The following is a 70,177-nucleotide window of genomic DNA, read 5'->3' as shown; positions in this document are numbered from 1 at the left end:
GTGGACCACTGTTAATTAGGTTACTATGGGTCAAGTTCTAGTTGTACAATGCTAACATGGAAAATATTGCATCTGGTTTATGAACAAAATAAAGATCTATTTAAATGGCTCCAAGATATTTTGTTTCAAGGATTAGTTTTGTGTATGATTTATTAAGTGTAACTAACAAACTTTATACTTTTTACAACACATTACTACATGTCAAAATGGAAAATATGGAATTCTGCAATGTTATGTAATTTTTTCATCCTCGATCTTCCATTATTATAAACCAAGATTATTTCTCACCTGTTGTTTCTTGTAATCAGGTTTTCGACTTCGGTGGAATCCATGATCTCGTTTATCAGAAACTTTTTCTCGCGACCTGGTAACATAGAAATATATTTAGTCGTTCATTAAGATTATGGAAACAATATATAAATAGAAAGTGGAATAAAAACAGAATATTCAGTTAACGCTAAAGTCTTAACCATTGGCGTACTTAAACGCTAAAGTCTTAACCATTTGGCGTAACAATTTACATATAAGAAGCAATACTGTAAGCACAACTTGTACATGTGGTTCAAATAAGGCCTTTAGTTATTCAATTTTTTAGCACACAGACAAAAATGCACGAAATCTTGACAACCTTCTGGGAAAACTTTGTTGGCCTAAATATTCGTGGATGTGTACACAAAACATAAACACAAAACATCTATCGAAACACAAAACATCTATCCAGCCTTGTATAAGTCGTATGTGAACTTTGAACGCACAAACGTACCATCCATAGTTTTCACTCTGGAAGCTCCTCAACCTTGGTTTTTGGTTCGGAGTAACGTCCTGGCTTTTTGTGAGCTTAAGAGGCAACTTGTTGGCACCAAGCTCTGAAAACAACAAAATAATAAAAAAAAATTATAAAAAGTTTTTTTCAAATTCATGACTAACCAAACAATGAAAGCTCATAACAGGAAAAATAAATAATAGTGTTAAAATATAAAAGAAAAGCTCTCAACTAGTTAAAGATAAAACAAAAACAACCAAAATATTTACTAAAACTACCAGGTTTAAAAAATACAAACAACAATTTAAAACATATAGATAAACATTATACATACAGAATTAGAAAGTAGTTCAATTAAAAATATAGAAGTATAAACATATTGGTCATATATTTGACACAGAATTTTTATATTGACACAATGAAATAATACCCACCAAAGTTTGATTTATTAGTTGGATCTGCGGCTGTTGGTTTAACGGAAACATGGCAGCCACCTTGAAAACTTCTCCGTTGTGGACCGAGGACCAACGCACTCCCCGAGAAACTACTGCTCAGAGGCTTCTGCAAATCTGAACACATCAAAAATAAGTGGTCTGGTATTTATTTGCTTGTGCGACATTTTGTGGCTTCCTAGGATGCCTTCACCGGGGAATGCAACTCACATGTGGATTGGTAACCGAATCTTCGGACAAACAAATAAATACCAGAATAACTTATTTTCAGTAAATACTATTCCTGGTAGCGACAGTACATTTGCAAGATTTGTGTAGTCAGCAGCTGAACAACACTTTTAGGAGATCCAAGCAAACTGCCTCAATATAGACACCGATTTTATTTTTTACATAAGTGGTCAGCATTTTATGATAAATATTATGTTACTAAATACCTGCTAAAAATTGGAGTTTACATGTGGAGTAAAACAAACATATATATATCAAATTTTTGCAATAAATATTTTTATTGCTTGATAAATGTGAAAGAAATTGTGTCTAGTTTCTTAATGAATCCCCTTAGTGGACAAATCGTTTTTTTGTTAATAAATACATAACTGGGAACTTTCCTACTTAATATTTAAAACTACTTGAAAGCAAGAGTTTATTTGCTAGGCAGGTCTTTTGCTGAATTGCATCCATTAAAATTATGCTAATTAGTTGTTGGAATCCAAAATCGCATTTTTTAAAGAAATACACTGTATTTTACAGGAATAATAGTTACAATTTAGGGGGGTGAGGGCCCCAAGTTTCTATTAGGGGTAAATTTCGGTAAGCAAAAAAAAAAATTATTGAATTTAGGAAAAAAATCTCTGTAAATTTATTAGAAGCATATGCATATAAAGGTAGTATGAAATAAATTTTAAATCCTTTTTAATATCACAAAATCATGGCTTTTACCTTCGTTAATTTCTTTTGATGCTGGGAATGACTGGTGCCACAATTCTGGATCCCAATATCCGTCGTCACTAAACAGACATTTTATAACCTTTGTAATGAGCCATACACAACCAGTATTATTTAGCTATATTATATTAAATGGTTTATATTTTAAGTTTAAACTGTGTTCAACGCAACTTACTTAAAAAACGAGTCGTGCAGACAATCTGGTTGATTCTGACATGGTGAATTTTTTGACAAAATCAGCAACGTTTCCTAAAGTAGATAAATACATACATTATTAAAACTGAATGTAAGATAAAAACACATATCTTCCCAACAATGGAATCTGCCCTTCTTAAGTTACTTATTGATAAACAGCATACATATTATTATTCAAGTATTTTGATGCAAGGCTAGGATAACTGATTTTAAAACCTATGCAAACCAAACAAATAACGGCAACGTGTCCTAAATTAGATAGTAGTCGGTTTTACACAAAATACCTAAGTTTATTATTCATTGAAATTGTGTGCTTAAAGCAGGTTTGAGTTACTTGTTGATTTTGCTTGCAATAGGAAGGAGGCATGAGTGTAAGACTCGGATAAATTTTGCATAATAACAATTGTTTTATACAGCCTCAAAAAGTGTTTAGCTTTTGTCTTTGCAACTAATAATTCTTTTAAGACAATTTTGGCAAACAAGACTATAATGTTTTGTGTGTTTGTAAAACAGTGCTTCATAAACTTTTTTGTTTTGTTCATCCCTAGCTTCTATATCCAGATTTCATTCACCCTTGTCTCATGATATGATAAAACTATCTTGTCTACATATAACAGCACAAAATGATTTTGCAAATTTGCCATTTTTCGAGTCCAGAGAAATATAAAGCTACAAAAGCACAAAACACAGTCACAAAACTTTATACTTGGACATTCAGTGCAAACCAACTTCACTATTACAATAAGCAAACACAAACAGTAAAATAACACCAGTTCAGTAGTCGATTTACTGCAGAGCTATCATTCATTTCTAACGGTTCACCCCTATTCACCCCTTTTGATTCACCCCTGCAGAAATTGTATTCAACCTGGGGTGAACCATTCACCTGATTAAGAAACACTGCTGTAAACCATTAAACTAGTTTATGGTTGTCTGTGGCAAGAAGGCCAATTGGTCAATCACAGCAAGTCATAATACTAGCGTTGTTATCATAATATTGTAACATTACATGAAAAATGTTGTTAAAGGTAAACCAATTGCAACAAGTTACTAAAAATGATTTACTTCTATAAAGTAGCTGTGTGTTCTTTAGTTGAGTTTGTTTGAAAAAACACAATAGTTCTAATTTAAGTTGGACATTACAGAAAGAACAAAGCCTTATAGAAGTAGGTAAAATTATGAACATTTCAAATAATTCTTTATTCATGTTCAACATATGTTGAAAACTTCCAACCATTATGCTACACAATTTAAGTAAGGTTTAAACTCTTACACTCTGTTATATAAAATTGCTAAACACAAGAATAAACTTTGTACCAACCTTGCTGTAAGAAACCCTCTTGGCTTGCTTGTTTTCCACAGAAGATGATAAAAGAATTTTCTTTAGATCGTCCATTAAATATTCACGAACATTTTGTGCTGAATGTTATTAAAACTGAAAATGATAAGTTACACTACTAGCTGAAAGCATTAAAAAACCAATTGCTATATAAGTTAGTGTAGAAAAAGTGAAAAAGCAACTCGTGTTTTCAAAAAACAAAAAAAACAATGTTGTTTATTGGTACAATTGAGTAGTTTCCCACCTTTAAATTTATTGTTTAACAGCCACATGACACAATATTTCACACATTTCACTTAAAGTAGCAAGGCTTCAGAAAGGATTGTTAAGGATAAAATGTAAACAGGACAGAGCTAGAAAAACTGTTTTGGGGAAGTTTGAACTCGGCCATACCGGACGGTATACACAGGCTCAGAGAGGAGCAAGTCAAGAAACAAACATAGCACCATTGCCTGCTGCATCCTGTTCGTAAAACTAGCCTGTGGTGAGATTCGAATTCACGACCTCTGCAACCCAGGTCTACCGAAACGGTTCCCCAAATTTCTCCAGCGGTTTCCCAAAATTTGGACTTGCAACTACAGTAGAAAAGTAATGGTTGTTTCTCGCTATGTCTTGTCGATAATAAGAATATAGCCTACGATCAATAGTTCACGTCCGGAAAAAAGAATAAGTGGAGGTACAGCTAACAGCTGAATCTCAAAATACACTTCTTGATGATTTTAAACTGCTGCGATTTACCACATAAACATACTATGAGGCACTGCTCTGTAATCTCGAAGAACGTTTCCCTGAGCCTGAGGTACTGTTGCTAATGAGATTCCTCTTGATACCCCTCAGCGGCCATTGCCGGCTTTATGGGAATGATGATCTCCCGCTGCTTATCAGAACATTTGACATTGTTCCTGCTGAACAAACCTTGAAAGGACTAAATGACTATCAAACGTTGAAAGATAGAATGACAATGCCAGAATTTGAGTTCTGCCAAGATCCCGGTGATGTCTGCAGCAAAATTGCTCGAGACAACGTATTCCAGCAAATGTTTCCAGAGCTGCATCGACTTTGCTGCATTGCATTGTCAATTCCTCTAGCAACCGCCTGGCAAGAGCGAGGATTTTCGACTCTATGTCGTGTTAAAACCGAGCAACGAAATAGGCTACTAGATATCACCCTGAATGCTCTAATCAACATTTCGATGAACGGTCCAGAGCAGATCACTGACGAGGATGCACAAAAGATAGCTGAGAAGTGGCAAAAATCAAAGGAACGACGAACAGTGACAGTGCGAGCATTGTAGGCGTTGGAATCTGCAAACAACGAAGAAATGGAAGCTGGCGGATGGGAACAGGATTGCGAATCTGTTTTGTTGCATGAGATAGAACCTGAAAAATTTGTTCTGTGATTGTCACTGCGAGTAGCCTAATAAATAATTCGTTTAAGCAAATATGGCTATTTTTTGGTATTTAAATGAAACACTTGCAGTCTCTTAAAACTACTTAGCGGTCACCCAAACCAAACCTTAAAAAAACCTTGCATACAAGAAAGAAAATGATTTATTTTATCTAAACTATGCCAAGTATGAAAATTTTTTAACAGCATTCATCAATCAAAAATTCAAATTTACTTAAACCATTTATGCATATAATGTTCTCATAAGTTGTTGCCACATTGTGTGGCTCAAAAAAAGGTATATTATTTATTAAATAACAATTAAAATAATGTTTGTTAGTCTTGTCATTTGACGTGGAATTTTGCCGGCCTAGCGTTGTTGTTTTTGGCGTAAGATTTCAACCAAAAAATTTTTGTGTAAATCTTTTTTTGGCTACAAATTATGGAATGCAGTCAGCGTTAGGTTAAGAGTTGGCGTTTGGACGGGTCAAGTATTATTATTATATTTATTCTTAGATATTTATTTGTTCCTTGCAATATTTTGTTCATTGCAATATAGTGAAAAAGGGTGGTAGGATTCTAGACCGGCGACAAATGGTACTGTAAAGTGCAAAATAGAATCTAATAGTGTGAAAACAACACAAATACATAAAAAGTTGGTCACCATTAAACTAGATTTGGCGCTGGTCTAGAATCCTACCACAACGTTGAAATGATTATTAAGCAATGCATAATATGTGGGTTAGGGTGTCGGTTAGTGTTTGGGTGTGGGTAGGTCAAGTAATATTGTTTAACACTATTACTGGACTCACCCAAACCCAAACGCTAACCGGCACCCTAACCTAAATAATGTTCGTTGTGGTAGGATTCTAGACGAGCGCCCTAGATTTACTTATTTATGTAAAGTCGGCATTTGTTAATGCAAAATGTAAGTTAGGCGTTGTTCAATTTTGAAAAGGTAGCTTTACAAAGGTTTGTTTTATTTGCAATCCACACGCCGACATCGCTTTTACAACTTACCGAAAGTTTTCGTCGCGAAATTTTTCGCACTTGGACTAAACAATTTGAAAGATCGATATAAAGGTTATTGCATTTTCAAAAGAAACGTTACAAAATATTTAAACAATTTTGTAGAGTCGCAATATTTTTTAACAAAAACTTACAAATGTGTTTTTTATTGTTTCTTTTCATAAAATTTTACGATCGAAATGTTTTCGATTTTAAAGATTAATTTTCCGGATACCACAACTTTTGCCTTAAATCTGAGGTTCTTTATATAAAAAAAAACAGTTTCTTTTTGTAATGAGCTTAAATGCTTGGTTTAATGAGCTTAAATGCTAAGAAAAAAGTAAGACACTGCATTTATAAGTGTTTGAACATTATTAAACTTGGGCAAAATAGTTTGAAACATGTGTTTTGCAAAACGAGTTTGTTTTGCGATAAAAGAAACCATTTAAAAAAACAAAACAGTTACCTTATTTAATGTTTCCCACTTTTTTTTCAAGTGGACGCAATATTTTTATATTTTCTAAGGATGAGAGTTCATATTTTCTAAGGATTAGAGAAAACTTATGACATGTTATAAATGTTTTTGGTAGTGCAATGTTTGAATGCTTGTTACTGTTTATCACCACTGAATATAACAATGATATAGTGGTGTGGGTTTGTAAACTTCCAATAGGATTTTGTTTATTTAATGGAAAAATTAGTATTAGAAATTTACAAATGTTTATCTAGTTATTATTAGTAGGCCAAATTAATTATAGACCCACATAATTGATTAGTTTATGTAATGGTTTGTCTTCACTTGGTTAAGTTGTGGCCCGATAAAGTATCGATTCAACACTCCATTGATTTTCCTTCAAACATAGACCTAGAAAGAGAGGAATTTGCACTATGATAAATGACAAAATCATAACGTGACATCCATAACAATGCTGGCAGCGTATCTACATTAACATTTTACCAGAAGGCTTCGGCCTATTTTAACCATAATTAACATATAAAAGCCTATAAAATCCGAAATATCCTAGCTTAAAAATAGGTGCATCAAGAAATTGACAAGCAAGTAAAAAATCGTTTGACCCTTCTTCTATAAGAACACTATATTTGTTTTAGGTTAGAAAGGCGGTCCTACTTGCAATACAAAACCTATAAAGATGGTATCGATCCACAAAAAGCGAAGAGACCCCTTTATGTGCTTAAGGTAAAATATTTTTATTTACTTATGGTGCGATAAGGCGCACGACGACTTTGGGCTTGAATCATTTTACAAAAAAGGTTTAAGACTAACCAGGAACATAATTCAGAGAGGTGCAAATTGTTTTTGCATTTATAACCACAAATAGAGTTGGGAGAGGCATGGTCACGTGAATCCATCCTTGGTGGCCCGCATTTGTGATTGTTCACTCAAGTAAATTACCTCAGGGATATGTTCTATTCAGCGTAAAAAATATTGGTTTTAATAACATTGTTTGATTTAGTTTATGACTTAAAAGATAATTTAATTTTGTCGTATATTTTTAGTACTTGATGCTGCAAGCGCCATTATTAAGTTTGTGATGATTTCGTTTTCTTCTTTACAAATCCTTCTCACCCAGAAGCGGAAACTCCATTCTTGTTTATTTGTACAATTTATTTCAACATAGTTGAGTGCGCTTAAGTCACTGATGTTTTTAGATGACTTGGCTTGTATTAAGTCTTTGGGACAAATAACTTGACTTGACTCATAAATAGGACGAGTTTATCAATTTTAATAGTGCGAAGTTTTATTTTTATAATGAGCACTTTACATGAAGTTGACTTGTTCTAATTGTGACCTGACTTGGACTGGGACTTAACTTTGTTATTAATGTGAAAAGACTTAACTTGTTATTAATGTAAAAAGACTTGACTTGGACTTAGGTTATTTGAAATGATTTGTTCACAAGTTAAATACTGGCCGAAATTCTACTTTAGATATTCAATTAAAGCTTTACAAACTTGCTTAAACTATAAATTATATTTTTCCTATGGTGTGAATATTTTATTTGGACCGCAATCCGTTAGCCTACCATATTTTATCGCCAGAAAAGGGAACACAGGTATGCCACAGTGCAAGTGGTGTTTTACTTATATTGAACGATATAGTAATAATATCAAATCCGATATAGAAGAAGGTATCCTTTAAAAAAATGCTTCGAAGTCGTTTTACGCCCCTTGTCTACGTAAATCGCTATAATATCGCCAAACAAAAAGTAACTAAAGGCAAAGCAATCGACTAAAACTTTAGAGTAAAATAAAACCAGTTTTAGCGGGTATAAAAAAGTCACCGATGTTGAAAATGATTACAGAGTTATTCATAACGTTCAAAATGATATTCTCACCCACACTTACTTCTGTATAAGCTGTGATATTCTTATTGCGACTCATGTATGTTCTTAGATTTGTACAATGCCATTCAAAGCAGTTTATTGTTTAGTCGTCATTTTTGTATTTCTAAACAAGTGGTTTTAAACGTTTTTTCAGTCGCGCCCCCTTAGGTAATTTTACTATGCCTTGCGCCACCCTACGGAAAGCAGTTCGGCATTTTTTTAATTCAAAATCACTGAGACAACGTGCAAATAGCAAAGTGGCCGCGTAAAACGCGGAAAAACGTGACTTTTATTTGGTTGAATTAGCTAAACTGTTATTCAGGTGGCTTTTCGCATTGGGTTCACAACAAATTGCTCGTGCTCGACACAAGCTGATTTTGACAAACATTTGGTGAGCTGTGATCTCGAGCGCAAAAAAATGTCGAGCGCAAAAATCAAACATTGTGTTCTCGTGTTTTAAAAGAAGTGATGACACACAAATACAAGGCAATATTGCAAAAACATTACATTTTTACGCAAAAAAGTTTGAGTCCCCCTGTTGCAAGCCTGTTACCATATATTAAATATGGATACAAATAATTCGAAAGGGGTATAACTTTTAATGTTTATCTACAACCATACCGAAACAATTAAAATCACAGAAAAAAATTAGGCATTGAAGTAGAACTGGCGCCCCCCTAAAAATTGCTTGAAGCCCCCCTAGGGGGCGCGCCCCCACAGTTAAGAACCGCTGTTCTAAACGGACCCAATTTATTTAAGTAAAAAACGCACTTTGTGGTCGTTTGTTATAGATGAGTGACTATCAGTGACAACAATTGTTTTTTTTATCAACAAGGGATTTTACAACTGCCTGAAATTTATGCTAATGTGACATTCGGAAGATTTGTTTACCTTTGAATAATTGAAAATCAAAAAAATACGAATTGTACTTAAATGAATTGTTCCATTTTTCACTAATCAAAGCGTTACGTTCATATATTGCTAAAATAGAAAGGGTCGTTATCTTTGTATTACTACTTGTGGTTTAAGGCTGATCCTTCCCCAAATCCGGTAACGTTATTTACATTTCTATTTTCGTGTGTATTGTATTAAGCGTGGATGGGGAGAAAAATAAAACTTGAAACTACGTTGGATACAGCTCTACAATACAATAAATAGGTTAATATTGTTGTAGAAAACCAAATTGAAAAAAAAGTTGAGGATTAATTCCTTGTTTATAAACGAATAGTGATTTGGCACAGAAACGTTTTTGAATAAAATAAATCCAGTATTCTTGTGTGTTTGGGCAGAATAAAATAGCGCAAACCAGCACCAAAATCGATATAACTTTTATTGTCGGCTTCAATCATTATACCTCCACCTTTGTTTAATTTAAATGCATTGTGGATCCTGCAAAGTTATTTCCCCTTCCCCTTATAAAAGTTTACATCTAAAATCAATATTTCTGTGCGCAAATAAACATCTTTATATTACGTCATAATGCTGGGACCGCAATGCAGGCAGGGGTCGACCAATCAGAATCGAGGAGAGTGAATGGCGGCTCGCGGTTTCCTTTCAATAAACTTTTATTTGAGAAGCTTCGTTTACTTTCAAAGTGCGTAGCAACACTCTTTGTGGAAAGTAAGGCGTTGTCCAAGTTCCTCTGTAGTCGCGTTTATGTGTGAAAGAACAAAATAGTTTCAACTTTCTAGGCTAGTTGGAAGTTTCGGCGCTGGTCTAAAATTCCAGCACAGTTATAAAATCAACGCACAATATTTGGGTTATTTCCATAAAAATGAAGTCTAGTTTTCAATTTTGTTTTTTTTGTAAATTTGCAACTTTCGTATCAGCATTAAGTCATGTTTGAGTTGTACATTTAAAGGAATTACCAAAGAGAAGCACGCAAATTTGTATGCATTACTCAGCTCAATCTAACTTGCAATCAGACCTTTATCCATCATTATTATTTAAATTTACGAATACTAATATTCAGAAATATTTGGTCTTTAAATTTGAACATGCCCTAAGGGTGATACCTACAAATCTAGTCTTCAAAAAGAAACTTGATTTAATTACTAACAATTGGGTTTAGTCAAAATTTTAACACATTACTTGACGAGAAATATCTTTTTCTGCAATAAGACTTGTATTTAAAAAATATTAATACAAATTTTTCGGACGAGTTAGGACTCTTTTTGAAGACTAGATTTGTAGCTATCACACTTAGGGCACGTTAAATTTTAAGGCCAAATATTTCTGAATACTATAGTATTCATCAATTTAAATAATATGGCACTCTTTCACTATTGTACGTGAAAAGTTATGCAAAACAAAAAAAATAATAATACCGCATACCACAACGCATATTGTTTGGGTTACGGTGCGGGTTTGGGTGAGGGTGGTTCAAGTAATATTATGTTTATTATTAATAATAACTTGACCCACCCTCAACCAAACGCTAACCCGCACCCTAACCCAAACAATATGTGTTGTGGTATGCGGCATTTGAAGAAAATTTTTTTTTTATCAATTTTTACGTACAATAGTGAAAGAGCGCCAATAATATTATAGTTTTTTTGGATAAAAGTCTGATTGCTGGCTAAGTTAGATTGCTTGTAATGTGTAAAACTTTTTGATCAATATCTTGTTTACTTCCGGAGATTATACACGATGAAATTTTAAGCTGAATGGTTCCCTTTGGTGGTGAAACTAGTTGTTTGTAATAGTTTGCAATGCAGTTTAAGGGCAATCGTTTTTGTACTTACTATTTATTAACTTATTAAACATACTTTTAAGTTTTTGATTTATTGTCTGGGGTTAGAAAAATTAAAGGTTTTAAAACAGTTCTTTGTGTTACATGATTTAGATTAATTATTATCCCTGTTTACAACCCGACAAAAATATTTAAATTTAAATAACATTAAACTTTTAACTAATTATTGAATTTGTTTTTTAGAGTTTTTAATTGTTAAATTGTACTCCTTTTCAAAGAATACAAAACTTCTAAAAATGGTAAGTTAGTTGATTTCCTATTAACCTTAATCTCCATTTTTGTTTAATAACTCTTTATTATCTTGTTTAAACTGATATGTTTTTCAGGCTGACCAACTCACTGAGGAGCAAATCGCAGAATTCAAAGAAGCTTTCTCACTTTTTGACAAGGACGGCGACGGTACGATCACCACCAAGGAATTGGGAACAGTTATGCGATCCCTCGGACAAAACCCAACTGAAGCAGAACTTCAGGTGAAAGTCACTGCAATTTGTTGAAAATGTGTAAACTAATGCATGCAAACTTTTATGAAATCAGCACATGTAAATTATGTATTTTTATGAAGAAATGTTGGAGTTTATTAAAGCAAAATTACATTGCTATGACCTAAAAAATACTAAGTTATACACATGTAAATTATTGTTTTTGTAAAAATATTTGATTTTTAAAACGTTTTTACGTGAATTAAAGAGGGGAGCATATATCTTTGTGTGTTTATTTTCTAAGCTTAAGATAGTTTTACTCCACAATAATCTTAAGTAAATGCAATTTTTGATTAAATTACCAAACTAGAATAGTATTCAAATCTGCTAAAACATAGTGCGTTTGCCACTTCCTACAAATCATTTATAGTAAAATATTTACAAACTTTCACAAACCTGCTGTATTTTGGAATAGAACAAAATTGTTCAAGTGAAATTGTTGGTATTAGAGGTTTCCAAAGAATGCTTCCTTTGCAAACTTTTAGCTCTAAAACTAAATCAAGTGATTGAATATTTCCACTCAGGATATGATCAATGAAGTTGATGCGGATGGGAATGGGACGATCGACTTTCCTGAATTTCTTACGATGATGGCAAGAAAAATGAAGGACACCGATAGTGAAGAAGAAATACGTGAAGCATTCCGTGTTTTTGACAAGGTTTGTGAATTAAACGATTGTAAATCAATTGGCAGTTGCTAGCCTAAAGTTGTATGGTTACACAGTGTGAGCATACACAATGGATACTTGTGAATCAGTATTGAGTCACTGTTGTAACTTTCCATAAAAAGTACTTTTGATAACTTTTTACACTTTAACTACAGGACTGAGATGGTTTAGTAAAGCTAGCAATACTTTAATTACTGCTGGTATGTTACTTCTATGTTTTCAAAGCAGCATTCAAAATTCCAGGGCGTTATTTTCTAATCAGTGCAAAAACTGCTTATTAATATAACATAAAAATAGATTGCATGTTATAACTGAAACAAACCATTTCGCCTTTTTAAACTTTCTTTAGCATCTTTAGGCTGAAAAAATTTCCATTAAAATAGGCAAAACGTCACAATAATTGCAATTATGTATAATTTAGAAACATAGTTTTTGGATTATATGGCCTTATGCCTCTATGGTAATTCATAAATGATTTAAACACATTGGTAAACAAAAACTGTGCTACAGAAATTATTTTGCAAATTTATTGGTAACTTGGCAAATTCCACAACGTTTTGACGCTCTGTGAGGAATCCAGGGCGCCTGAAAACGCTCTGCACACCCATTTACGGTGCCTATGGTTGGTACTTCCTTGTTTATAGGGCGGCAATGGTTTTATTTCTGCAAACTTGTTGCTTTTATATTTTTAGGACGGTAATGGTTTTATTTCTGCAAACTTGTTACTTTTATATTTTTAGGACGGCAATGGTTTTATTTCTGCAAACTTGTTACTTTTATATTTTTAGGGCGGCAATGGTTTTATTTCTGCAAACTTGTTACTTTTATATTTTTAGGACGGCAATGGTTTTATTTCTGCAAACTTGTTAGTTTATATTTTTAGGACGGCAATGGTTTTATTTCTGCAAACTTGTTACTTTTATATTTTTAGGACGGCAATGGTTTTATTTCTGCAAACTTGTTACTTTTATATTTTTAGGACGGCAATGGTTTTATTTCTGCAAACTTGTTACTTTTATATTTTTAGGACGGCAATGGTTTTATTTCTGCAAAGTTGTTAGTTTCTTGTTTTTAGGACAACAATGGTTTTGTTTCTACAGACTTGTTACTTTTATATTTTTAGGACGGCAATGGTTTTATTTCTGCAAAGTTGTTAGTTTCTTGTTTTTAGGGCGGCAATCGTTTTATTTCTGCAAAGTTGTTGCTTTTATATTTTTAGGACGGCAGTGGTTTTATTTCTACAAACTTGTTACTTTTATATTATTAGGACGGCAATGGTTTTATTTCTGCTGCGGAGTTGCGTCATGTAATGACAAACCTCGGTGAGAAATTAACGGACGAAGAAGTCGATGAAATGATCAGAGAAGCTGACGTAGATGGGGACGGACAAGTTAATTATGAAGGTAATTACTTGCTAATTTCACCTAAAAAAAAATTGTTGATTTGATAAAATGTTTTGTGTCTATATTGTTATTGTAAGTAAGTATGAATTGACACCCTTTGGCATATTTTATTAAATGAATGTCGTTTCATAATGCTGATTAACTGTGATACTATCTTAGTGTGATTTAAATAAAGAAATATGCTGGCTGCAACTTTATTCAGACTAAACTTGTGTTTCTTGTTATTTTGCAGAGTTTGTGACCATGATGACCACCAAGTGAAAGATCATTGTGACAGCATTCAACAACATTCCAGTGATTAAACGAAGCAATTCGCAACCACAATCTCTAATTACAAATTGCCGTTTTGCAGATTTCATATATTGTCAAGTCCAGCATAAAGCGTAATGCATTGTCGTCTAAAAAATCCCACCTTAAACTTTTAAGAATGTATTTTGCCTAGCCTCTGTACTCTCTTGATTAATCCGACACTTACTGTAATGTTATGCAACATAATATTTGCATTGAACAATTATTCGCACTCAATCTGTTAATTGCCATGTATTTTTCTCATGTTTTTGCAACTCAATTATATTCTGCTGTTTGTGGGAATACAAATTTCTTTTTATATATATGTGTCCTCACAGAAATGTTCAGAAGTAGGAAATCAGTTCTATCTTATTCAGATAATTCCATTAAAATATTAAAATACTGGTGTTTGGGCAACGTTTAAAAACCTTGTAACTGATTTTTTGTGTGACTTCGATGCAGTTTTGCATTGAAATCTAAATTTTGTATTGATTCCATTTAAGTAAAGACTGTCTACGACTTCCAAGCTAAAATGGTTCACAAAATGTCTATTACCTCGATTACTGAAAGTAATCTTTTTTCACCCTCCAAGCTTGCACAAAAAATCCAGAAATATGCCTGGGTTAGACTTGAGAGACCTGACCACAACCGGGTTGGATTTATTGGGACCTGACCACAACCGGGTTGGATTTATTGGGACCTGACCACAACCGGGTTGGACTTGAGGGACCTGACCACAACCGGGTTGGACTTAAGGGACCTGACCACAACCGGGTTGGATTTATTGGGACCTGACCACAATCGGGTTGGGCTTATTGGGACCTGACCACAACCGGGTTGGACTTGAGGGACCTGACCACAACCGGGTTGGACTTAAGGGACCTGACCACAACCGGGTTGGATTTATTGGGACCTGACCACAACCGGGTTGGGCTTATTGGGACCTGACCACAACCGGGTTGGACTTGAGGGACCTGACCACAACCGGGTTGGACTTAAGGGACCTGACCACAACCGGGTTTACCATTTATTCAAGAAAAGAAAAGCGCCATTTATTGTCGTTTGTTACACATGAGTGATTATTAGTGACAATAATGTATTTTTTTGAAGATTTTAAAACTGCAGGAGATGTACGCTAATTTGAAAAGATTTGTTTCCTTTAGATTAAATCAAGAACACAAAAAATATTGTTCTTTTTTTAATAAATCCAGTATTCTTGTGTGTTTAGGCAAAATAAAATAGCGCAAACCAGCACCAAAATACATAAGTACCTTTTATTGTCGGCTTCAATCATAAAACCTCTACCTTTGTTTAATTTAAATGCATTGTGGATCCTGCAAAGTTATTTCCCCTTCCCTTTATAAAAGTTTACATCTAAAATCAATATTTCTGTGCGCAAATAAACATCTTTATATTACGTCATAATGCTGGGCCCGCAATGCAGGCAGAGGTCGACCAATCAGAATCGAGGAGAGTGAATGGCGGCTCGCGTTTTCCTTTCAATAAACTTTTATTTGAGAAGCTTCGTTTACGTTCAAAGTGCGTAGCAACACTCTTTGTGGAAAGTAAGGCGTTGTCCAAGTTGCTCTGTAGTCGCTTTTATGTGTGAAAGAACAAAATAGTTTCAGGACATAATACGTAAGGCGCAATCGTTGGTCAAAAATCAGCTTCAGAAGGGCTAGATCACATAGTTTTTGAACACATATTTGTGTGTACCTTGAAAGTTCCAAGGCTAGTTTGGAAGTTTTTCTATAAAATGAAGTCGTTTTTACTTTGAAAAGGCTTTTCATCCGGACACCAAAGTACATCAAATCGATATATAATCACTAACGGGTGCAAGCGTAAAAGGGCGATCCGGTCAAATAGCCAATAGGTACCTCCTGAGGCTATTTACCCGGCTAACAAAAATAATATAAATCGATCAGAAAGAAAAAAATCAAACATATGCAAAATTCGGAAAATTAAATCTAATAATACCACAACTCAAACGCTAACCCTAAAAGAAATCAATAAATAATAATCATGCATTGGTGTAAGCTTAAAAGATTGATCCGGTTAAATAGCCACTTCCTTTTAATTTTGTCTTTTTGTAAAGTTGCAACTTTTGTACAGCAAGTTCTGTTGGAGTTAAACCCGTTGGCACAGTGGAATTAGTTGTAATAGTCTAAAATGCAGTTTAAGGGCAATTATTTTTGTGCTTAGGTTTTTGATTTATTGTGAGGGGTTAGAAAAATTAAAGGTTTTAAAACAGTTCTTTGTGTTACATGATTTAGATTAATTATTATCCCTGTTTACAACCCGACAAAAATATTTAAATTTAAATAACATTAAACTTTTAACTAATTATTGAATTTGTTTTTTAGAGTTTTTAATTGTTAAATTGTACTCCTTTTCAAAGAATACAAAACTTCTAAAAATGGTAAGTTAGTTGATTTCCTATTAACCTTAATCTCCATTTTTGTTTAATAACTCTTTATTATCTTGTTTAAACTGATATGTTTTTCAGGCTGACCAACTCACTGAGGAGCAAATCGCAGAATTCAAAGAAGCTTTCTCGCTTTTTGACAAGGACGGCGACGGTACGATCACCACCAAGGAATTGGGAACAGTTATGCGATCCCTCGGACAAAACCCAACTGAAGCAGAACTTCAGGTGAAAGTCACTGCAATTTGTTGAAAATGTGTAAACTAATGCATGCAAACTTTTATAAATCAGCACATGTGAATTATGTATTTTTATGAAGAAATGTTGGAGTTTATTAAAGCAAAATTACATTGCTATGACCTAAAAAATACTAAGTTATACACATGTAAATTATTGTTTTTGTAAAAATATTTGATTTTTAAAATCTTTTCATGTGAATTAAAGAGGGGAGCATTTATCTTTGTGTGTTTATCTCAAATAAAACAAAGTCATTTTTAAGCTTAATGTAGTTTTACTTTACAATGATATTTAGGTAAATGCAATGTTTTGTTTAAACAGTCAAAATGGGATACAATTCAAATCTGCTAAAACGTAGTGCGTTTGACACTTCCAACAAAAAAAAAATATTTACGAACGCTCACGACCCCTTGTATTTTGGAATAGAACAAAATTGTTCAACTGAAATTGTTGGTATTAGAGGTTTCCAAAAAATGCTTCCTTTGCAAACTTTTAGCTCTAAAACTAAATCAAGTGATTGAATATTTCCACTCAGGATATGATCAATGAAGTTGATGCGGATGGGAATGGGACGATCGACTTTCCTGAATTTCTTACGATGATGGCAAGAAAAATGAAGGACACCGATAGTGAAGAAGAAATACGTGAAGCATTCCGTGTTTTTGACAAGGTTTGTGAATTAAACGATTGTAAATCAATTGGCAATTGCTAGCCTAAAGTTGTATGGTTACACAGTGTGAGCATACACAGTGGATACTTGTGAATCAGTATCGAGTCACTGTTGTAACTTTCCATAAAAAGTACTTTTGATAACTTTTTACACTTTAACTACAGGACTGAGATGGTTTAGTAAAGCTAGCAATACTTTAATTACTGCTGGTATGTTACTTCTATGTTTTTAGGACGGCAATGGTTTTATTTCTGCTGCGGAGTTGCGTCATGTAATGACAAACCTCGGTGAGAAATTAACGGACGAAGAAGTCGATGAAATGATCAGAGAAGCTGACGTAGATGGGGACGGACAAGTTAATTATGAAGGTAATTACTTGCTAATTTTACCTAAAAAAAAAAATTGTTGATTTGTCAAAATGTTTTGTGTTTAAATTGTTATTGTAAGTAAGTATCAATTGACACCCTTTGTCAAACTTCGTTGAATGAATGTTCTTTTGTAATGCAAATTAACCGCGTCAGTGTTGTAAACATTTTAAAATAAAGTCCCGGTCAAGTCATTTCACATTAATAATAAGTCAAGCCATCAGTTGCGCAAGTCAGCTTCAAGTCATGTCCTTGTCATAAAAATAAAACGTTAAACTATTATAACTAATAAACTTGTTCGATTAATGCGTACGTTAAAAATAACATCAACGCCATCACATAGCAAGTAAGTTCTTTTTTGTCCAATATTAAATTAAATAACCCAATTTTATTAAAAGTTGCTTCATGAAAAGACTCCATTTCAACCAAAAAACTCATTTGTCCTAAAGACTAAAGTCAAGTCATTAACTTAAGTCATTACAACACTGACTATCTTAGTGTGGTTGTAATCAAGAAATATGCTGGCTGCAACTTTATTCAGACTAAACTTGTGTTTCTTGTTGATTTGATAAAATGTTTTGTGTCTAAATTGTTATTGTAAGTAAGTATTAATTGACACCCTTTGGCATATTTTATTAAATCAATGTCGTTTCATAATGCTGATTAACTGTGATACTATCTTGGTGTGATTTGAATAAAGAAATATGCTGGCTGCAACTTTATTCAGACTAAACTTGTGTTTCTTGGTATTTTGCAGAGTTTGTGACCATGATGACCACCAAGTGAAAGATCATTGTGACAGCATTCAACAACATTCCAGTGATTAAACGAAGCAATTCGCAACCACAATCTCTAATTACAAATTGTCGTTTTGCAGATTTCATATATTGTCAAGCCCAGCATAAAGCGTAATGCATTGTCGTCTAAAACAGCCCACCTTAAACTTTTAAGAATGTATTTTGCCTAGCCTCTGTACTCTCTTGATTAATCCGACACTTACTGTAATGTTATGCAACATAATATTTGCATTGAACAATTATTCGCACTCAATCTGTTAATTGCCATGTATTTTTCTCATGTTTTTGCAACTCAATTATATTCTGCTGTTTGTGGGAATACAAATTTCTTTTTATATATATGCGTCCTCACTGAAATGTTCAGAAGTAGGAAATCAGTTCTATCTTATTCAGATAATTCCATTAAAATATAAAAATACTGGTATTTGGGCAACGTTTAAAAACCTTGTAACTGATTTTTTGTGTGACTTCGATGCAGTTTTGCATTGAAATTTAAATTTTGTATTGATTCCATTTAAGTAAAGACTGTCTACGACTTCCAAGCTAAAATGGTTCACAAAATGTCTATTACCTTTTTTCCTGATTCCTGAAAAATAACCTTTTTTCACCCTCCAAGCTTGCACAAAACATTGTAATAATTCTGCAAAAGTCCAGAATATGCCTGGTTCATACTTGAGAGACCTGAACACAACCGGGTTGGACTCGAGGGACCTGACCACAATTGGGTTGGACTCATGGGACCTGACCAAAACCGGGTTCGACTTAAGGGACCTGGCCAGGGTTTTTTTAAGGTTTGGTTTGTGTGACCGCTAAGTAGTTTTAAGAGACCGCAAGTGTTTCATTTAAATACCAAAAAGTTGAAGTCCAAAATTTGGGAAACCGCTGGAGAAATTTGAACACAACCGGGTTAAACATGAGAGACCTGACCACAACCGGGTTCGACTTAAGGGACCTGACCACAACCGGGTTCGACTTAAGGGACCTGACCACAACCAGGTTCGACTTAGGGACCTGACCACAACCGGGTTCGACTTAAGGGACCTGACAACAACCAGGTTGGACTTAAGGAAGCTGACCACAACTGGATTGGACTCAAGGGACCTGACCACAAACGGGTTCGACTTAAGGGACCTGACCACAACTGGGTTGGACTCAAGGGACCTGACCACAAACGGGTTCGACTTAAGGGACCTGACCACAACCGGGTTGGACTTAAGGCACCTGACCAAAACCGGGTTGGAATTAAGGGACCTGACCACACCTGGGTTCGACTTAAGGGACCTGACCACAACCGGGTTGGACTTAAGGGACCTGATCACAATCGGGTTGGACTCAAGGGACCTGACCACACCTGGGTTCGACTTAAGGGACTTGACCACAACCGGGTTGGAATTAAGGGACCTGACCGCAACCGGGTTGGACTTAAGGGGCCTGACCACAATCGGGTTGGACTCAAGGGACCTGACCACACCTGGGTTCGACTTAAGGGACCTGACCACAACCGGGTTGGAATTAAGGGACCTGACCGCAAACGGGTTGGACTTAAGGGACCTGACCACAACCGGGTTGGATGTATTGGGACCTGACCACAACCGGGTTCGACTTAAGGGACCTGACCGCAACCGGGTTGGGCTTATGTTTGAATATTTGCCCACGAGTTCCACCGAGAATAGCAAGTTTCTTAAGGTTGTCAAAATTGTTTTTTATTGTTCCTCTCAAACAAACATCCTGGGTCCACCACTGTTTGCACCGTTTTAAAATAAACAAACTATTGGGTTGGATCAGCAATGCGCTAAAATCTAAATGCACAATAAAGCAAGGTTAAAATTTGCAAGGAACTGTTGTTAGAGACAGTCTTCGGGCAATTCTGCATAACCAGCAGTATTCATTCATTATTCAGGTTTGCTAGCAGCCGCTCAACCCACATTAATATTTGATAGCCGCACTTTTCAACATCCACTCACAGACACTCTACTAATCAAAAGGATCTTTTGCGTTGGACAATCATCTCGTTGTTACGTTAACAAAGAAAGATCGCTGCCCCGAAAATAGTTCATTGTTACGTTTCAGTGAAAGTTCGATCACAAAGGAGTCCATCGGATTATGACGTAAGAACTAGACGTAATTGTTACAAGCGAGTCGAAATTATATTGGCGAAATCCCACAGCTCATAAAAGCCAGATGCCAATTAGGTTGGGGATTAATCGCAAAATGAAACGAGGTTAAAACATCTGCTAGAAAATTACCTTTGGGTTATAGGCAAATGGGTGGGATTCATAACTGTAGGACATGTGTGAAATGTATCTGGATAACTACGAAATTGCAAAAATTTCTGGTCTAACGTTTACAATTTGCTCAAACTAAAGAAAACGTCAAATAAAGAGTTTCAATAATTCGCATAATTGCTGTTTCCCCTTCGAAGCAATACCCGCTTTGTTCGATAACAATACGATATTTCTGTTGTTTTGTTACAAAACAATAAACTTCTGTTTCCTGTTTCGTGCCAAATGATTTCCGATCGATTAATATGCGCGATCTTATGCAGTGGTAGCCCCACACAAGCCTGTAGAGGTTACGCCCGTGACCCAATATTAAGACAACTGCTGCTCGGCCACATTTCCCAACTCACGTCATACATTTAATGTTTCTTAAATACGTTTGCAGGACTTTCTTTAGGTTAGTGTTTCTTGGCCAAATGTGTCGCGACTCATAATCGGTCGCCTTTTAATTTGATTGGCTCGCCGACTGCAGTAGTTCAATGGGTAGATTTATTGAAATATTGAGATTGGTTCTGAGCAAAATATTTCTTATATGTGAGAAAACTGCGGAGAAATTGAAAGACACTGCGCATAAAAGTTCTTTTTAGAGAATTTGGGTCGCCAAATGATCACTGTAAAATGGAAATACTCGACATTTTGTGATGTTGGTTGAACAAAAAAACAGCGAAAAACATCGCATTTAAATTTTTTACAGATTCTACATCAGTAAAACGTGTGGCCCGCCACAAATACCAAGATATGTAGGTTATAGTCTCTGTGCAAAGTATGGCCAGTGCACCAACCAGTTTCCTACAATGTTACGGGTGTAGCCTACTTAATTAAATGTTTGTTGCACCCGCGAGATCTGGCATACTTTCCACAACGGCCTATCAGCTCAAGGCAATAAATCGAATTTCTCCGCTGGTTAGGTCCCTTAGAAGCTGGTTAATTTAAAAATCGATAAATCTTGGGTTTGTCGTATTCCATCATGGCTGACGCAATGCAGGTATACGCCGGCCAATCACAGGACGCAAAAGTTGCCTTCTTTCAACGCTACTTGCTTTTAAAAGGTTCCAAGTCCAGTAAATGTCTGTCTCAACTTTGACTGGCGGTAAAGGCAGTTACGACATAAGAAAGCTACTTAGATTCTGTGCTAAATCTAAGAGTTTTACTTTCTAATCGTGCGTTAAAATACGCAAGTTATAGATTTAAATAAACCAGGCATATTACGTTACTTTTGTATAACTTTTGAGATTTAAAAAACAAAATAGGAATTCGTGTTTGCTTACTTATAGAGAACTTGCGCTTTTATCATTTGAGGTTCAAATATTTCAAAAAAATGTCAACTTATTGACGTTTAAATCGCGACGCTACCAAAAAACATAACTCATACAGAATTAACGCAAGATTGTTTCAAGCGCAGTTCAATTAACCAACCAATTGTTATTATGTGATGAATAACATCCGCTTAAACTTCACCTAAACGCTGAAGAGTTGCTTAACCCACAAAATGTGTATTGTTACAGGTTTAGGACTTTTACATTTCTTTAACAGCTTAACCAAACAAATAAAATGGTGAGTAATTGAGTTCTTATGAAAAGATTAATGTATGCTCCTTTAACTTGAATAACTTTTTTCCATATATATTTGCAGATTACGAAAAAAACATTTCTGTCTATCAACAGAAATCATTGACAAGTTTGTAAAAGTGTGCATATTCATATTTTTGTGTTAATATTTTTTCAGGCTGACCAGCTCACCGAGGAACAAATCGCAGAATTCAAAGAAGCTTTCTCGCTTTTTGACAAGGACGGCGACGGTACGATCACCACCAAGGAATTGGGAACAGTTATGCGTTCCCTCGGACAAAACCCAACTGAAGCAGAACTTCAGGTAATTTGCAAGATTCAAATTTGTACAAATGTTTACAATCAAATTTTGCAGCAGAAGCGATGTATACAGCTTAAAATAAACTTGCGGTGTCAATGTAAACTGGTTTAAGTCTAATTTAACTCCTTAACATAAACCTAATCCTGGGAATTTTAAAATTTTTTTTCTGGAAAGTAAAAGGTAATTTTGCAAAATACACCTTCTTAGCTTAAAAAAAAATTTTTGTTTGAATTATTTGTTAAGTAATTACTTTATTTGAACCTGTATTGCAAACACTAAAGAGTTATGTTTGTAAATAGTTTTTACTATTCCATGTTACTATGTTGTTTTGTATTTTTCGTAAACATTTACTTAGTAATTTCCACTCAGGATATGATCAATGAAGTTGATGCGGATGGGAATGGGACGATCGACTTTCCTGAATTTCTGACGATGATGGCAAGAAAAATGAAGGACACCGATAGTGAAGAAGAAATACGCGAAGCATTCCGTGTTTTTGACAAGGTTTGTCTTTATATTAACTGTAATTCATGTGGAAAGTCAATAGTTTTTTTTAACTAAAAATAAAATCTAAAAGAATACAAATTTATTTACGAAAAATATCATGCTTTTTTTTTGAAGACAGGGTTGTTAATAAGTGTTTAAATCATTGTCTCGCAGAAACGCATTTATGCTTTCTTGGCCTGTTTCTTCAGCTTGGCCATTTCGGCTCCGATGATCTTGCTTCGCTTTTGCTTAAGCTTCATCAGCTTAAAACGCTTGAAGTCTTTAAATCATGTTATAAAGTTATTTTATTGTCTTCGAATTTATTTGCATTTTAAAGTTTTTTTGTTGAACTTGCTATTTAAACTGTTAGGTTTTTTAAATATATTTAAAACAGATTTAGTTATCCAATTTTAGGTCTTTCAAAACTTTTTATTTTTTTTTAATTCATTAAATGTCCTTTAATTTATTTGATAAAAATGTGAAACAAGTCTTCAACACTGTTTAAATTATATTACAAGTTTGTACAGAACATAACATTATAAAACAATGTGATATAGTCGGTGGACGTTCAAATTCAAAAATTGTCAGTTGCTGATCTTTGTACCAGAGCCTATGTTCATTGTTTGCACAGTTGACTTGAATATACCGCTTCAAGAAAAGTAAACACCACTCCTTAAATCTTTCTCAGAATTAATATTAGGTCACTCCTGTAACTAGTACTTTTGGTAATTTGTTGGTCATGTTCACAATGTGTAAAAAACAAAATTATTTTATAATTAAGGGTCCAAATGAATCAAAAAAATTTAATTCCCAGTCTTGATAAAAAAAATTAAAAAAAACCTTACTTTGTGTTTTTAGGACGGCAATGGTTTTGTTTCTACAAACTTGTTACTTTTATATTTTTAGAACGGCAATGGTTTTATTTCTGCAAAGTTGTTAGTTTCTTGTTTTTAGGACGGCAATGGTTTTATTTCTGCAAAGTTGTTAGTTTCTTGTTTTTAGGACGGCAATGGTTTTATTTCTGCAAAGTTGTTAGTTTCTTGTTTTTAGGACGGCAATGGTTTCATTTCTGCAAACTTGTTACTTTTATATTTTTAGGGCGGCAATGGTTTTATTTCTGCAAAGTTGTTGCTTTTATATTTTTAGGACGGCAATGGTTTTATTTCTGCAAACTTGTTACTTTTATATTTTTAGGACGGCAATGGTTTTATTTCTGCTGCGGAGTTGCGTCATGTAATGACAAACCTCGGTGAGAAATTAACGGACGAAGAAGTCGATGAAATGATCAGAGAAGCTGACGTAGATGGGGACGGACAAGTTAATTATGAAGGTAAGTAACAGGATTTATACTTTTTTGTTTTAATTTTATTCAGTGTTCTAAAAACATCCCGAATTGTAGAAGTATCTCATTTGTAAAAATGTTTTTTTATGTTATTTTTTTTGTTAAATGTATTTTTTTAAATTACCTCAACTGTGCCACAGTTTTTATTTAAAGTCGCACAGTGCTTTACATGGGTGTTTGTGAAATGATGTTTGATAGTTTCCTGCACCATTTTATAATGTTGTACATTTTCATCTAAAAATAAACCGTATTGAACAATTTATTTTATTTTTATTGAAATACACTGGCTTTTTGATAAAGTATAACTTTGCGATTTAATTTTAATACAATAACTATGCCTATGACCTACATAAAGAATAAATTTAAGCTAATTTTTTATTGAATACCGTGTTAAATTTAAAATTGTGCGCACCTTACAGTTGAGCACAAAGCACATGTTTTGTGTTTGTAAGGTTGGTATTGTGTGATTATGATTAGAATGTGTTTTGTGCATTCACGGCATTTCCCCTAGTATTCTATACAATCCCAAACTTTCAATGTGTAATATTTTTATTTGTTGCAGAGTTTGTCAACATGATGACACACAAGTGAATTGGCAGCTGCCGCAAACTTTATCGCCATTCCATATTTATAAGCGCCAAAATAAAGCAGCAGCTAAAAGACCTGTGGAGATCTACTGAGACACATTAAACTGCAGCATTGTAACATTATGTAGCAACATGTACTGTATCTTGTTTGAATAAAGCTTTTTATTCTTAACTTTTGTCTCGTTTCTTGTATTGAGTATTTTAACACTGGTTTAAAGTACTCCTTAAACCTTTTTAGCTAGGCACCCTCATGCAATTAACTTTTAATGTTGAAATGGTTCATTTTAAATATGGCTTCCGCTATAGGCATACAGGAATTGGTGAAATATTGGTTTAGTTTAAATTGCATTAAATTAAATAGTTTTATTTTGAAACAAGTTTTTGTGCTTTGTGCCCCCAAAAACTTGAAATTAAAAAGTGAACTGCTCTCTGCATATAATTGACGGTTTAACCTAAAGTAGGAACGTTTTTCTACAAGTAGAAGCTTGTGGAACTGGCTAAATAACCATTAAATGGCCACTGTTTTTTTAGACTGGCGCCAAACAGTGCATTTAGATGATTTTGATGCCATACTTTTAACTGGTAGTCTATCCTTAATCACCGTGATAAAGCATAGTTTTGTCAAAAGTTATTTAAGGCAAAGGCAATCCGTGAATTGTGTGCAGATAAATGAAGCTCACATATTTACGGAATGACGTCCCTGTAAATATCGGTTAAATGAAACGCAATTTTAAATCCAACCATCAGCACAGCCCTGAGATGCCCGCCCCGCTGTATAAGACAACCCCATATGCGGCCAAGCAACAGTTAAAACTAGGTGAATCCCCGTGCAAACGGGTGAATGTAAGGGTATTAGGGGTTAATCGTGGGGTTTCCCCTTGGGTTAACCTAACTAAACTCAGTTTTACGTAAATGCACGCCATTAAACAAGTTGCATTGGCTCCTGTTGGTCATCCAGGGACGCCGGAGCGATTTCAGGGCAAGGGTTTTTTTTGGTAAGGGAAACATAGACCGCAAGCGAGTCGAAATATTGGGGGTCCGGGGCTACTCCGCCGGAAAAATTTTTGCGGCCACGCCCTCTAGATTGGCTTAAAATGGTACCAAAAATGTTTTAACAAATGTCGACCATGTCATTTTACGAATTTTTCTGCATTTTTCCGTAGCTCAAGCCCTACTCCTTCTTTTGTTCTATTGTTCTCTTTTTTCTAAACAATAGAAAATTTAAGAAACTTTTAGAACTCGGCTTGAGCCAAGTTTCTTATAAAAAAAATGCGTGTAGCCTACAACACTGCTTTATGATTTCCGTCGCATAATATTTAACGTTGTGAAAGTAATATATCATTTTTCATGAAAAGGGCACTTTTTCCCCCCTTGCCCCCCTTAGCAAAGGGCAGGAGGGGCGCTTGCCCCCCTGCGCCCCCCCTCTCCGGCGTCCCTGTGGTCATCTATTATTCAGGTCAACCAGCACCCCGCATCAATAATTAATCTTACGAAATCTTCTTTTACGTTTTGTTTGAACAAACCACAATTTTCCTCAGTCAATGCTTAGCACTTTTTAACATTTTGTGATTTCTACATTTTTAGAAAAATAAGAATTATAAATAAAAGAGATCCACTGATCATACTTTACTAAACGTGTTAATGTAAAAGAAAGGAAATATATGAGAGCAAAGGTTTTAAAATGGAAACGTTTATCAACACGCGCGATTAATATAAAGTTTCTATGTTTCCAAATGGCGTCCACGCTTCGTTGACTGTAATGCTTCACTGGTGTTTACTAAAACAAATTCCTGAAATTAAAATCCAAATAAAAATGAGGAATCAAAACGATTTAAGGAATGATTTGGACAAGATTGCAAGATTTCTTTCAAATACCAGCTCAACAAAACACAAAGTAAGCGTTTCACTTTATATATATATATATTGTTTTAAGGTTTTAAACAAACTCCCATGACTCTTGAGTATTTGGCGCTCTTTCACTTATGTACGTGAAAACTTATGCAAAAAAACAGAACAAAATAATACCGCATACCACAACGCATATTGTTTGGGTGAGGGTGGGTCAAGTAATATGGTGAGGGTGGGTCAAGTAATATTATGTTTATTATTAATAATAACTTGACCCACCCTCAACCAAACGCTAACCCGCACCCTAACCCAAACAATATGCGTTGTGGTATGCGGTATTTGAAGAAAGTTTTTTCTTTTATTAATTTTCACGTACATAAGTGAAAGAGCGCCGAGTATTTTAGTCTGGGACTAGGGTTATTAGTTAAAACTAAATGTATCGTTCTAAGAGTATCAGTGTCAAGTATTTATGTTACCTGCTTTAATTTAAACTTTTAGTTACCAGGTAAGCCAGTCAAAAGTGAGACCAGCAGATGTTTTCTGGTTTATTCTGTTTGTACAGCAGCATAACATGGGGAACATAAACCCATGTGAAAAAAATTCTCATCATGAACTATTTTTCATTTCTTAAAAAAATATCTATATTTTTACCCCTGTAACATCATTGATTGCTAAAATATAACCAGCAATATAAGTATCTTCTTAAGTTTTCAGTTAATTTTGTGAACAAAAATATGATTTTGTTCAGATTGATGATCTCACTGCATCTTACTTTATGACCGAGGTTGGAAAGTTGTGCAAGAAATGCAATAGCTCGGGTCTTTTGGGAAATGACGCTTTCACACGATCTTCGGTGTGGCAATGGTTGGAAGCACGCGTCGAAGCTCATTACAACGACAATATTAACATGTTTATAAAGGTTACATTTTAAAAATTTATTCTTTCTTTATTTTAATTGACATACAGGGCTGAGTAATTCCCTACAGATTTAATGATATATTTATTTTCCCACCCCAACACTATGTCTTGATAGTTTGGCTAGTTTCGGAAACATCTTGCGAGTGCATCGGTGAAAAAATTGGTTGTGACGATGCACCAAAGGTTAAAATTGCACCTTGTTGTAACGTATGGGACAATCGTCAATCGGGGAGCATATTTCATTTTTAAGTGCAGGTTTTAGTTTGCTGAAAAAATCTTGTTGGTTTACTTGCAATACTTATTCTGGCCAGAAGAGCTCTACAAACCTGATATTATGCCTGGCAGCAATAGCTTATATATTGCAATACTTACGTCAACGTTAAAATGAAATCTGTGAAGAGTAAAAGTAAAATGGTTGTAAATATCTTGGCTAACAACTGAATACTTTTTCCCAATATATATAAACTAATTTATATATAACATTTAGATATTTATGGCCATTCAAAATTCTGTTTTGTTCGTCAGCTTTTAAATTCACACTTGAGCGATTATGTTTACCTGGTTGGTCACACTCTAACGATCGCCGATGTTGTCGTATTTGTGGCGATTGAATCGTTTGTGAACCAACTGACACATTTTGACCGGCAGACAACATATCCCAACCTATGCAGGTGGTTCCACAATGTAAGTATCGATGTGCTTTAACTCAACCGTATTGTATAATAAATTAATAATAATTGTAATTATAATATGTAATGTATGTTTTTAATGTTTTTAATTTGACTTCAATTAAAGCAATATTTTAAAATTTAAAAATGCAAATGCAAGGTAACTTTTTAATTTACCAACCAAATTTAAGTTTTTGGAATTTTTTTTATGGAATACTTTAGCTGATTTGTATCCATGCTTAACTAATATAAAGCGAAGCGTACATTTACACAATGTGCCAAAACTCTGATCGCCTTTCTCGAGTCGTACTGAACAACGATAACGACTCCCGTTATGTAGTACTTGTCGACTATTTTTGGAAAGCCTTTCTGGAGGCATATTGTGTACTAAATAACATGTTTTTGGAACTTTGTAATGCACGCACGATTTTTGCAGGTGCTAGATTCACAAGGTTTAAGCAACGGTGGAGAGAAACAGATTATGTTGTACAACAACGTGTATTCGCAATAAAAATATCATTCGCACTTCTTCATGTGGATTTTTATTATTTAAGCCCCAAAGGTATAATCCAATGCCCACAATAACCCCTACTTTACCTAGAAAAAAAAATCCGAGTTATGAAAAAACTAAAAACGTAAATGCTCCGGAATAAAAGGGAAATAAAAGGTGCGAAATTTTTATCGTAAAGTTAGTTGGAGTTGGTTAATCGATGTTTGCAAAGGTTAGTGCATCAACGAAACAGTTCCTGGTTTTATTTTAGTTATCCAGCAGCGATTCGAAGAGCTTGAAAGGATGTGTCGGATTTTTGTCAAAAACATACGTAAAAGTGATTTAAATCAACGGAAACACAAGGGTTTTAGGAAAGTTCAGAATTGGTTATACTTGTAATATAACGTAACCGTTGTTAAAGTCTGATGTTGCTGGTATATGTATGGAAAGTAGTCATATATTGAATTATAAGATATGCTTTCCAAGCCTGTTTTACTGCTCGGCGACATTTTAAAACAGTTAAACTTACTGCCGCTGTGACGTCATTCATGTAATTATTAACATGTGTGAGCAAACAATGTTGGGCGCGGGTCGACAATAGCTACAGCGGGTCAGGCGCGAGATTGATCTTGCATGAGATGGATGGTTAGCTGTATAAAGACGTTTCGCACAAGTATAGGGGTAATCAATTGTGCAAATGTGGTTGAAATAATCGTGGTTTTGGGTTAGAATCAATAAAGTGACAATAGTGGTCAAACTTTAAGTGTTATGAGTGAATCGTTTGAACCAGAAGCGCCACAAATTAATCAAACACAGTGGGTGTTAGGTGACACGTCAAAACTTGCCTATTTATGTTGTTTTTACTACTTTAGATTTAATTTCCCCCCCCCCCCACACTCCTGGTAGATAGTTAGTCTCATTTCCACTCGCTTACACGTGCTAGTTCCAGAAAAGTTTTAACACAAGTCAGTTAGATCAGTGTTTTTATGGACAATTTACCAAAAGCGGGAATATTGTTAATGTGCACAGATAATGCTGACATTTTATCGACTGGTACAATTTGTTAACCTAGCGCCGGAAAGTTACGGCCCAGTAACCTGCTATGTAATTCGTGCAATCAATAATTAAACATAAAAAAGTTGTATATGCCGTAAACCAAATGAGGTTCAGCTTTAAACTGCGTTGAAACGAATATAATCTGTGATAAAAAGAAACTTTTGTGGATTTTGTTTATTCCCGAGAAAACTGAAAGAGTTGAGAACGAATGCCTCGGATCACGTTTCGCGGCTAAAAGTGCTTGGTCATCGATTTTTATTGACGTTGGGTTGTGCAATCGGTTAAATATTAACGCGATGATTCAGCATTTTTATGGGATGTGTAAGTAAAACACATGACTCGGCAGATATGGGATGATCAACTCGATAATTGTTGATTTCAATGGAGGCGAAATGCGAGGGTCAATTCAAAGTTCTCAATGTTCAGAAGATTCGCGGAAAACGTAAGAAAATACAAAATGTCGTTTCATTCGCTTCCTGGGAAATAACTCGCATATTCTGCTGTTTAAAAGTCGGCTGCGAAAATGCTGCTGATCCACTATTCGTTCATATGACTCCTAAACTAACAGAAGAGCAATCTATTATTTATTTGGAATGTTTAGCCTCACAAGAGTGCTTTAAAAAGCGAAAATAAATTCTTGAATTACCAGCGGAAAGATGTGTTTAGTTCAAGTGGTTTAAACAGATGAGATGTAATTGTGCGATTCAAAATAATGAATTTAAAATAAGACTAAAGAATTAAGTAGCATTTGCAAGATTCTTATTTCAACCTTTTTTGGTTTGAAACTGACTCAACTTTTAAACAAAATATCTCCAAAACAAGATACCATTAAGTCGTCAGAAGGCCTTGCTTTTGTTTCTTTAAGCTTTTAATTTCGAATAAGTGAGTTTTAATTTTTACTAAAAAAATATTTGTTTTGCAGGTCCAACCTTGGATACGTAACCTTATCTTTTTAACTATTTTAAACCTTGTTTCTGATGTTTTAATGGTGATTTGGACATTGTTACAATGAGCAACGCCTGGCTTCAGGATTATTGCAATTCAACAACTGTTTGGGTGAGATTTCAACTTTTATTTATTGGTATTTAGTCCAAGTATCGCTAACTCTTCCGATACTATATTAGTACACTATGTGAAAATTATAACGTTAACATGGACTCCAGCCATAAGATCGGAAATCAAACAACATCAACGTCGGACTTTAACACAGTTTGAATATGATCAGAATAGGAATACTGCATAATAGTCGAAATAACGTAGATGAAATACACACACAAACATATGTGTTTAATAACATCCGTGATCTAGCCCCTCGGAAGTTGCTTTATGACCAACGATTACGGCTTCCGTATCAATAGTACACCGAAAAGCCATCGCAGACTCGCCGAATCTGTCGATATATGATGCAAGCAGAGCAAGCCAGAAAAACAACTGGCCTGCAGTGAGGTTCGAACTCACGGCCTCCGGTCAAGCCGGGACCGTCGCTCTACCAACTGAGCTATGCAGGCTCAGAGAGGAGCGAGTCGAGAAACAACCATGCGCCAATACTTGCACATTTTGTTAGTACAAATAACGTATACTTCGGGATACGTCTTAAATTTGTCGGAATGAGACCTAAACAGGTACCAGCAAACCGGTGCCATAACAGCACCGCCGTTCAAACTAGGGTTGCCCAAACGTCGACACCAAAAAGGTGTCCCCCAATCGTCCCATACCCTGTGCCAACAGTTTGGGCGTTATTTTGTCCATTTAGGCCTGCACAGGATTAGGCTCTATTCGGACGATCAAGTTCTTATTCTGTCGTGGATAAACTGTGTATTTGGCTTTATTATGTCACTGGTCTTAATACTATGGTGCTATAGGTTGTCCTACTTTATATATTGTTGCTTTGTTGGTCTTATTGTGCGTTTTAGGTGGCACTTATCTAACTACAACCAAACGATATCTTAATGCAATGCTATTATAATAAGCATAGAATTCTTATTAAACGAAATCACTACGTACACTGTTTTGTGAATTAATTTTAGTAAAAAAGTTGAGAACAGAGAACTTTGCTTTTCGATACAAAAAATATTTGGTTGAGTTGCACACAAGGGAAAGCCCCAAAAAATAAAGTTTTATTTTAAAATCATTTTAATTTTCGCTCATTTTTTGATTATTCCGGTACTTTTTTTATATCTTAACACCTATCAACATGAAAAAGAGCAGGACGCGATACAAATAGTCTGAAAAGGTTTTTTTTAACCTCTTTTTGTAATAGATTTACGCGCTTGTTTAAATGTTTTGTTTCCAACGTTTCTTGTCACAGACGATGTAAAGTTCGTTTCTTGTTAAACAGTCCCTTAACAAGTTGCTTATTAAAATTACATTTGCCAGAAGAGCTCTACAAACTTGACATTATGCCTGGCAGCAATAGCTTATATAAGTTGCTTATTACTTAACCAATATGCCCCTTACTTTTTAAGTTCAATGTTAATTACATGTCATACTACATTTTAAATAGTTGTTTTAATTTTTGGAAACACACAATAACATTTACAAAGCAACAATATATACAGCAGCATATTGTATAATACCATAGTTTTAAGATCAACGACCTAATAAAACCAAATACGCCGTAAAATCAACAACAGAATAATATCTAAAATTGTTTGAACCATTGCTGCTTCGCCACCGGATTGTTTACCCCTGTTTGGTATTAGGGGCGGACAATGCTTGGGTTAGAAGGTTGAAATTAATGGAGGTCAGTGATGAAGTTGGGTTTGGAGTTAGGAAAAAGTTCTTTGGACTTTAATCTGCCCATGCAAGTCTTATTCCGACAGGTTTAGGCCCAATTTAGATTATTACGTATTATTCCTCATTCGGCGCTGGTCTAGAATCCTACCACTGTGTTAAAACAATTATTAGAGCGACGCACAATATTTGGGTTGGGGTGTCTGTTAGTGTTTTCGTTAGCTTGGTCAACTATTATTCTTAAATAATATTGCTTAATCTACCCTAACCCAATTCTCCAAATATTGTTACCAGCGACCTTATACAAATGTATTTTATGGTGACGATGATGTTATTTCCGTTCTTATTGCTCGCTGCCACATTTAATTGTTTTTGATAATTAAAAAAGGTTTTACCAAACTTCTGATTGTTTATTCACTTGTGTTTTACTCTGATTAACATTTGTTTGGAATTTTTCAATAATAACATGAAGCCATGTTTTACACAAATTCACAATTCCTTATTTTCACAGAATGCGTCATTATTAGACGAAGAATATCCGTCTTTCACACAATGCTTTCAACAAATCATTCTGGTCTGGGTGCCTTGTGCGCTTCTTTGGATCATGGCCCCTTTTCACTTTCTTGCCCTCAAAAACTCAGGAAAAACTTCATTAAATCTCTCCAAACTTTACATCTCAAAACTGGTGAATTATACTCGCAATGGATTAAATTCAATTTTTTTAACTATAATGGTTAAAAAATTCAAACTTCTTACTAATAAAAAAATTGTTGTAAAATTTTCTTTGTCAGCACTATTGTTCCTACAATGCTGCTATAATTTAACGTATTTGCAGCTTTGGTAAAACCTTGACCAGACCCTAAACTTTTGTTTGATCACTTACAACCAGGGCTGCGGAGTCAGTTAGAAATAACCCAAGTCCGACTCCAGCCAAAAAATAAACCCATGTCCAACTCCGGTCAACTGTGCGATTTTTGTCAAGTCCCGAGTCCGGCCCTTACTCTACAGCCTGTGTTCCGCCAATTTACTTAACTAAAATAACGTGGACATTCAGCAATCGACTTATAGGGTTGTCGTATAATTCATTCACTCACAATACATGGTTGAAAAATATTCCGCCAAATGCTATTCCACCTTTACAATTTCCCGTTGGCGGCCATATCACTTTTAAAATTTGGTACTGCGCATGCGCAATTCGGACTCAGGACTCGGGTAGTTTTACGTGGTCTTACTCGATTCCTGAGTCCGACTCCAGCAAAACAAACCGACTCCTCGAGTCCCGAGTCCGACTCCGCAGCCCTGGTTACAACCTAATTTTATCTAAAGCTCTTTCTTTACCCAATATAAAATATGGTTTATTGTTTATGTAATGTTGTTTGACATCCTACTTTTTTATGTAATTTTTAATTAAATAAAGTGTAAATAAGCCTGAATAGTGAATATTGTGGATGGCATAGTTATAACTTCAAGTACTAATATGTTTTATTGCTTAGGTGATGTCATCAATGTTTTATTGCTTAGGTCAGTGGTTCTCAACCTGTGGTACGTGTACCACTAGTGGTATATGAAGTCATTTTGGGTGGTACGCAGTCAGTATGTTTTTAACTAAAATTACAGTTTAACAAAAATGTTAAACATTTTTTGTTCTATTGTAATAAACTATACATTCATTGTAATGATTGATAGGAATTATTATCTTTCTGGAACACCTATGCAAATTGCTTTTATGACATCATAGAAAAATAACAAAGAATCACAAAACTTGACTACCGGTGTCCCTTGTAAAGTTACAAAAAGGGACACTTTTTCGAGAGTTGGTCGAATTTGTTTCGCAAAAAAAAAAAAATTTTTTTCCGGGCTAACTAATTAACTAATCCGCCCCTGTTAATAATCCTATATACATTTTGAGTAAAGTTGAGTTATTCGATACGCAATAAGATTATAGAACCTCGAGGTGGTACGCGGTGAAAAAAAGGTTGAGAACCACTGGCTTAGGTGATGTCATCAATGTTTTATTACTTAGGTCAGGGATGTCCAACCTGCGGCCCGGGGGACGCATTGCGGACCGCCTGATATTTACGTGCGGCCCAGCACTTATTGTCACTTTCAGTAGCCTTTATTAAAAACAATTGTTTTGACTATCACCAAAAGGTGTAGAACGCGCAGTATTTGATGAAGGCTTCATCTTATATTTTTATGAAACTATAATCGAGTCTAATGTCGCATTTCAACATCCATCGAACACTTTGTGCACCCATCATTGCTAAGCAAGATGTGTGTTTTTCTAAATGTGTGTTTTTTGAGGACCATTTTGAGGAAATGTATCAGCCCAAACATGTAAAAACTCAAACTTTTGCGCTTCGCCATAATAAAACTAATAAATAAGGTCGAGATTACTTGCATATTCGCGCATAAGTTCACTCTGGAAGAGCGGGTGTTTATAAGATAAGTTATTTTTTAAGACGTCACGATATGACATAACTTATGACGTCACCCCTTTAGTTTGAGAGGTTTGGCGGCTCATCAAAATTTCTAAAGTGGCAATGCGGCCCATTCTGCTAAAAGGTTGGACATCCCTGACTTAGGTGATGTCATCAATGTTTTACTGCTTAGGTGATGTCATCAATGTTTTATTGCTTAGGTGATGTCATCAATGTTTTATTGCTTAGGTGATGTCATCGCTGGTTGTTGTGCTAAGTTTGGCGCAAATGAGCTACCCACTCTACAGACTTGACCAGTTTGGAATCTCATTAAATCCAGGCGACTATGTTTCACCGGCAATTATTGCAATTACATCGGTAAATCCATGCTTTAAGTCAATGCTGTGATTTAAATTAAATATTGAAAAATACTTATTCAACTAAATGAATTTGGTTTATTATTAAAAAATATCATGAAGGTTTTATTGAAAATTAGATTTAATTAACAGTACTTTTTCTTTAGGGCAAGATAGTCATTGTTTTTTTTCTTTTTAGATTAACAATTTTAGTTGCATGAGAAACGTTCATTCCACAATTACCACTAAAGTGTTTATATTCGTTCCAGGTGTTAGCTGTTGTAATGCTGATTGCTTCACAAAAACATGGAGAAGTTTCAAGCGGAATCCTCTTTCTCTACTGGCTGCTTCTGCTTTTATGCGCAATAATTCCTTTAACCGAGCAAATAAGAAACTTCTCTGACCCAGTAAGTATTTTATTGACATTTATTTGAAATGAATCTGCTGTGGATTTTTATATGTTTTGCAACATGATTTAAACCTGTCTAAATTAAATGTGAAAAATTAAACTTATATTAAAGAAAACAAATTTGCTGATTTATTTAATTTAAAACTTTATCATTAATGTTTCCAGGTAAAACATGACACTTTCAACTTTGTGACCCACTGCATTTACTTTGGATTTCTTCTTATGATTGTTTTTCTCAATTGTTGGGCCGAGGCCAAAGAAAAATTACCGGTTAGGAATTTATTCAACATTTGTGGTTGTATAATTTAATAGTGTGAATAATAACAATATTAAAGCATTGTACAAGTTAAAGTTTCACCTAGCCTAAGTTTTTTCAGAGACAAATTATATCAACACACTTTAATTCCAATAAAAAGTGTTTTTATCCTAGGGTAACTTCAGTTGTGTTAAACAATATTTGCATTTCATGATGACAGGATTTTGGTGAATCGCATTACATTTTTCAACCATATTTTTTCCCATATAATATCTTATTTTTTGAAAAATATTTCTACACCTGCTGACAGGTGGTAACTATAAAGAAACAGAGAATTATTGAGACTCCTAATGACAACTTTCCTTTACAGCGAAGCAAACTGATCGGTTAGCATTATGTTATTTGAACAAAAATATTGCTTTGTATATTCCGTAAAAAAATGCAGAGGTTATTTTGGGATTAACTCCCTTTACCATGGTTTAATTTCACCACTGTTCTTCAAGTTTAGTGGCACAACTTTGACATTTTTACGTTATTTATTTTACTCCATCATGATTATCAGATTGAGTTCTTTTTTTTTGCAGAAACTTTGTCCGGAGAAGTTTAGTTCTTTCCTGAACAAAATATTCTTCTGGTGGTTTAATCCGTAAGTTGCTAAAATTGTTCTGTGACGCGGAGCACAACACCCATTCAAATCCATATATATATATACCCAAATATGTGTATACTAGGGTTTGGAGTGTAGTTCACGTGACTACTTTCCTGCAGATTAATTGTGCTCGGCTACAAACACCCGCTAACGATGGATGAGCTCTGGGATCTCAACATCAGCGATCAAAGCCACCAGGTGTCACCAGAGTTCCACCACTTGTGGGAGCAAGAGATGGAAAAAAGCAGGTGAAAATAAAATATAATGTTGTTTGGTGTTTAGCTATAAGTATTCTGAGTTGTTTAAATAATAATTTAGCCTGAAGCCCAGAACTACCGTAAAAATGACTTCACCATTACACTATTAAATGGCCGATAAAATACTGAATAATTTGTTTCTCTTTTTTATGTATATGTTAAGAATCACATTCATTTTTATGTGGTAAAATATTTTTATTGTTTTACTAAATTTTTACTTTTAATGCTCAGTTATGATAAATTCCCAAAACGTGTTTTCTGGTATTAAACATGCTTAACAGAAAATCCATGGAGAAGGAAGCGAAAGAAGTTTACATCAACCGAACACTGGATAAAGATTTGGTGCGTTAATATTTACCTTGTGTTACAACTTTGTTTGCTTTTGTGGCAGTGAAGCATATTTGTGAATTAACACTAATAATATCAAGGACATTCTGCAAGTTTGAGTTATATTAACATAAATAGCTCCTCTGGTAATTGTAATTCTTAACCAACGTTTTTACCAGAGGAGTTGTTTTTTTAATATTACTTTGCCTGGTAGAAACAGTTCATATAAGTTTGAATTATTTTTCGCAGAGTGAGGAGCTTGATTACATGAAAGCTCCTTACAGACCTTCCCTGGTCAAAGCTCTGGGGAAGAAATTCTGGAAGACTTTCCTCGTTTCAGCTCTGTTCAAACTTTGCAACGACCTCATCCAGTTTGTTTCCCCTCTGCTGCTTTCGTGAGTTCAACTTGCTCACTTAAGATTGCTTGGTTATTGGCATTTTACAGTGTTGTAAACAAGTCATTTTAAACTGACTTAAGTCCCAGTCAAGTTATTTGTAAAACAACTTAACTCCAAGTCAAGTCTTTTTGAATAAATAACAAGTCAAGTCCCAGTCAAGTCATAATTAGAGCAAGTCAACTTCAAGTCTTGTCCTCGTCATAAAAATAAAACGTTAAACTATTAGAATTTTTAAACTCGCATGAATATGAACAATAACTGAACTAAAAAATAAGGAAAACGGAACATACAGCAAGCAATTTGCTTTTTGTGCAAAAATTTGGACAAATAGCTCAATTTTATAAAAAAAATACTTAGAAACGCTTTATTTCAACCCAAGTCATTTGTTGAGAAAACTTAAGCCAAGTCAAGTCATTTGTCCGAAAGACTTAAGCCAAGTCAAGTATTTTTGCCCAAAAGACTTAAGTCAAGTCAAGTCGTTTAAAAACAGTGACTTAAGTGCACTTAAGTCAAGTCATTGACTTAAGTCATTACAACACTGGCATTTTATGAACTCCCCAGTCCCCACAACTAAAATTGCATTTAAATATTTCTAAACTGTATTTGGTAAAACAGTAATAACATTAGACAAAGTCATAATATTGACCTTTCACCTACATTTTGACCTTTCACCTACATTTTGACCTTTCACCTATATTTTGACCTTTAACCCACAGATTGATGATTGGTTTTACTGAGGATTTGGGGATTCCCCTATGGCGCGGTTATTTTTACGCGGCTTCGATGTATATTGTCGCCATTGTTCAAGCCATTATGTTGCAACAATACTTCCATCGGTGTTACTTGATTGGAATGAAAATCAGAACTGTCGTGATTTCTATTATTTACCACAAGGTGAATTTGTAGATTATTTTGTAGGTGTGAACGTTGGATTGCAATAGTTGATATTAAGGCGATAAACCTCGTATTCTGTAATAATGTTCCTTCCATGAAATGTTTATACAAACATTGTTTAATTGTTTAACCCAATGTTTGTTGAATTGTTTAACCCCATATTTGCAGTCGCTCCGAATATCGAACTCCGCTCGCCAAGAATCAACGGTCGGTGAGATCGTCAACCTAATGTCCACTGATGCACAACGATTCATGGACCTCATGAGCTATATTCACATTCTATGGTCCGGACCACTACAGATCATCATTGCTGTCGTTTTCTTGTGGCAGGTAAAATACTGAAATACCTTTTTTAAGATGTTATGGCTTCAAATACACAGAACTTTCAACTAGTTTTAAATGTTGGACCATAATGGCTGGAGGTTGTAGTTAGTCGTGGAATGAATATCAAATCCCATACAGAAATAGGAAGCATTTTGAACGTTTCAAATAAATCTTTATTTGTTCTTTTTCAATCTGGTGTAAAGAGAAATGGTTCACTGTACAAGTGTACATATACTACTGAGGTAGAAGACAGAACCAGCGGTAAACATCATTATCTCGCTTAACTCTAGTATTAACATGCGGTGATAAGAATGTAGGTCGACGATAGCAGAACGCTTAACCACGTTTCTCAGATGTTGAAAAAAATACGGATATTGAGGCTTGGTCTGCATTTTACAGGTTTTGATCTATATTTTCAAGTTATTGTGCTTATTATCTCAATTTTGTCAACTAAATTCCTGGTATTTTTACACCAAAACGAATCTGTATTAATATTCTGTAGACTTCAAAAACATTTTCGGGGAAACAAAATATTTCTGTAAAACACGAAAGCTCTTTTTAAGTACGAGCTTTTTATTTCTATTTTTCATGTTAGATCCTTGATTATGCCGTGCTTGCTGGCTTGGCAGTCATGATTATAATGATTCCATTAAATGGAGTCATCATCAAACGTATGAGGAGGCTTTCCATGGAAAACATGAAGTTCAAAGACCAGAGGATTAAACTCATGAACGAGATTCTCAGCGGGATCAAGGTTTGCAACAAAACACATCAACTATTGTTCCTGTGTTTAACATTTCAACAAACATTTCAATGTGTTAGTTGTTCAATAAACCTACTACTTTCAGGTTTTGAAACTTTACGCTTGGGAGCCTTCGTTTGAGAAACAGGTTCTTGATATTCGCAGCAAAGAACTTAGAATATCCAAGAAAATCGCTTATTTGAGGGCAATAACATCTTTCCTGTGGAACTGTACACCTTTCATCGTGAGTAAATATCAATTAATATGTTGTGAGTTGTTAAACTTGTCTTAAGGTTTCCCTCACAATGTTGACTTTGTACCTAAGGTTTCCCTCACATCATTTGGTGTCTACCTCGTGATAGATGAGAACCACGTCCTCGACTCGGAAACTGCTTTTGTTTCTCTCTCACTTTTCAACATCCTAAGATTTCCTCTCGTCATGATCCCAGCGATGATTACGTCAGTCACACAGGTTTGTGATGTCATAGTTATGACGTCAGTCTTACAGGCTTGATGTTAATGATAATGTTTGTTCAGGCTCAGGTTTCAGTGAAACGAATGACCAAGTTTCTCGTCAGCTCAGAAATCGATCCAGAGTCAGTCGACAGAAACCCAGACATTGGTGAGTTGCTTCGGGGGAGCTTTGCACGTTTGTTCATATCCTGTTAAAGAGAAATTTATATTAGGGACAGAAGATTTACAATAGAACACTGTGAAGTAAAATAAACCTGTTTTTATTCAGATGAGCAAGTTGTTGTTAAAAATGGAACTTTTGCTTGGGACAAAACTTCAGAAAATATTCTGTCAGAGTAAGTTTGTATTCCTGGTTGGAGTTTAAGATGTACCAACGTGAGCTACAATATTTGTTGGTTTGTTTCAGCATCAACCTGCGGGTGAAGCCAGGTGAGTTGGTGGCTGTGGTCGGACATGTCGGTTCTGGAAAATCTTCGCTTATTTCCGCCATACTTGGAGAAATGGAAAAGAAGAAGGGGTATGTCGGAGTCAAAGTAAGTCCTTGTTGTATTGTGTGGTGCTGGCGCTTTGTACAATGAGGTGATGCTTTCGTTACGGTTTTAGATAGGTTAGTCGGTAGACCAGCGGTCACATATTCCCACGGTTGTGTGTTGGAATCCCACTTAAGCCGCTCTTTTATGTCCTCCATGATAATTTTACTTCAGGGTTCTGTGGCCTACGTTCCCCAGCAAGCCTGGATACAAAACGCAACTCTACAAAACAACATCCTCTTCGGCAAGAGTCTAAATGACGATGACGTCATTACTACGTCATTCTCGACGGCGAAGTGGGAGCCGAGAAGTTCCAAGGACTTCTACAAGGAAGTCATCAAAGCAACTGCGCTCGAAAAAGATTTGGAAATACTAGATGCTGGAGATCAAACTGAAATCGGTGAAAAGGTAATGCGCTAGTGTTACGTCACACTAACCTCGTAATACACTAGTGTTACGTCACACGAACCTCGTAATACGCAAGTGTTACGTCACACTAACCTCGTAATACAACAGTATTACGTCACAGGGCATAAACTTGAGCGGGGGTCAAAAGCAGCGGGTTTCTTTGGCCCGAGCAGTCTTCTCACAATCGGACCTCTACTTACTCGACGACCCGCTGTCAGCTGTCGACTCACACATCGGGAAACATATATTCGAGAAGCTCATCGGGAGACAAGGGATGCTCAGGGATAAGGTTTGTGACGTCACTATGACAAACAATGGGCTGACTAGAGTGGGAAGAGCTTACGGGGAACTTAAATAAAGGTCAAAACTAAAAGTAATGATTTTGATGGCGCTTTAACACTTTTTTAACCTTTTTATTATTGTTTAAAACAAAATCACACATTTCCTTGTTTGTACAATAACTAATGCCATCATCAGTGGTTATATCTTTAGTAGATCTAACACTGATTGCAAAACTTATTGCTAAAAAATCGGAAAAAAGACGAAATTGTTGATTTTGTCGAATCTCATGGGTTTTTATTTTTTTAAACGAACGCAACAAAGTATTTATTTACATCTTCAGACTCGAATCCTCGTGACCCACGGGGTCCGCTACCTCCCTCACGTGGACAGAATAATCGTCCTGGATAAAGGGCGAATCACGGAAGAGGGGAACTACCAGGAACTTCTGGCCCAGGGCAAAGATTTCGCGAAGTTTTTGGAAGAATACGCCACTAAACAGGATGAGAGCGACGACGAATCCGATGAGAGTAAGTGTTAAGTATATATTAGTAGTTACTTTAATGAACGATTATTTCCATCGTTAAAACTAACGATTAAACAGCATTCGTTGTTCACTCTGTTGATGAATTTACATTATATTATACAACCCCTGCTACAGATTATAATGCCACTATTACCGGAACATTGTTATTTTCAGCTTCGAGCGGTGTTGTTGATGACGTGTCGCTAAATGACCTTGAATCTGTCCCCGACAATGCTGATGACGTCAGCGAATTCGACAAAAACTTTTCTCCTGATGATGACGTCATAAGACAAGAGCACAGGAACAGTATTAGATTACGCCATTCGAGGTAAAATATTATTTCTAGCGGTTGTTGATTGTTGGTTGTAAGTGACAGGTTTCAATAGTTTGTTGACAGTGACGCGATGTTATTGTGTTTTTATTTAGTTAGCCACAATCGTGTTTCAGTTGTCTTAGTTTCAATTGCACAATTATCTTTCCAGGGTAAGTTCGAAGAGGAAAGGTGGATCCCCGAAGGCGGTTGCTGACGTCAAAGGTAAACTTACTGAGAAGGAAAGCATCCAAGAAGGGTCGGTGAGTAAATGGTGACGTCATAACATGTATGTTACGTAACGCAAGGGTATTTCCCGCAGGTTAAGTTCGGTGTTTTCTGGATCTACATGAAAGCTGTCGGACTTCTCATGTGCTTCGCTATCTTCTCCACCGAAGGCCTATACCAGGTATGACGTCACTTATATACATGACGTCACTGTGTGACGCAACACTGCTGCTTGTTTAGGTGTCGGTGATTGGCGCGAGTTTGTGGCTCAGTGATTGGTCGGAAGATGCTGACTCACTCCCCGTTAACGAATCACGTGCTCAGACCGACTACAGACTCGGCGTCTACGGAGCTCTCGGCGCCGCGCAAGGTATTGTGACGTCACACTGCGTTTGTACACACGATAATGGTGTTATTGTTGCAGCGTTGTTCATATGCATGGACGTGTTCATCCTGTTCATCGGATGCTTGCACGCAGCGAAGATCCTCCATTACAAGATGCTCTCCAACATACTCAAGGCTCCAGTGAGCTTTTTCGATACAACTCCGATCGGAAGAATCGTCAACAGGTTCTCAAAGGTGAGGGGCTCTCTATATAAACAAACAACAAACGTTTCCAAGTCTATAAGTTGGACATAGATATGACAAATCGCTATTTACTTGTTTAATTCCAAGATTTAATAGTTTGCTAACCGCGGGTTGATTACCTTCTTTGGTTTTGTATCGACACCGATACTACAACCCTAGTATCGGACGAATACCGATACTACAACCCTAGTATCGGACGAATACCGATACTAGCAATTGGCATAGACCATCGAGTATCCTATTCAACCCTAACCGATATTATCGTGCATCTTATCAGTATATACATAATGTTTATAAGCGTTTTTTTAAAGGTTTATTAGTTAGTAAATGTTGTAAACATCAGGTCTTTGATAGTTACAACTTGTTGCAGGACGTCTACACAGTGGACGAAATGCTTCCCATGTCGCTTCGCAGTTGGAACGGTTGCATGTTCCAAGTTGTCGGCATTATTGTCGTCATAATGTACTCGACGCCCGAGTTCGGGATTGTGATTGTCCCCGTCGCGATTCTTTACTTCGTTGCTCAGGTGAGATCAACTTTATTTCTTCAACTACTTTCTGTGCTTAAATCAAAAATAAACAACTCTTATTGAATTTCTCAAAATTGAATCACTTTGTTTAGCGCTTCTATGTCCGAACTTCGCGCCAACTGAAGCGACTTGAATCGGTCACGAGGTCTCCGATCTATTCACACTTCAGTGAGACTCTCTCAGGCGTGACGACAGTGCGCGCTTACGCCCACCAGCGGCGGTTTGTTGGTGAGTCTGAGCAGAAAGTTGACACCAACCAGAAGTGCTACTACCCTAACATCGTATCCAACAGGTAAACATACTTGGAGTGACAATAATATCACATTCTCACATTTGCTTTTTGTCCCAAGATGGCTCGCCATTCGTCTTGACGTCATCGGAAACGCCATCGTTTTTTTCGCGGCGCTTTTCGCTGTTCTTGGTCGAGGAACCGTCACTGGAGCATTGGCAGGCCTTTCCTTGTCCTACGCACTCAACGTAAGTACTACGCACGTAACTACTCAATCAACGTAAGTCCTACGTACGTAACTACGTACTCGACGTAAGTCCTACGTACGTAACTACGCCCTTAACGTAAATCCTACGCACTCAACGTAAGTCCTACGCACGTAACTACGCACCCAAAGTAAGTCCTACGCGCTCAACGTAAGTCCTACGCGCTCAACGTAAGTCCTACGCGCTCAATGTAAGTCCTACGCACTCAACGTAAGTCCTACGTACGTAACTACGCACTCAACGTAAGTCCTACGCACGTAATTCTGCACTCAACGTAAGTCCTACGCACTCAACGTGAGTCCTACGCACTCAACATATGTCCTACGCACTCAACGTAAGTCCTACGCACGTAACTACGCACTCAACGTAAGTCCTACGTATGTAACTACGCACTCAAAGTAAGTCCTACGCACGTAATTCTGCACTCAACGTAAGTCCTACGCGCTCAACGTGAGTCCTGCGCACTCAACATATGTCCTACGCACTCAACGTAAGGCCTACGTACGTAACTACGCCCTCAACGTAAGTCCAACGCACTCAACGTAAGTCTTGCGCACTTAAAGTAAGTCCTGCGCACTTAACGTAAGTCCTGCGCACTTAACGTAAGTCCTGCGCACTTAACGTATGTCCTGCGCACGTAAGTCCAACGCATTTAACGTATGTCCTGCGCACTTAACGTATGTCCTGCGCACTTAACGTAAGTCCTGCGCACTTAACGTATGTCCTGCGCACGTAACTACGCACTTAACGTAAGTCCTGCGCACTTAACGTATGTCCTGCGCACGTAACTACGCACTCAACGTAAGTCCAACGCACTTAACGTATGTCCTGCGCACTTAACGTAAGTCCAACGCACTTAACGTATGTCCTGCGCACGTAACTACGCACTCAAAGTTCTATGTACTTCAAAACTTTTTTTTTTTCAGATAACTTTAACTTTGACCTTATTTTTTCAGATAACTTCAACTTTGAACTGGTGGGTTCGTCAAACGAGTGAAACCGAGATTCACGTGGTGGCGGTAGAGCGTCAGAAGGAGTTTGCTGACATCGACAGCGAGGTTTGTTACGTCACAGTGGAAACGCGCAATTGTTAAACCGAACAAACTTGCATTGTTCATAATTCTGTTGTTGTTAGGCTCCTTATGACGTCAAGGATACGAAACCTACGTCACAATGGCCGAACAAAGGAGCGATAAAGTTCGATAAGTACAGCACGAGGTACAGGGAGGGTCTGGACCTGGTGCTACGCAATATATCCTGCAGCATAGAACCAGGGGAGAAGGTGAGGTCCGAAAGTTCAAGGTCGCAATTTGTATAAAGTGCTAGAAGTTACTTGTTGTAGGCCATTATAGTTTTATTACAAATGGTCGCAAATCATTAAAGAATCTTGCAAGTCGTGCGACACTGAAACAGTCACTTCTACCAGCAAAACAGTTTTTGTATTTTATTCAACTTACCCCTGCACAGCGCTGTTTGCTTGTCGTTGTAGGTTGGTGTCGTTTATATGTTGTTGCTTGTTGTTGTAGGTTGGCGTCGTTTATATGTTGTTGCTTGTTGTTGTAGATTGGCGTCGTTTATATGTTGTTGCTTGTTGTTGTAGGTTGGCGTCGTTTATATGTTGTTGCTTGTTGTTGTAGGTTGGCGTCGTTTATATGTTGTTGCTTGTTGTTGCATAGGTTGGTGTCGTTTATATGTTGTTGCTTGTTGTTGTAGGTTGGCGTCGTTTATATGTTGTTGCTTGTTGTTGTAGGTTGGCGTCGTTTATATGTTGTTGCTTGTTGTTGTAGGTTGGCGTCGTTTATATGTTGTTGCTTTTTGTTGTAGGTTGGTGTCGTTGGTCGAACTGGAGCTGGAAAATCGTCACTCACACTTGCCCTGTTCCGCTTGATTGAACCCGCTTCCGGTTCCATCGTGATTGATGACGTAGACGTCGCCAAGATCGGTCTCCATGACCTCAGGTCAAAGGTCACCATAATCCCACAGGTAAACCACCTTTTTCCCGGGGACCATCCACACAACCAACACTTGTTGTTCTTTCAAGGATCCTGTTTTGTTTTCCGGTTCACTGCGCATGAACCTTGACCCCTTTGACCTCTACTCTGACGACGAGGTTTGGGGGAGCTTGCAGCTGTCACACTTGGATGATTTCGTGACGTCACTTCCTGGAAAACTCGAGCATATTTGTTCCGAGGGAGGGGAAAACCTGAGGTGAATCCCCCAAACAATACTTGTCTAGCTTTAATGTGACCTTTCACCTAGTAACATCTTCCCGTGACGTCATAGCCTTGGATGTAGTATGAGAGTTTTAGCGAGTTACCTCGAGTTGTGGTCGGCAACAACAATGCGCAACAAACTTCTACTTTCTTCAGTAGTTAGTGCGTCGCCATCATCAACCGTTCCATGTGTTGTATAAGTAGTCAGGGTGGAATTATGTTGTTTGTTTATTCCAGCGTTGGTCAGCGCCAGCTCATCTGCTTGGCCAGAGCCTTGCTGCGGAAAACCAGGATACTTGTCCTCGACGAAGCTACGGCAGCTGTCGACATGAAAACTGACGACCTCATCCAGAAGACGATAAGGGATCAGTTCATGACGTCGACTGTGATCACGATCGCTCACCGACTCAACACAATCATGGATTACAACAGGTCAGCGCTAATCGCACAATGTCACTGCTGTGTTGTCCTGCAAGTTCGTTATACTTCAGGCGAGTACTTTCAGTGTTTATTAATGCTTGTTGTTGTTTTGTTCCAGGATTGTGGTTCTTGATTGCGGTGAGATTTGCGAGATGGGCTCGCCAGCAGATTTACTCGCCAGCAAATCAGTGTTTTACGGGATGGCAAAAGACGCTGGCCTTGCTTAAATCATCTGCTTTTACGCCTTGCCTGGAATGTTAAATAACAGCTTTTTAACTTGCTATTACGCTTTGCTTAAAGCTTTTTTACTTTTTTTCTTTCGCTCATTTTTATTTAATTAGAAAAGTTAGGCAATTACATTTCCGGTCGGTTTAATTTGATTTGTTTCGACACAACGCTTTCAATTTCCACAAAATGCGGAAGTTGTACTTTTTCTATTTGATCTTGAATTTGAAAGTTTCTTGTTCGTATGTTTTGAATTTAAATCATTCGCCTAAAATGCCATTTTGTTTCGCAATTGTTGCCTAAATTACCACATAGTGCAGGGGTCAGCAACCTACGGCCCGCCGATGTAATTCATCCGGCCCGCCGCCTCTTTGACAAATTGGACACGAGTCTATTTCACATACTTTTGGAATATTTTAAATACGTAAGTGCAAAAAATTTTCGCGCTTCGCGCCAATCATTTTTCTGCGTCCGGTTTGTTTCCGTTTTCATGCTGTGTCTTCACCTACATCAGCGCTTCATTGCCCTTGCGCCGTGGAAGGCCGCCAAATGCGTCACGGAAAAACGGAAAACGTATTCAAAATGTTGGACATATTTTTTTTAACAATATATTTCGGGTTTTTTAACAATATATTTTAAAATAAATGCCGGTATACCCAGAAAAATCGCGCTCGCTGCGCTCGCCAGGTCTGCCTTCACTTCAAAATGTTTACAAATACTTAGCTAGATTAACATTAAATGTTACCGTGTTCCCTCAAAGTAGTTTTATTACACTTTTCATTAGTAGTATATCATAGTGTGGATGACGGCGTGTAAATTTTAAACAAAACAAACGGTTTTTCCCGCTTTGCGCCAACGCCTTACTTCCTCCAGGTAATTAAACACGTCTTTGTGCAAAAACGATCCGAGGCCGCTGATTCACAGTTGTTCTAACATTAAAATAACACAATTCTTAGTTCACATTTTGTGCGGCCCGCAGAGATTCTTCTGATTTTATTTCGGCACGCGATTAGAAAAAAGTTGCCGACCCCTGACATAGTGCTTTTCTGCTCACGTTTTTCCTCGTTCAGTCACTTGTAGGTAATTTAAATGTGTTTTAAAAATATTACCAGCTGGTTATTAAGCGAATGATTGTTATGAAATATTTATTGACGTAATAATTAATTTCTGGATTTCGAATCTCTTGTCCCATAAAGTTTCTGTGGAGCCAAATCTTGTAATTTCCGATTGTTTTTTTAGGTAAACGTTCATGTGGTAGAGCAGTGGTTCTTAACCAGGGTTCGATCGAACCCTTGGGGTTCGACGCAGCTGTTTCAAGGGTTAGGCGAGAACGTCCTCTGAAGCATAAATGCTCTTCTTTCAAGTTAAATTCGAAACTCTTTTTTGTGCCAAGGTGTCATGTAACGTTATAAATTGAAAGTTTGGCCAATTTAACCTTTATCAATGCAAGTTTATAATTTGAATATGCCCAGTTTCAGCTAGGAGGAAGAAACGAATATTGGGCAAAAATTTGGGGTTCGACGAAGGCTTGCAGATTAACATAGGGGTTCGATGGGTTACCAAAGGTTAGGAACCACTGTTGTAGAGTAATAGTAATTCAGACTAGTATTTGAACTCATGTTACCCTTGTGTTTTTACTTTTGGACGAACTTTGAAAAAAAACGAAGCCAACATTAAAAACTCCCGCTTGGTGTCACTAATAAGCTAGTCATGTTATATTTATTTAAACTCGGGGATTGTCAAACTGTGACCCTCGAAAGATTTTAAGTTTGTCGACACTTGCAGGATTTCGTGTCACAAATACTTATCTAAGAAGGCGTGCGGGGAACGAATGTTCGTTTAACACTTTATGGTATTGTGGTAAATTTACTTATTTTCTGTTGTGTAGTAAAAGTAATTAAGGGTTAAGTTATAATTGTAATGTTTTGTAAAAAATGTAACGCCAATTTGTTTTATTCTTACTTTACCGCACACCTGAAACAGTTAAGAACCACTGGTCCAGTCCAGCGGTTCTCAACCAGTGGGCCATGGCTCAGTGGTGGGCCATAAGAATTTTAGGTGGGCCACAGACCAATTTAAAAAAGCTGGATTTAGTTTCATTTGTGCCACTATATTCAATTTTACAGGAATAATGTCTTGGGGGGAGGAATAAAAAAGGAATGTAAATTTATTGTATAGCCGCAAGTATCTCACAAATGCACGGTTGAATAAATAATCTGTTTTGAAATATGTTCTGTTGTGTTTTGTTCTAAACCTATTTTACAGTTTTCTTTCATAAAACTATTGGGCCACAGAATTTTTTTGCAAGGTAAATGGGCCACGAAAGAAAAAAGGTTGAGAACCACTGGTCGAGTCAATAATAACGTCAGCCGCTATTCCTTTTTAGTATGTTGGTTTTTGAAGTAAATTGTTTATTCCCTAGCATACAACTTTTGAACCAAGGAAATTCCAAAAGTATAAATTGACAAAACTACAGCTAATTCATGAAAGGGCTTTTTTTCAATAGGTGATAAAAAAGTAAATATTGTCGTTAAATCGCTAAATCACCGCACTTAAGTTGTCTTTGACCTGCTGAGCTGACCGGCAGTGGCTTGTTACTTTGTTCAACTAGCAGCGGTGGTTGTTTAGATTGGTCAAAACCATGCAAATTGCCTTGTCATTGAGCGTCCTGAAATATACACAGAGGGTGTACAATCGTGTTGACCCAGCCCTAACCCTGCGTATATCGTGAGCCCATTAGAACCATGTTAAGCCTTAACGAGCAGCTTCGGCGAAAACCAGAGACAAAACCTCGCCAAAGCTTACTCACTACAATTTTCAATTTAGGTGTTTTTTTATGAATCAGCCTTCGGCTCTATTAAACAAAAATCCCCATAGAATATTGTTGATTTGTTGGAATATTTCGCGGAAATTTTTATGTGGAAATTTAGAGGTTAGCCAGGGGCGGTTCGTTGGCTAATCATTTGTTGGCTAATGCGAAAAAGTACAGATTTTAATTCCAAGGATGTTTGCGTTTAGGGTTTAAACAACTGGATAATTTCAACCAAAATATGAACATTCGGGTGTTTTTGAGCTGTGTGAAAACATTTCTAACTTGTGTGTCAGCAAAGTGACTGATAAATAAAGGTGTCTTATTACTACAAGGACATAGTTGCGACAAAGAGACGAAATAAATATGGCCGAAACTTTTTGCGCTGAATCACTGTAGGTTATCCACGCAAAACTATGCTCTCGCCTAAACAGCAAGTACTTGTATAAGTTTTAGGAAACCGTCAGCCAGCAATGATTCAGTGGGCCGCCATTTCTAGCGGGCTTCCCCGCACTCTGCGCTTTTATTAAAGAGAGACCGACTCTGCTCCTAAATTGGCCGCTGTAAAAAGCTTCTCGGGGAAAACCATCGAGCTGTTGGTCGGGCAAACGACCAAGATGCCAGCTTATTGTGTAACTAAGTCAGCACAAAGACAGCTCTCGACCAACTCAAGAACAAAACTAGAAAGGTTTTGATCAATAACTTGCCTTAAGTCGATAACTTTGTGAGATTGTGCGCGAATATTCGAGTCAAAAAAGCAACATTTGTAGAAAACCTGGAAAGGATATTGACATTAGTGGAACGTCGGCCATCTTGAGTAAGGCAGCTTTGTTGAGGTCGATAATTTACAACCCGTAACCTCGTATTTCAACCCACAGTTTTTATATTGTGTAGTGTTGTTGTGATAACTGATTGATAAAAGTGCATTAAAATGGATCGAAAGACGAATTACAGCAAAAGTTCACATTATGAAGATCCACAAAACCGCTGGAACAAGGAAATAGTGGATAATTCAGAACGTTCGGACTCCGGAATTTATTCGATTGTGGATTCTGGTAACTTTTCTGGCGAAAGGTTCACTAGCAGTGGCTCGGATATTTGCCCTGAAAGGTTGATAAGTCTGAACAACTCTATTCCAAGCAGAACTGATCAAGGCAAAGTGTCAGGTATGCTGCGATAATTGTGGAATTATATGCTGGTGTTTTCTTTACTTGTTGCTAGATTTATTATATTTTAGGATTTCAATATTCCAGTGTGTAACAAATATATAGTTAAAAGTCGGTATAAGGCTTCCCCGAACCACTGTTATGAGCTGTTTATGGGGTTTTAGACAAAAAGTTGAATACTAATAAGGTGATAAACTAGGCTTAACATTCCTAATCAGCTGTTACACACCACTATTACATAAACAGTGGGAGGTTCTGGTAGCATGCAATTAACTTTATTTCCACATGTATTTTAATTTAACAACAATTTCTTGTGTTTAGCTTCGCAAGAAGACCGCCTTGATTCTGGCTTACCTGACGAAGTTTCTGACAGTTTTGTTGAAAAAGTCCAAGGTATTACTTTATTCACTTACTTAAACAAAAATTGTTGTAACGCTTGTTTAATAAAAACTTGTTTATTCAGAACAAGAGAATGAGGAATTAATCAAGCAAATGCTTCAGTGGTTTCTACCTGATGAAGAAGGCGACACGTAAGTTCATTTTGAAACGTGTTTTTGTTTACCATTGAATGGTAATGATATAAAATGCTAAGCTGAAATGTTTGCCAAAAACCTTCCATTACTTATAATATAAAAAGCTGATATTAATTAAAAATTATAAGGTTTATACCTTCCACTAAATGAATACAGGCATTGTCAAAGTTTTAAGTATGCATATCCCCCACTAAGTATTATAAGGACAATAAAACCTTGAACATTGAACAAATATCTGACTTTAACATGTTTTCTAGGAACCTCCAGCTGGCGATAATTCAAAAGAAAAGCAACTTAGCGTTTGATGTGATACAGTCGTGTATGGTTCCCGACATGCTAAACTTTGCCAACGAATCACAGCAGGTAAATACATAGCATTAAGGAAATATATGTGAAACGATTATTACAGAAATAAGACTTAAAGTCATTTTATCTTGTAAAAATAGAGATTCCATTAAAAATGTAGCCCTAGTTTGAGGTTTGCTTTGTTTTTAGACGGCCCTGCATCTCGCTGTGTTAACTGATCAACCACAGATAGTGAGGTGTCTCGTCGTGTACGGAGCAAAAACATCTTGCAAGGACAGAGAAGGTAAGTTTTATTACAGTGTGCTTATAACCTGATCACAACCAGTGCTTACAATAGGCTTGTTTCAGGCAACACACCTTTACATCTTGCGTGCCAGCAAGGTCTGCCTGTCCACGTCGACATGCTAACATCACCAATATCAAGCAACGAGGTCACTGGCTACCTTCGCAAGCCACTCGCAACAAACGTCAACGAGCGAAACTATGAAGGTAACAACAGACAAAACTGATCACTACTGAAAAATAACATAGATCTAAAGCTTTTATGTTTAATTTTGTCGATGTACTTTATAAGTTACTCCTATAGCTTCACATATTATGCATGTGGGAATATTTTTTTATTCTTTCCTATTTTTATTTTTACTTTTGTATTTGTGAAACTCTGTTTAACATAATGCATGATCAGTTTGTTTTAGAATTGTTTAAGAATTTATTTTTTAGTAATAATAAACTAAGATTCCAATAAGAACAAATGTTGTTTAGTCAGAAATCCCCCAAATCTTCAGCCTATTAAAATTAAATTCTCTAGTTTCAGAAAGTTTAATAATATGTTGGACGCAGTGAGAATTAATGTTGGTTTGACTTGAGTGAGCTGGCTTTTTCGTTTGGGAAATTCCACGTTAAAAACTTCCAATTTTAGGCGACATCTCCACGAAAGATCGTGTGTGAAGCTTACAATTAACTTGCCTCAGGCATCTTTGTATTTTGTGGCAACAACATGGAATTATCCTCGCACAAATTCCTCAATTCTCACCTAAACCTTGCCAGTAAACTTTTTTTAATTCACAAGGATATTAATTTGTTTCATTTTTCTATAAATATTATTTTATTAAAACAAACACAAAACGTTTCAGTGTCAATTTTTTGATGGGATAAATTATAAGTTAATTTTGAAAAGAATGACACTAATTTTAAAAAAGTGAAAAAGGGTGTTTGATGCCGGCTATTGTCAAATGCCATGAAGCACTGTCTTGTGATTTTTTTCTTCTGCCCCTTCTTAAATAAGAGCGAACATATTCCCGCCTGTTGCCTAAACCCCATAGGTAGTTGCTTGTTGTAGTTGTGTTCATATATACTCAATATAATTTGCATCTTTTGAAAGATTTATTTGCTATTTTATAGACATTTGTAGTTGAGAAAGCCAACAGAGCAACATAACAATATGTAGGTGCAACAAAGCTTATTCCATAACCCACACCTGCTTAACCACAATGATAGCGCAAAAGTGTAAAAGGCCAAAACTGTTCCAAGCTTGCATTCGTGGAAACACGCAAAGTTGCTCAGATCTTCTGATAAAACTTTTCTCTGTACTTCATGGCGTCGTGAAGTCATTTGTACTTAATGTTTGTAATTTGTTCGACTGATATTCACAACCTGTGACTTTATTGTTGTGTATTTTGTGTTTTATTTGACGAATAGTTCCTTATCTTTGTATGGAAGCACATTAGCAACACTCACTTTACAAATATGCCTCTCACAAATGTGTTAAAGTTTTAATTTATATTTGCTATTTTTAAAGGTTTTAGGCAACATCAGTAGAAAACGCTATTGTCTTTCGGAAACATGTTTTAACAAAATTTGTTATCTGTTGTTATAACTGTGAGTTGTGAAAGCGGAAATAGCTGTGTTTGGTCAAAGCTCTTTCTTAGATGTGAAACGGAAAACCCCAAGAATTGCGAAACGGCGCTCGTGACTAGTCATTGTGTTGTAACAATAGCTGAACAATCACACCACCTTTGTTATCGCGATTGTCAACAAACCCGCGTGTTTAGCGCAAATTTGCGACCTTGGCTTTATAGAAATTCTCTTTTTTCAAACGATTTCTACTATTTCGTTTGGTGTTTGTAAATTTGTGAGTTTCTATAAGTTGTTGTGTCAGTTGATGTCGGAAGCATCTCAAGCATTATTAATCTCACGTCGTCCATTCTTGGTATTGCGCTGAATAGGATGCAGACCAGGATGTCAGCAGCTTATCACCTTCAGCAACTAAACGTAGCTCACTACCTTCAGCAAGTAACGCAACAAGGTTGAATGGGTTATGAGTTGGTGTTATGTGATGTATTTTAGTTGCCAGCATTTGAACATACCTTTAAATCTTTTGTTGCGTCACAAAGCCACCACACCCGAATTCCCGCGCACGTTCAGGCATTGTTCATGATGGCATTGTTACGTGACAAGGTGTGGTTGTGACGTTTCAAAGGTCACCAGCGATTTTTAGTTGGTCAAGATTTGTGATAATTTATGTAAATATGCGGTCATTTGAAATTTACCAGCGCGTTTATAAAGCTTCTGTTTTATTCATATACGCCTGATGTTAAATTGTAATCGTTTATTTTAGCGACTAGGGACGATGGTTTTCGCTCAGCATATAAAGCACTTGGTTGAAGGTTTTAATTTGATGCAAATATATTCTCGGAACGCGATTTACATACAAGTCTGTTTGTGTCATTGAGGCGCTGATAAAACCATCTACTTTCGCTCTATTGTTTAACCGGCTCGCGTTTGTGTCCAACAATCAATTTCGCTTGGTCGAAGCTGTTTTAGTTGCAACCTGATAGTTTGATTTTTTTCCAAACAGCAAAGCTCTTGTCAAACTTAGGGGAGTGAACTCACTTCGTTTGGTGTTTGGTGTCCGTTAGTTGTTCGGGCAAGAAATTCACAACTTTCCAAACGTTCAATGACAAATCGTTGAATTATGGAATGAAAGGAATCGTTTTGTTCTAATCGATCTCGTGCGTCGATGAAATTTCCCGCAACGCGCAGAATTAATTCCAAACCAAGTAAATAGCGACGTCCCCCCACTCCCGACGTAAACTCCCTCCAGCCGCCAACGTGAATCCCCCAGCTCTGGGCGTAAGAGCCTCCTACTTTTCTCTCTCTGAGCTCCGGGTTTTTTTCGCCGCGGTTTTTCTCGCTCTTGTGCGACGGGGAACTCCTCCCACTCCCTCTCAATTGCTCCGACTCTTCTCCCGCTCCTCTTTGCGCTCAGCACCTGCGACCTTTTTTTCGCTTAATCCAGCGAGAAATGTTGCCGCTAACGTGTTAGGGCGTCACTCGGATTTTTACTCGGTGGTATTTTTATAAATGTCCGCGTATGTTTCGTTGGACTTATTTAGTTGCTTCGTCACTTTTATTTGCTTATTTGTTACTTATCGTTGTATTTTAAGCTTAACTTTTTTAAGAGGATTGCAAGTTGCATAATTACTGAACTGTCCCAAATTATTAACCCTGATGAGGTGGTATCTGCTGCCGAAACGTCGCTTTATACTAAGTTTACACCAGAAGAGTGATTTCTATCTACTGTCCCAAAAATATGTTTGTCGCCTTCTTTTTGTTGTGGGCAACAACATTACATCAGTTTAGCCTCAATATGTTGTAGCTTAACGTTCTACTTTTATTTAAACAACTTTGTTTTACCAGGTTACTCCCCACTCCACCTAGCGGCCATGCGCAACCACGTCAAGGTCATGAAACTACTCATCCGTAACCTTCATTGTGACGTCAACATCTGTGACGTCAAGTCTGGCAGAACGGCGCTCCACCACGCCATCGAGTGTCGGAACTATGAAGCTAGCAGATGTTTGTTGGAGAGCAAAGTAGACGCGAACGCGCTCACATACGACGAGTAAGTTTATTATCGAAAGCTGCTTTCGACGCCGCGGGGCAAAAAACTTAAGCTGATTAAAATGCTTTCCACGACGCTAAACTCAAAACATTTGCTTTAATTTAAGCGATTATGATTATTTTCGTTTAACAAACTTTGTCTTTTAAGTGAACATATTTCTTCTATGTTATCGCTGATCAATTCCTTAAACTTAAACCACCACCTAATTTAAATGTTGCTAATTATTTGGTTTTGGTGCCCACTGATGCAGTTCATATGTGCCTTGATTGTTACAAAGGTTCTAGAACGAGCCGATTGTTGATTGTTACAAAGGTTCTAGAACGAGCCGATTGTTGATTGTTACGTATTGTTGCAGGTGTTCGGCCCTGCACCTCGCAGCAGCCAAAGGCCTCCGCAAGGAATGTCGCTTGCTGCTTGAACACGGAGCTGACATATTCCTCATCACATTGGACGACTACGACGTGTTCGAGCTCGCTTCACACAACAGATGTTTGCTGGACACACTGAGAGATGCGGAGAAGCGTCAGTACAGGAGATCGCCGCTCACTTCTTACTAACTAAGCACCTTTGTAAAAACACGCGGTGAAGTCCGCTTACCACATGGCTGCCGCAGCACCGCATACCACAAGGCGGGAGGTGCTCATTCAAGGCGCGATTAAAGTAGTTAGCCCCTCACTAACGTGCTAGCGACCGAATACTTCAAAACCCGGTATTTTGCTATAAAAGCCAAAAAAACAGTCTGCAAACAATAAATATCATTTGGAGGCGATACTTACGGGCAGTTTCTCATTTCAACCAAATTCTGTGTATGATTTGCATTTTTCACTTCTATCGTAAAACAAGTAATTCGACGTCATTCGGGTGAAATTTGTTACTTTTTTTCAAATAGGTTTATTCCGTTTTTAATTTTTGTTTTTTTATTGTGTACAAAATATTGTGAAACATCAAAATTGTTTGTTTGTTTGTAAATAAATAAAACCAATCGAGTTTGTAATTGATTGAAAGTTGTTAGTTCGAAGAAACTCGTCAAAGTTGAGAACTTTAATCAAGTGAAAACCCCCAATGCCTTCCGAAACCAATTAATAACATGCAACACGTCACACCGTTCCGCTTGTGACGTAACAGACCTACTGAATTATGATTCACGTCACAATAACCGAGTGTGATGTAACAGTACCACCTCAACTTTTAACGCAGCATGTTTAAAATTATTAAGCTGGGAATGTTTTACGCATCGGTGTAGCGTGGAAATTCACCGACTTTTGTTAGAAGCGCATTTTGTTAATTTATTTCTAATCGTGTTCACTTTTTAATCTTATTTGAGAAAACCGATAAATGCATTTAGGAAAAAACTTTACAGTCAGCCGCAAGAAAAAAGCTTAACAGAAGTTTTAAACAACAGAAATACAGGGACTTATCAAATCGACATTTTGTCTGAAATATTTGTTTTCACAAAGATCGTTCACCCGCTCGAAAATAATCCACTGATGAGCTTGTTTGCTGCAGGATTTGTAAATATTTGTCTCACGTAGGTTCCAAGCTGCCTGCTTACTTAACGCACGACTGGCTCCTGGGACTTTCCGCACTTTACCAGATCGTTTTTTTATCTCACCGCCAGGAATTTGAAACAATCTGCTCACTCCAAACAAAATCCATTTCATCGACAAATTCACGGATAAACCGACTTTGTGTGAATATTTAGCAGATGGTTTAACCGTGTTCACACAAATTATGAGAAAATAAACGCTTTCGAAAGAGGGTAACTTAGTTATTAAATCACAAACTAAGATAATTTGTAGTATACCACTTGTTTTTTTAAATAGGAGAAATTTAACGCATTTTTTCTTTCTTAAATACGTTTTGACTAAAAAACGTCAAGGAATTTATTTTGTGTTCAGAAAATTGTTAACTCAAAGTTGTTTTTTACTGGCCTTGTATCAAATTATTCCATAGCGGAACTCGTCAAAGTTATTCAGCTAAAAACAACGCGTAGCTGCGCTCTAGCGACCTCGTGCGACTAAACTTGCATGTTTTAAAGCGATATTTCGATTGTTTTAAGGGAGAAAGAAAATCCAAATATGATTTATATTTTTTCGCGCGTCTTTTTTGGTAGCGCGGTTTTCTATAAAAAAAAAACAATGGACGAAAAATCAACAAGTAACAACTAACAAATCAACTATGATCTTCTGTCCAAGTCGTTAATTTATGTTCAGCATACAGAGTATTCGAAATCCGAAGAGCTATTTGCCCGGCTCGCCCGTTTACCGAACTTCGATATTCGCACTACTGTAAATAGATCTGCAAAACTACAATATAGTTTATTGCTAAAACCGTTTACAGTAGAGTAAATTCTGAAGATATATCCGGTTACTGAACTTCAGTTTTTGAACTACTTGTAAAGGAGTGGGAGTCGAAACCGGTTTTTGCGCTGGTCACAACAAACATTATTTGGGTTAGCGTATTTTTGGGTAAACAGCCTTCAAAATTACTCAAAAATCAAAATTACTCTAAAGGTTTTTACACAGAAATGATATCACTTAACTGAGCTACGTTGAAAATGGCGCCGGTTATTCACAGTTTCAGATCACAAAACACAAACTAATCAGTAAACAAGTTCTTAGCGGCAATGCTAAGTAGTTAACTTTTCCCTTTGAAGAGCAAAGTAGCCTTTCGTTACAAAACACTGTAAACTAGACAAAATAACTGCTCTCCAACAAAACAATAAAAGAAACAATGACAATACGTCAGCAAGGCGATGTTACGTTTTTGGACAACCTTCCCACCACCCGTACCTAATTTTGGAAGCAAACGCGAGAAATCCAACACTGGCTCTGTCCCAAACTATAAGGCACGGGGTAATGCAACTGATTTTGGGTTATTTAACCATAAAAATAGTCGCACTTTTGACTTTCTTGGTAGTTTTGCCTTGACAACCAAGGGCTCCGTTTCATGGAACTCTTAACAATAAAAGTTTTCGCCATCGTAATCTACATGAATGTATTTTGTGGCGCTTTGCGTGAATACTTCAGGGTTAAAAAATTGCAGAACATCAGGTTAAAAAACATAACATCAGGTTAAAAAATTAAACACCCATAGTATGTCGGCCTTATTTTAATTACAAAACCATAAACAATCATATTCATGTCGCTTTCCGCAAGTGTTTGTGTCACAGCCTTCTATTTGTGACCACGGACCCTCCTGGCTCCAGTTTCTGCCAAACAAGCATTTATATGATTTAAACGTATTTACAATTTCGCCATTGTAAGGTAAGTAACACTTCTAAGTCCAACCAAAAAATTTGACAAGATAAACGCACAGCTTTTGTGCTTTACCACAAACTTGTACAAGATTCATGAGCAGCAATAAATCTATGGGCCAATTTACTCCACAAAGTTTTGTTTTTACAAATGAAGAAACATCCTGGATAAATGCCCGATGGGGAGCTGTTAAGGCGACGATGTCGTAATACGTAGGAGCTCTCTATTACTGTCGTAACTTGTAAACTCGCTTTCAGGCAGGATTCCAATTGTCGTGCTTTAATGCGTCCAATAAATGCGATTTCTGAATACAAACGAAATCAGGAAACCAATAATACAGTACAGTCACCACTCTAGCAATTTAACTAACCGAACTATTATTGGGTCAGTGGCGTAATTACCTGCGTTCAAATTTTAAAACTCGTATCTTATTCAAATAGAATTACTCGTTAACGAATTACCTACAGCTACTTAATCAGTCAGCAACAAAAGTAGTTAACAATAAAAACAAACAGCAGCATTAGCAACAGAAAACAAGCAAGCGTGTGACGTAATAGACGTAATTGTTGTAAGGTATTAGCAGATTTTAAGCAATACTAGGAATCTATGATTTGCGATCCACTAGGGCAGTGGTTCTCAAACTGTGCGTCGCGACGCCCTGGTGCGTCGTTTCAATTTCCCAAGGGCGTCGCAGAATAGTTTCGTTTCGTTGCAGAACTCAGTTTATTTTTTTAACTTTTTCGAAAATCAGTTGGACTAAAATTGTTCTGTGCTGTTTAATCGATTTGATTTAACTGTTTAAAAGTTTTGATTCCTTGCATGTTTATTAATGCATTGTTACGCAACAATAGCCTTTTATACAGCAGTAACATTGTTTAATTTCAAGTTAGCTTATGATGAAGCGAACCTGTCTGGAAGCTCTTAATACTCTAATATTGTCCAATTTGCTTGAAAAGAAAAGTATGACGCTGCCTTTAAATTTGCAAAGCATATTTGGGCAACAATTGTCCAAGCTCGAGTCGTAATTTTCAAAATACTTTCTCGAAATTTTATCGAACTACGAATGGATCCGTGACCCTTTTGTCCAACCTACTATCTTCTTTTACTGCACAAGAAAAAGAAGCCTACATTGACGATTCCTGTGACAATTCCCTGAAAAGGATGTTTAATTTAGGAAATCGGCAAACTTTTTGGATTTCAATGAATGCCGATTATCCAGCTTTGGTGCAGAAAGCACTACGAATTATTATCCCATTCGCCATGTCGTATTTATGTAGGGCTACCATATGTCCTCTTTTAGGAGGATTTGTCCTCTTTTCTCAAGAAAACTGAATGGTCCTCCGAGGACGCTCAAAAATGTTCAAATGTCCTCTTTTTTTGCATTTGGAGTTACTTGCTTATACTTTTAACAAGAATTTTCGGCGATACGTTGTATTTATTCCCGAAAATATACTGTATCCATGAAACATGCTGAATTGCTGGTTTAAAACAGGTTTTCCAACAAATTGCCCTACCAGCCCTACCTTCTTGATTGTTTTTACAAACATTGCGCCAGAAAAATGGCAACAGAACCTCACATCTAAAAAGGCCCAATAATAAAGCAAAGGTATAAAAGTTTTGCAGGCCTAGTGGCTATGTTCTTATTTCTTACAGAAGCTTGTCTATAGTTAGTGTACAACAGCGGTTCTTAACCGGGGGGCGCGAGCTCTAAGTTAAATTTTATGCAATGATTCTAATGTTTTCGTTGGGTTGTCCACCACTCCTACAGCGCTGTAGAAACTCTTTTTTGTCAACTTGAATATTGAAACTGCCAAAAATTTTCGCGTTCCGCGCGAACCTTGTTTTTCTACGTTTGTCAACTTTTTTAGCACAAAGTCTCTTTGAGTGCCATTGTATACCGGCCATATTTAAATACAATTTTGCTAAGTTATAGATAAACGACAAAACTCATCCACCGTTCGAACTATTTTTACCTCCTGAATTTACAGTTTAGCGCCAATTCAACCAATTAAGCTCATTTTTTCGCGCTTCGCGCGACCGACATGAAAATCACTATTTTCACGTTTTCTCAGTAATGTTTAATTGAAAATACCGAATTGCTTTTCGTAGGTGGGGGAGTGGAAGCGCAAGACATAGGAAAATTACGAAAGGTGGGCGCGGCTGGAAAAAGGTCAGGTTAAGAACCACTGGCATATAGGTGGTTTTCAGCAGATGCTTTCATTTTTCTTTATTATTGTTTAGATATAGACAACCATAAAGCAAAATAAGCTATAAATTAAAATGCCGAAACTCTGTTTACTGATGAGCTACGCCAGAAGTACCCTTTTTCAGAAAAGGACGTAATAATTTCGAAGCTGAATACATTACTTGTGGATATGGCACGTTTTTCTCAAACTTAACAATTCTACTTTCGTTTTACTTACAGGCAAAAAAATGTCCTCTTTTTGGGTGCTGAAAATATGGTAGCCATATATTTACGTGAAGCAGGATTTTCTGCCTTGGCGTTGATAAAAGCAAATATCAATCACGAATTAACACAGAAAGAGAAATGCGTGTGGTAATTTCAAAAATTCTCCCGAAATTCAATGAACTTGTAAAATCAAACAAGCCCTCACGCCACATTCAATAATATACATTGCTTTTTGTTGTTGTATCAATAAAACAACTTAAATAATAAGTTTTCTCATTAACTTTTATTTTCGGGTGCGTCGCAAGTCCAGAAAACTTTTCCAGAGGCGTCGCAACAAAAAAAGTTTGAGAACCACTGCACTAGGGCGATTTTAAAACAGCTGAATTTACGCACATGCCTTTTTAATTTTATGTGTTATCAAGTTCACACGCATTTATAGAAAAACAACAGATTATTTTATATAAAATATTTAGACATATCAACATATTGTCACTGTTAAAGCGAGAAACGAGATTTAATTTCTATGTTGATGACGTAACAATGTTACCGTTTTTCCTTCTAGTTTCGCAAAATGTTGCTAGCGAAAAGCACATGGCGCAAGTTGTTAACTTTCAGTTCATAACTGTAAATTGGGTATTTTTGTAGTAGTTAGTTGTAATGATTAGTCGTATTAAGCTTGTAAATTTTAGGAAGTTAATAAGGCGCTGGTCTAGAATCCTACCACTTTTTTTTTTTTTTTTTTTTTTTTTAGCGGCAGGAGGTACAGTAGCAAAATTTAGTTTTTAAAATGCAAATTCCAAAGGTAACAATAAAGCTGGTTAGGCTGGCCATATTTTTCCAAAGGTCAAAGCATTTTCCCAATAAATTTGTACAGGGGGTATTATCTTGCAAGTGGCGACACCTGGCGTATTTTATTGAAGGTTCACGGTCATATATGTTTGCATTTTGCCCGAAAATTTAGAATTGTGTAGTTGCCTTTGTGCTGGGTCTACCCTAATGATAAACACACCGTCAGAAAGAGCCAACCCTCTTCTGTACAGCGAGAGCAAAAATAAACCCCTATATGCATGGTGCGACGCCTAGCGGAACTCTTAGCGTACCCTATATTATAAAATATTTGCCACTAGGTGGCAGCACAGAAACTCCGATCGAGTCTTGAGGTAGCCTTATTCTATTCTTGAAACGTAACTATAAGTGCTTAGTGCATTAGCCTTTCTTTACAGAGTCGATTCTTTGGGGGTAATTTTGATGGAATATCTACGGCCGCCTAGCATACGAAATTGCATTGACGTGCGCAAGTCTAGAATCCTACCACAATATTTCGGCTTTTTGCCCGAATTTAGAATTGTGTAGCTGCCCTTGTGCTGGGTCTGCCCTAATGATAAACACACCGTCAGAAAAAACCAACCCTCTTCTGTACAGCGAGAGCAAAAACAAATCCCTATATGCATGGTGCGACGCCTAGCGGAACTCTTAGCGTACCCTATATTATAAATCTCTTGCCACTAGGTGGCAGCACAGAAACTCTGGTCAAGTCTTGGGGTAGCCTTATTCTATTCCTAAAACGTAACTATGAGTGCTTAGTGCATTAGCCTTTCTTTACAGAGTCCATTCTTTGAGGGTAATTTGGCTGGAATATCTACGGCCGCCTAGCATAGAAAATTGCATTGACGTGCGCAAGTCTAGAATCCTACCACAATATTTCGGCTTTTTGCCCGAATTTAGAATTGTATAGTTGCCCTTGTGCTGGGTCTACCCTAATGATAAACACACCGTCAGAAAGAGCCAACCCTCTTCTGTACAGCGAGAGCAAAAACAAACCCCTATATGCATGGTGCAACGCCTAGCGGAACTCTTAGCGTACCCTATATTATAAATCTCTTGCCACTAGGTGGCAGCACAGAAACTCTGGTCGAGTCTTGGGGTAGCCTTATTCTATTCTTAAAACGTGAGTCCATTCTTTGAGGGTAATTTGGCTGGAATATCTACGGCCGCATAGGAAATTGCATTGACGTGCGCAAGTAAAAGTATTTTGAAGTTTATACTAACATCTCTGACTACCTTATAATGGAACTTAGCTGTTGGATTATCTGTTTGACAGTGAAACAAAATTTTGCACATTTAAAAACTGTATTTAGGATTTCTGGCGATGGCTGCCAAAATGTCCTCAAAATAGCGATCCGGGTCGCGCTGCCGGCGCCACATAAACTCATCTAGGTAGCCTGGAATGAGATGTGCCGGAGCGCCGTTCATACTTTTTATGTAGCGTTTTGCTGCACACCACAAACTTTCAATATGGTTTGTGTGAACCCCAGCTGGTGATACAAATTCTATTGAATGGTTCACCGTCTCGTGCTGGAACCCTATAGCTGGAAAAAAGTATTATCTCATCAATTATTTTTTTATAAACGAATATAGCGCAGCAGCTAAAGCTAAAAACCCTACATTGTTTTAAACTTACAGGACAAGTTGTCGTAGGCGCGCCACATGTCGGACCATATTGTGGTGCCTGGCTCGATGTTTTCCAATATAATTGGCTGTAGGGTGGCGCGGTCCCGTTTTTCGACAATTTGCATGAAGCATTCTCTTGAAAAACATGAATAAAATGCAGTGATATCGCAACAAACATGTGTATACGGTAAGTTGATGGTATTAAATGAACTCACTTGGTATCAATGTCGACGCCGCCAAATACCCACAATTGGGGTATTGGCCGTGCCTGCGCATTGGCGCTTGGCTTACGCCGAGCCACCAGCGATTCGTCGATTGCAACGACGTGGCCGACGCCGCCTATCATGGCCCTTGTAGCCATTAAATCTTCTGAACAAATCTGTGAAAAAACATAATTTTTATAAAACTTTAACACACACACACACACACACACATACACACACACACACACACACATATACATACGCAAAAACACACAAAACGATAAACATAGTAGTTATACTTCTCTCAAGAAATTTCGCCAATCTGTAACAGTTTGTTTTGACAGGGCAGTGTGGCGGAGAATATCTATAGTTGAAGATTTAAATGACCAATGGTACACCAACTCGAAAAGTGTTTCCAGGTCGACCTTTTCTCAAAGAGAAAATTTTTCTAGAATTCTATAAAAAAAAAAAAAATTTGTTTACACTAACAAAGCGTGGTTTCCAAAGTACAGGTTTTAAAAAGATAGTTTGGATACCGATGTAATTCATAACAAATTACTAGATATCAAGAACATAATAACATCGTTTAACAAAAGCATCCATGTTTTATTAGGATAGTGTGCGTAATCTCGTTATATCTAATGACAACCAATAATGCAGTTATTTGACACAATTAAATCAAGTTTAAAATATACGCTTGAAGAGTCTAATAACCACGGGCATTTAATAGTTATCTTATTAACTAACTTACTCGTTTTGGACAGCGCCAAACCAATCCGTCTTGGGACGATCGCAAAACTTTTTGTTCCATTTGGATCTTACAGCTTGGACATTCCATACGTGCTGCTATAATGCCCTTGCTCCGCGCCCAGGCCAAGGCTTTTTAGACCAGGGAGGTCCAAACCCAGGCCCGCGGGCCACATGTGGCCCGCGACATCATTTTTTTATGGCCCGCGAAAAACTGTTAAATTATTGTAATACGTAAAGTTGAGGGTTTAATCAAAGAAATATAACTGACCGACGATCAGCAAACATATTACAATTGTTTGGTTATAGGCCTAGTTACATTATTAAATAAATTAACCGGTTTATCGCCCATCAAGTTTTAATCCAGTGGTGCCAAGAACGCCTAATTTTGGTATTGTGTTAGACCGGTTAGAAAGTCGCAGTACGCATGGAACTTTCTGAAATAGCTGTTTTGCTAACTTGTAGGTTACGTTAGCGTTTTGTTTCACGTCTTTTTAATTTACCGGTAAACATAATATAAAAAGTTCGACCCTATATAAATTACTTTTTTTGCCATCCCTTTAAGGTAAATGAACGATGAAATATATAGCGCTTCGGCAAAGTATTGTTTTACAGGATTTCACTGGCATGTGACTAAAGGTTAACGCCCTGGACATTTCCATCGTTCAATTCTAGACAAATTTATCCAGTTAAAAAACATTGTACGCTTATAAATGCAGTATTCTGTTTCGTCAAATACGCAATTTTTTCGCGCCTCGCGCGCACCATTTTGCCAGTAGTCTCATTATCACATTACTTTTTGACGATGCTTTTTGTCGCCATCTTTAAACATTTCATGACCTAACGAAACTCGTTGATCGCTCCTAGCACGCATGCCGCATACATAGCCTGCTTTATGTGGCCCGCCAAGTATATCAAAGAAATATTGTGGCCCGCGATGCTGTCAACCTTGGACCACCCTGATTTAGACCATGATTAGTTGGCGATTTTTATTTTTGTCAACAAGAAACAACAATATTAGAAATTAAACGGTACGCTCCGTCCGTCTGCATTTCATTACTTTTGAAGCAAAGATTTATTCAAAGTTTTCAGGCCAAAAATATTGTGCCTAATTTATGCAAAAAAGCCGTTGTTGCACCACTATTGCCGCGAAACGCTAGATGGCGTCACTGTTGGAAGATGGACAAAATATTTTACATTAAAGATCTTTGGCGGTAGGTTACTGGAATGTATCCGAATAGCGAAAGCATTCTTAGAACTATATTTTCCCTCATGAAAATTATTTAGTGTCTTTACTTGACGAAGCTTCGAAGTAAAAGTATCTATTTCTTACCTCCTTGGTCGGTTTCCAAAAGTGGGTCATGAATTTCCATTTTCAGGCGGTTGTACATGCATTACAGTCGCCTTCTTCAAAACAGCTAAATCGTAGGATAAAAAGTGGGTTTATCACATCAAAGTCAATTTTAGAGTGACAAAAGTACTAGGAAAACAAAGTGTTGGCCAAATACCGGGTTATTTTATTTAACTACAGGGTTATTTTATATTTACATTAGGGTTGTTTGGTTCTTCGCATTTTTATTCGCGGTCTATAGTTTACTGAACAGCACGGTAGCGACCCAGTCTCGACTCCGCGTCCCATAACCCCACTGCGTGCATAACTTAGCGCAGGACGGCTTTAGTGTGTCGGCACCCGTCCCCTAGAACAGGGGCCCGCAAATACCTTTTGGCGCGACACAAAATTACTAGTACCGAGGTCTCGCGACCCGAATACTTCGGGTTCTTTTTAATAATATAGCTTTGCTAAAAAAACACAGTAACTTATTGTGTTTCTATTTATAAAGACAAATCTGTGTTATGCGTTTTGTTCATTTTAAAAGAGAAAGGGTTGTGCAACACAACTGAAAAAAGCCTTGGGCTTGACTACTTGTGATGTCTCATTCGGATGAAAATTTAGCAACCAATATGTGTTCCTGGGGTTGCAGCCCCACCAACTCCCAAAAGTTGTAGAGGTCGGCAACCTTGACCTAGTCGCGGGTAAAACCAAACTCAGCAAGTTCATGGCGGTCCGTATTAAATTTCCATTAAAAATTTTATTATAAAAATTTGTTATAAAGCACTTATAATTATTCTTAATCGGGGACGGCCTAAATGTTTGATCAGTTAAAAATGAGTCTAGTTATACTAAAACAGAAGGCAACGCGCGCATCGCAAAAAAATTGCGTTTGTTTGATTTAAATCGGCAAACCTTTTAATTTACAAAGAGGCGTAACGCAGTTGGCACACAGAAAACGAAACATCAGCATATTTATTATACTCTTTTTGTTAATGTTGATCACGATAGAATACATCAGCAAATTCATTTGGAAGAAATTTATCATGCGCACGTCACCTTATAACTCAAAGTCAAATTAGATACGCGCGGGGCGCGAACATTTTGTGCATTTTCGTATAGTTAAATTAAGACAGTTAAAAAGATCGGGAATGGCCTCGTGTACAGTTTGTAAAAAAGTTTGCGGGCCGGATGATTTTCACCGGTGGGCCGTAGGTTTCCGACCTCTGTTTTAGACATGAAGTTACATTAACACAAGGACGTTAAACAACCCTGCTTTGTACGGCCTAACTATATGCGCCAAGCGCAACCAGATTCGAAAACCTGTAAGTGTGCGCCCTAGTTGATACGGGTTCAGCAGTTACCATCATTACGGGAACAGTATGGAACTGTTTAAAGGCTAAAGTTAAACGTAACTTGTCGAAGTGCCCCGAGACCCTGTCATTCGCCAATGCTGACGGCCACAAACTAAATATGGATGGTTTACTTCCAGTACAACTTCCAGTAGCTGCTAAAGAATTACGTATGAATGTTTTCGTTTGTGACTCTATTTCATTCGATTGCATTCTTGGAATAGATTTCCTAGAAACGCAGGAGTGCGCCGTTTGTTACCGCAACAAGACCTTGAAAATCGACAACAGCAGTGTACCTCTGCTCGATATGCCATTCAAGCTGGGGAGCCGAGACGTCTTTTTTAAAGATAAAGTCCTGAGCTTACCGTCCACAGAGGTTTGTGTCCCAGCCTATTTTATTCATAGTTCTGAACGTCTCCAGTACCTACCCATTCTGTACTTATTGAAGGGAAAGCCGAGATAATGGATAAATATGGTACAATGATTGGGTCATATTTAGGGACAACTAAAGGCTGTTTAGTCCAGACTCGAATAGCGAGTTTGACCGACGACGCTATCTAGCTGTCTGAAGGCACTCGCGTTGCCACACTTTCGCCCATTCTAACATCCGGGGATGTCGCATGTATTCAAAGTGGTACTTGTGTCACAGTTGAGTCGTTAACACACACATGTTATTGTAATGACCAGGGATGCGTGGACTTTTCTTGTCCTGCCCAACAGAGCGTCAGCTCCGTATACCGAACTTAAGAAAACCTGAAGGATTTTACAGACGAAATTGAAATTGGTGGCGGTCTTACAACAAGCGAGCTCGCACGGGTACAGACCTTGCTGCAACAATATCGCATATCGTTCGCGACCCACTCAACAGAAATAGGACGGACGGATCTCGCCGAGCATGTGATTAACACCGGAGATGTTCGCCCAGTGCGACAACCCTTTCGTCGGATGGCACCACCCAAAAAGAAGAAAGTGTAGGAAATCGTCCACGAGATGAAGACCCAGGGTTTTATACGTCCATCATCATCCCCATGGTCGAGCCCGATCGTACTTGTGAGGAAAAAGTCAGGTGAAACTCGTTTTTGCATTGATTATCGGGGCCTTAATAAGGTGACAAGGAAAACAGCTACCCTATGCCACGAGTAGACGAAAGCCTCGATATTTTGTCTAACTCCACCTATTTTAGTACACTCGATTTAAAATTTGGGTATTGGCAAATTCCTATGGATAAAAGTTCCCGCAAAAAGACCGCTTTCGCGAGCCACATGGGTCTGCTTGAGTTCAATGTGATGCCAATGGGTCTAATGCGTATTGTTTTAAATGGCAAGGAGTACTCGCTTAATTGGATGACACCATAGTGTATGGGCGCACCTTTCAGGAGCATCTGAAACGACTGGAGGGCGTGCTACAACGGCTTGCCGACGCGGGCCTGACACTCAAGCCCAAGAAGTGCGCCCTTTTCAAGAAAGAGGTATACATTTTTTTTTCAATACGATTTTAATCTAATGCATCGCCCGGGTGTCAAACATAAAAATGCAGACGCTCTTAGTCGAATAGGCGAAGACCAGTTAACCGATGCGCCGAAGGTTGCCACTATCGATGTTCGTGCCTCTATAGTGGTTTGACAATGGGCGAGATTGCGTGTTACCTTGCGTGAACTAAGGCTCAAAATCCTTGCCTTACTTCACGATGCTAAACTAGGCGGTGGTCACCTGGGGATCCGTAAAACATGCGCCAAGGTCGCGGAACGACACTTCAGGCCAGGCTGGCGCGAGGAGACTGAACGTTATTGCATGGAATGTCGTGAGTGTGAATTCAACAAGAAACCCTCGAGAACACCAAAAGCCCCATTGGTACCATCTTGCGAAGAAGTCGACATCATGGGACCACTACCTTTAACACGCCACGGGTACCAATATGTCCTCGTAGCATGTGATGTGTATAGCAAATATATTCGAGCTTGACCCCTGCGTACGCAAACAACAACATAAACGGCCAGCGTATTGTACAACCGCTGGATGACTTCATGAAGTTCCCGACATCATCCATTCAGATCGCGGCGGCAATTTTGAAAATACAATAAGTCTTCCTAAACGGGAATTATCAAAACCTTAATATATTTCATTAGGTATATAGTCTCTGTTCTGCTTACAATAGATAGCATAATAAAAATCAATGTTTAAATAGATTTGCCATTTCCACTATTACCGCCTTTTTGTAAAACTCTTGAAGTTACAAATACCAAAAGTATACCCCTTAATATTTCAGTTTCGTCATGTAGTTGTGGACCGCGTGATAGTGTTACATTTACTGTACTAGAGAGATCAGGTGGCACTGTATAAAGACAAATTGTATTTGATTCTCGACAAGCTTTCGCACATTTTCACTGTACTTTATTTTTAAAATGAAAAAAATGGACAATGTTTGACTGCCACAATGTTTGTTAAGCAACGTTTGTTAAAATTAAATAATACCATCATTTGTGAGCCAATGGCGAATTCATGATTTTTGTTTGGGGAAGCCATGCCAATGTGAAGGAACATCGTTACAAAGATACGTAAAGACACTTTCGTGCGCAGATAGGCAGTAGAAATCCAGTTTAATTGCACAAAATCTGAAAAAATTGCTTCTGTTTAGTTTAATTGACAAAACTTTCAAT

At 37.0% G+C, this 70,177-nt stretch overlaps 7 protein-coding genes across 7 annotated transcripts in view; 6 read left to right on the top strand and 1 right to left on the bottom strand.

Annotated features, from left to right (window-relative positions):
- The window catches only part of LOC146139025 (uncharacterized), a 12,607-nt gene extending 8,787 nt beyond the window's left edge, over window positions 1-3,820 (bottom strand). The window contains exons 1-6 of the mRNA XM_083391589.1: window positions 3,677-3,820; window positions 2,336-2,409; window positions 2,155-2,222; window positions 1,198-1,332; window positions 764-866; window positions 289-364 (exon numbers count right to left, since the gene is read on the bottom strand). Of these exons, the coding sequence (XP_083247715.1) occupies window positions 289-364; window positions 764-866; window positions 1,198-1,332; window positions 2,155-2,222; window positions 2,336-2,409; window positions 3,677-3,751 (531 nt within the window). The 5' untranslated portion in view covers window positions 3,752-3,820. The remainder of the gene's footprint in view (window positions 1-288; window positions 365-763; window positions 867-1,197; window positions 1,333-2,154; window positions 2,223-2,335; window positions 2,410-3,676) is intronic.
- A 7,459-nt stretch (window positions 3,821-11,279) lies between these two features.
- Window positions 11,280-14,347, top strand: LOC146139024 (calmodulin). Its single transcript, XM_083392248.1, has 5 exons — window positions 11,280-11,424; window positions 11,512-11,658; window positions 12,192-12,326; window positions 13,603-13,738; window positions 13,971-14,347. Exons 1-5 carry the CDS (start codon window positions 11,422-11,424, stop codon window positions 13,997-13,999), a joined length of 450 nt encoding a protein of 149 aa, XP_083248374.1. The 5' UTR covers window positions 11,280-11,421; the 3' UTR covers window positions 14,000-14,347.
- Window positions 14,348-16,349: 2,002 nt separating this feature from the next.
- Window positions 16,350-18,857, top strand: LOC146139023 (calmodulin). The gene is made up of 5 exons (XM_083392225.1): window positions 16,350-16,445; window positions 16,533-16,679; window positions 17,224-17,358; window positions 17,591-17,726; window positions 18,481-18,857. Exons 1-5 carry the CDS (start codon window positions 16,443-16,445, stop codon window positions 18,507-18,509), a joined length of 450 nt encoding a protein of 149 aa, XP_083248351.1. The 5' UTR covers window positions 16,350-16,442; the 3' UTR covers window positions 18,510-18,857.
- Window positions 18,858-21,926: 3,069 nt separating this feature from the next.
- Window positions 21,927-25,255, top strand: LOC146139022 (calmodulin-alpha-like). The gene is made up of 5 exons (XM_083391998.1): window positions 21,927-22,353; window positions 22,525-22,671; window positions 23,038-23,172; window positions 24,349-24,484; window positions 25,059-25,255. Exons 1-5 carry the CDS (start codon window positions 22,351-22,353, stop codon window positions 25,085-25,087), a joined length of 450 nt encoding a protein of 149 aa, XP_083248124.1. The 5' UTR covers window positions 21,927-22,350; the 3' UTR covers window positions 25,088-25,255.
- Window positions 25,256-26,845: 1,590 nt separating this feature from the next.
- Window positions 26,846-29,046, top strand: LOC146139021 (eukaryotic translation elongation factor 1 epsilon-1-like). Its single transcript, XM_083391997.1, has 4 exons — window positions 26,846-26,977; window positions 27,680-27,850; window positions 28,375-28,533; window positions 28,954-29,046. The coding sequence occupies exons 1-4, from the start codon at window positions 26,897-26,899 to the stop codon at window positions 29,026-29,028; spliced, it is 486 nt and encodes a 161-aa protein (XP_083248123.1). The 5' UTR covers window positions 26,846-26,896; the 3' UTR covers window positions 29,029-29,046.
- Window positions 29,047-32,330: 3,284 nt separating this feature from the next.
- On the top strand, window positions 32,331-49,112 carry LOC146139020 (multidrug resistance-associated protein 1-like). The gene is made up of 33 exons (XM_083391582.1): window positions 32,331-33,481; window positions 35,466-35,594; window positions 35,842-35,979; window positions 36,147-36,251; window positions 36,822-36,883; window positions 37,006-37,134; window positions 37,425-37,485; window positions 37,720-37,865; window positions 38,585-38,762; window positions 38,931-39,092; window positions 39,682-39,840; window positions 39,935-40,072; window positions 40,154-40,300; window positions 40,366-40,450; window positions 40,571-40,637; window positions 40,709-40,835; window positions 41,007-41,240; window positions 41,362-41,529; window positions 41,863-42,049; window positions 42,220-42,373; window positions 42,528-42,618; window positions 42,678-42,764; window positions 42,824-42,953; window positions 43,008-43,162; window positions 43,542-43,697; window positions 43,793-43,992; window positions 44,051-44,177; window positions 45,152-45,253; window positions 45,331-45,477; window positions 46,020-46,178; window positions 46,237-46,403; window positions 46,646-46,840; window positions 46,947-49,112. Exons 1-33 carry the CDS (start codon window positions 33,263-33,265, stop codon window positions 47,053-47,055), a joined length of 4,620 nt encoding a protein of 1,539 aa, XP_083247708.1. The 5' UTR covers window positions 32,331-33,262; the 3' UTR covers window positions 47,056-49,112.
- A 1,405-nt stretch (window positions 49,113-50,517) lies between these two features.
- Window positions 50,518-56,760, top strand: LOC146139019 (NF-kappa-B inhibitor alpha-like). Its single transcript, XM_083392040.1, has 8 exons — window positions 50,518-51,028; window positions 51,350-51,421; window positions 51,492-51,558; window positions 51,819-51,924; window positions 52,057-52,150; window positions 52,216-52,356; window positions 55,567-55,771; window positions 56,127-56,760. The coding sequence occupies exons 1-8, from the start codon at window positions 50,794-50,796 to the stop codon at window positions 56,326-56,328; spliced, it is 1,122 nt and encodes a 373-aa protein (XP_083248166.1). The 5' UTR covers window positions 50,518-50,793; the 3' UTR covers window positions 56,329-56,760.
- Window positions 56,761-70,177: the final 13,417 nt, after the last annotated feature.

This window comes from Ascidiella aspersa, chromosome 6 (genome assembly GCF_963924565.1).
Source record: "Ascidiella aspersa chromosome 6, kaAscAspe10.2, whole genome shotgun sequence".
Taxonomy (NCBI): domain Eukaryota; kingdom Metazoa; phylum Chordata; class Ascidiacea; order Phlebobranchia; family Ascidiidae; genus Ascidiella; species Ascidiella aspersa.
Note: the sequence above shows the minus strand (reverse complement) of the source record. Positions and strands in the feature narration are given on the sequence as shown.

Bases quoted from the DNA above. Each gene is read 5' to 3' on its own strand.
- LOC146139024 (XM_083392248.1), top strand. The intron at 11,659-12,191 runs GTGAAAGTCACT...ATTTCCACTCAG, and splicing joins CAACTGAAGCAGAACTTCAG to GATATGATCAATGAAGTTGA. The intron at 12,327-13,602 runs GTTTGTGAATTA...TTATATTATTAG, and splicing joins CATTCCGTGTTTTTGACAAG to GACGGCAATGGTTTTATTTC.
- LOC146139023 (XM_083392225.1), top strand. The intron at 16,680-17,223 runs GTGAAAGTCACT...ATTTCCACTCAG, and splicing joins CAACTGAAGCAGAACTTCAG to GATATGATCAATGAAGTTGA. The intron at 17,727-18,480 runs GTAATTACTTGC...GGTATTTTGCAG, and splicing joins CGGACAAGTTAATTATGAAG to AGTTTGTGACCATGATGACC.
- LOC146139022 (XM_083391998.1), top strand. The intron at 22,672-23,037 runs GTAATTTGCAAG...ATTTCCACTCAG, and splicing joins CAACTGAAGCAGAACTTCAG to GATATGATCAATGAAGTTGA. The intron at 24,485-25,058 runs GTAAGTAACAGG...TATTTGTTGCAG, and splicing joins CGGACAAGTTAATTATGAAG to AGTTTGTCAACATGATGACA.
- LOC146139021 (XM_083391997.1), top strand. From the start codon at position 26,897: ATGAGGAATCAAAACGATTTAAGGAATGATTTGGACAAGATTGCAAGA. The intron at 27,851-28,374 runs GTTACATTTTAA...TTTGTTCGTCAG, and splicing joins ATATTAACATGTTTATAAAG to CTTTTAAATTCACACTTGAG. The intron at 28,534-28,953 runs GTAAGTATCGAT...CGATTTTTGCAG, and splicing joins TATGCAGGTGGTTCCACAAT to GTGCTAGATTCACAAGGTTT.
- LOC146139020 (XM_083391582.1), top strand. From the start codon at position 33,263: ATGAAGCCATGTTTTACACAAATTCACAATTCCTTATTTTCACAGAAT. The intron at 40,836-41,006 runs GTAAGTCCTTGT...ATTTTACTTCAG, and splicing joins AGGGGTATGTCGGAGTCAAA to GGTTCTGTGGCCTACGTTCC. The intron at 46,404-46,645 runs GTGAATCCCCCA...TGTTTATTCCAG, and splicing joins GAGGGAGGGGAAAACCTGAG to CGTTGGTCAGCGCCAGCTCA.
- LOC146139019 (XM_083392040.1), top strand. From the start codon at position 50,794: ATGGATCGAAAGACGAATTACAGCAAAAGTTCACATTATGAAGATCCA. The intron at 51,029-51,349 runs GTATGCTGCGAT...TCTTGTGTTTAG, and splicing joins TGATCAAGGCAAAGTGTCAG to CTTCGCAAGAAGACCGCCTT. The intron at 55,772-56,126 runs GTAAGTTTATTA...GTATTGTTGCAG, and splicing joins AACGCGCTCACATACGACGA to GTGTTCGGCCCTGCACCTCG.